The sequence below is a fragment of the Teleopsis dalmanni genome, chromosome 1 (assembly GCF_002237135.1).
Source record: "Teleopsis dalmanni isolate 2A chromosome 1, ASM223713v2, whole genome shotgun sequence".
Lineage (NCBI taxonomy): Eukaryota > Metazoa > Arthropoda > Insecta > Diptera > Diopsidae > Teleopsis > Teleopsis dalmanni.
The window spans coordinates 68,380,710-68,437,891 of NC_051846.1; the positions used below are offsets into that span (position 1 = coordinate 68,380,710).

Here is a 57,182-nt window from a genome sequence, read left to right on the forward strand (position 1 = left end):
TAGTAAATTATATATACCGAAAATACTAAATTCGCAGTTCTATATATGACTTTTCACTAACATGCTTTGTTATAAGTATATTAACTGTCAATATATACAGGTTTGCTGGCAAAAATTGCAACAAAGTAAAACGCTCTATTTTGTTTATTTTTGTTAAAATTAATGAAAGATAAGAACTTTAACTTTTTAAGTTAATTTTTTTTGGTTTAATATAGCCCTCTAGCATGAATTATGGCCTTCAAAAGGCCAATGAAGCTATTGCACGTTGACCGCAAATGACTTTGCGGTATTTTGGCCCATTCTCCGCTTAGCGCTTGGTTTAGATATACGACATTTTGGTGATTTTTAGTGCCAACTTTACTTTTTGAAATACCTGGGACCAAGAAATCTGAAAGTTTTATATCAGCTGTACACGGTGCCCACTGTGTTCATGGAATAAAGCATGGAACGTTATTTTTCAGCCATTCTTGATTGACACGTGCTTTGTGGTATGATGTTGATCTCTGTTAGAATGTCCAACATCTGCGACCGAAATGTTCATTTAATATAATTTCCCAATAAATTTGGGCGTTAATTTTTAACCCACGATCAATGAACCCGACGGAGAGCGACTATTGGCCGTTAGGGCGGCCAATATCATCTCCATCGGTGGCGCTTGCTTTTTGGTGGCCCTTCGCATGTTTAAATTTTAAGCTGACCTCTCTGATAAGTAAACTCTATCATTTTGCAAGTTTACTTATAGCTCAATTACGAATGGTGACTCATCAGAAAAAACCAAATTCAAACCAAATTCGGCAATCCACCACCATCGGCCAAACCAACCAACGCTCTGACTCTTTTGAATCTAACTTTTTGTTGTTTATCGTTGGGTTCATCCACTTTGTTGAACTTCAATGACTTTAGTTGGAATTTATTTTTCAAAATGAGTAACATTTTCTCGATTTAATCAGCTCCTGTGCCCGATTATTGCAGCTACGGCGTCGGTTTAACTAAATTCGCTCTTCTACTTAACGAATCATTTATTGTGTTGTAACTGTTATTTTTAGTCCACTTCCTGGGCATCGGGCAACGCTGCCATTATCACTGTATCGAGCTATGGTACGAGACACAAATGATTTGTTCAGATTTAGGTGTTGGAGAGCTCGAACGATAGCCAGTTGTGTTTTTCTAGCCAAATTATGTCTAGAGCAATCACAGTATCAGGTTTAAACTCCATCACATACAACTTCTTTTCTACAACACAAAAATCAAAATGCCTTCTTACGCTTGTAAACAAGATAATGAATTGTCAAATGAATTAACTTTGAGCTATCTGTCATTATTGGTTTGACAGCTATATTGGCGCGAAGGTTTGTTGTAATTTTGATCAGCCATGTATATTATATATATTATAGCGAAAATAGGGCTAAAATGTGAAGTTGAGTACGATAAAATACTTTTATATTCTCTATTTAACAGAAAATTACTTTACAAAAAAACTAATTAAAAAATAGAGACACTAGATTTTGAAAAAATAATTTACAAAATTTAGCAAATACCTAATTTTAAAAGGCCCTACCTATAAGCTTTTGAATGTACCTCGCATAATTAGTTTTAACTTACGACGTGCCTCACATATTAAGGTTCAATTGAAGACAATTTATAATTTCTATAAAAACTTCCAATATAAATTTGAGTATAAATAAAATACGAAAAAATATAATTTTCATTTGGGGACACTCGCACACCAAAATAAATTCACAGCTAACCACCATTACTACTTATTCTGTCAGTACCAAAAGTTTGAAATCAGAATAATAGGTTTTAATAATAGAATAACGTTTAAAAATAAGTTTTTGTCAACTTAATTATATAAAGGGACGCAAAAACATGATTTGCGTTTAGGGACACCCGTAGAGCAAAGTAAAGAAATCGTCGACCACAAGAACTTCTAACTCTGAAGGTCCCATATCATTAAAATCACAATAATATCTTTTATAATTTAAAATGTTTTTATGTAAAATTTAAATTAAAATATAAAACTAAAAGCTTAAAAACTTAAAATTCAAAGTAAAATCATTCTTTCAGAGAATTGTAAAATAGTTGAAGTATGAAAAATTTAAAATGCTTCACGTGAACTATATATACGAGTAATGTAGTGCATTTCGCTCAATCACAACGACCAACCATGCAGAATTTATGAGCAATGTTCCTCCTGAATAGCAAATATCTCAGAATCGTATCGGTGTCCGTATGTGGGTGTTGTGACGTAGCAAAGCGCACGACGCGGCTTTTATTTAATTTGAAACTTGAAGACGTGTCTTTATGGCTTCATTAGTGCAACGCCTTATCTGCTTGTACTTCTCCTCATTCTTGCTCCACACATTTCTGTTGCAGTGCTTAGGCCATCGTCAAATTCGTTGCAGTTCGGCGTGGTTTCTATGAGAACTTCAAGTCTTAGAATGCGCAGGATACACAGTTCTGCAGAGGCTCGGTATTGCAAGCCTTTATTAAAGCGCACGTACGTCGTATTAAATAAATTGTTAGGTACGTGCATCTTTTGGTATTGTTGTTGGTTTTAGTTGTTGCTGATGTTTGTGTTGGTGTTGGTGTTGGTTTTGCTGGTGATGAATTTTGTGCATTGCTGCCACGTATATAGAGTTTGTTGTCGCATCTTTGACTAGAGTTCGTTTTAGTTTTATTGTTTTTGTCGTTGTGCAGATGTTGCTCTTAGTAATAAAACAACTCCTTTAAGCACGCGTTTTGTTTTTGCAGGCTTTGCTATTGAAATATCTTGTAGTTTAATTTTTATTTACTAAATTTTTATTTTAAATTTTATGTTAAGAACACGATCGATTGAGTGCCAAAGTGCTAATGGGTGTTTACCGCTTAATTCATGCAGCATTGGTTTCAACGTACAAGCCTTATATATCCAGGAACGTGTATTTATTGCATAAATATACCGAACCTTCCCAAATGGATCTGCCAGTGCTTGTATCTCTGAATGTATACGATGAGACGTGTTGGATTTATAGAAGATTTGTTAAATTAGAATGTTTATGTCTTCATAGACGACGTTCGAAGTTTCATTTTACTTTGTTAAGATACATATTCGTAGATACTTATGTATGTAAGTGCAAATATACATGTAATGTAGATTTATTTATTTGTAGCATACATAATTTATATTAAGTATTCTCTCAAGTTACAAGATGTGGAATTCGCAATCTACTCGTACTATACTTCATCAACAGAAGTATCTTAGGATGATACTAAGAGCGTTTATTTAAATATGGTTAGGACTGATTAAGAAACAATCAAATGATTATTTACTATTTTGTATTCAGTCGTATTGTTATTGTAAATGTTGTGAATAAAAATATATACACATATTTTTCACATAATATATATTACTAGATGTAGTATTATATTGTTATTTATTTTAAAACTTTCATATTATTGAGAGTAAGTGGCATATTATGTTACTCACAATGTTACTCACAATACAATGCTATATAAAAATAAATAATGGTAAATGCAGACAAAATAAACAATTTATTTTTGAAAAAAAATCAGTTTAATACTGAGAAACTTATTTTATAAAATCAAAATGTAAATTAAAATTAACTATTTTTATAAAACATATTTTGTAAACATATATCTTAAAAGTCCTTTGCACATTATATGGAAACTACAGTAGTAACGAATATTTAATTTAATAAGTGAATATACTATACTCGTATCTAAGGAAGCAATATAAATACGTTATATAAAATTAGTTAACACAACAGGAAGTGTAAAACGAATATAAGATAGATAGATAAATTTTAAAAAGGTTGGGTACTTTTCACCACGTCACTGTATACTTTGAGCATTATTGTGACACACCCACTTTACTTTCGCAGGCGAGTACCAGTTAAAAATGCCATTATATCCTTTGAAGAAATATTGTCTGATTCCATTACTAAAAACTCCATTATGTCCTTTGGAGAAATATTGTCTGATTCCGTTATAACGACAGTTAATAAGTATAGAAGTCTTAATCTGGCAAGATTTTCACAGAATGATGCATCAGTGACACTGCTGTTTCCTCTTCTTCGTGACAAAGCCTATAGTTATTACCTCTTATAATACCTACGTTGGTTGGATACTTTTTCCCTCCGCAAGGTCTAGTGAGAAACCCTATGACAAGTCGAATGCCTTTACTGTTCAGCATTAGAAGCTCCCTAGTTCTGGCTTTTGATAGATTCGGCATGAACTCCTTAGCTTCTTCGCCTGCAATTACATTATCCCAATCCGTTTGACATGCTGTTTCCAGTCATTCATTAATTTTAAGTTTAAAAAGCTGCATGAAGAACCGCAGAATGATTTTGACGCAATATGATATAATATGAAGCTCTGTGTTGGGTTTTCCTTTATATTTTGTAAGACATAGTTAAATTGCGTGTATTTCGGCCAGAAAAACTGAGTTTTCTTGACTGCTACTCGGAAATATTTCCTCTTTTGGCTTAACCCCATAGACTCCCGCACCCACTGACTCCTTCCATAGTTCTGGAACCATCCATGTAACACAGATGATTATCTCCATGAAATGCAAGTTAGATTACAAAACGGAATATCTCACTGAAACAATATATCAAAAAATCCGCAAAAATGCTGCTGAACATTTAAGGAACTATATATACATTTCTCAAATTCCTTTAGTTTAACGAACTACAACAGAAAGAATATTATAAGTCAATAGAAAGAAGAAGAAATAAACAAATTTTAAACATATTTAAACCAATATTTAATTATTTAATGAATTTGTTTAATTTAATGAATATTTAGGAAGTGCAAAAAATCATCCTTTTATTAGATGTCTGTGGTATTTTCTAAATGTAATGTTTAAAGTAATACACGAAATTGGAATGCCATTTGTACGACCTGATTCTTGTACTCTAATTGCTAATAAAACTAAATATTCCGTTCTTGCTTTGTACGATGTGCTTTAAATGCACTATATATAAGCGGTTTCAGATTCATTGTTATGTGCACTAAAAGTGGTAACTTGGACTTCAAATATAGCGAAAGAGAAGTATTTGCTTTTAATTGAAAGACAATATAAAAATATGTGCTATCTGTAAGGAGAACGTTTCGTTTCACCTAAGAGCATATTTATTAAATTCAGATATTGAAGAGCTCTGCTGACTGCTGGAATATTGTTCAAATCATAGTTATTTGAAAATTTTGCTTTTTCTACACTCTGATCACAGACCATAGAGTTTCTATGAGATATAAGTCAGGCAATTAAGCTACTAGTAGTAAAACCTTAATTCCATTGTCTGAAACCTTTAATTTCAATGACATAATCCATTTGATGTAAAACAACATCACCTTGGTATGCGTTGAATAGAATCAACATCTATTTTCTATTTTACAATGACTTAGAATTATACATTTTATTGTATAAAATGTACTTATTGTATATATGTACTTAGACAACAATTGTAGTAAAAGTCTGAACTATTTCGCTAAATAAAAATTTTTTTTTTCGACAGATCATTTTACAGTGGCTGTTTTATATGCTTTCCGCTAAATCCAATTATTTGGTTTTTTTCTAATGTTGACACATTCGTTTCTACTCTATAAAACATATAGATGGCTAAAAGCATATTAAGATTATGCTCCTATTTAATTCCTTCTTGGTAATACAAATAATCCGTTCTTTGAAACTCGAACTTGTAAATTTCCAACTAACGACCCGCTTAAATCAGTAATGTTTATAATTATGGAACTTTTCTATAAAAACATATCTTATCATATCTATGTATATTGAGCTATATAAATTTCTATATCTATAGCTAGTACTATAACTGGTTTCAACCTTTTTTTAGATCTACAAAATAAGAGAATTCTTACTATATCCATTAATCAATTGGTTTCATTGTAATAGGTATACATGAGATATATTTTTTAATAACGTTTTCGGAAGTTTTGCTTAAAGCCATTTGCTCATTTTAATAAAAAAGATATCTTCTATACATACAATTCTTTACAAACTCTTAAGAATCACATTTCTGTAATAAATATCATGTGAGTTTTTATTACATTTTTGGAAGATTAGTGTTTAAATGCTCCAGTTTAAAATATTTTGATTTTACTATTATCAAATATCTGTTCAAATGGTATATAGAAGTCTGAAATCATAGTGTTTTAATCACATTTTATAATTTTGCTGCGTATATTCTTGGAGAATTACAGTTTTACAGTTCTACATAGGTGTTTAAAATTTCTTTATAGTTTGTGTTACTATTCCTGTATGAATAATATTTTCTGATTCACATGAACAATTATTAGTCATTTTACAAATAACTAAAAATTTTTTGCAAAAAAAAAAAATAAGTAAATATAAAATAAAATAGAAAAAATAGAAAAATATAAATAATATGCAAAAAGTTGTTTAAATAGATGGAACGTACAGATAAATGCAAGTAATAAAACAAAATCATGACTAAAATTGAGCTAGTGATGTCTCATATAACTCACCAATAATATTTATAACACAATGAGACAATTATTATTTTTTTTCAAATCAAGTATGCGACGCTCGAACCCGAATATGCGAAATAATCCCGTCCAAATATATTTTGAATTTAATATGAAAGAAATAAAGACCTTCTTTGTTTCTCTTGAAACAAACTTTGATTATGTTCAAAGCTTAATTCAAGAGGTGATATTCATAAAGAACAAGTTTGGCTTTACATTCCCTTACGCAAGTGCATTATACATTAACAGTCTCAGAGTGATTCCTCCAATGGAAGAGATATTCGACCAACAGACCAAAGTGGAGCTCTAGAATCACAGTATTCATAATAAATTATCAAGTAATTAGATATCTCACTAGTTATACATTAAATGTTTAATTAACTTCATCAGATTAATTAGTATGGATTGACCATTTGAAATTTAGTTTTTATTCACTGACAATTTCAAATTTATTAAATTGAGAAAGCGAGCATAGAGTAAGCATATTCTAAAGCCCAGAAATCAGTTGATCAAAATTATTCTCAAGGTAATATCTACAAAAAGGCAATGTCTAGTAAAGCATGCGAAAAGAGGGGTACAATGATAAGTATTGACGTCAACAAATAGTTATTCCTTATTTTTTTATATCTACATGATTTTGTGAATAAACTGGAAAAGATATATTATATAACTGATTATAACTGAATTATGCTTTATCTTATCTTATCTTTTTATATCTATATGATTTTGTGAATAAACTGGACAAAAAATTATAGATTATAATTGAATTATGATTGTAAAGATGCCATATGCTTGATTTCCGTTAAGAGATCATCTAGTTCAGGTATACGAAAATTGAATTAATATTAATTAAGTAACTTGTTTGGTTTCTTTTTTTTTTGCTTTAACACTAAATAACTTATGGGTTGAAATACATACATTTTCTACAATTAATTCAAGAGCTTCAAGAATCGACTTACTTTTGGAATTTGTAAAATTTCAAATTTATTTATTTTTTTTTTTATTCCTTACCAAATTTACATTCCTGGCTTCTATCGTGATAAATTGCGGTGCAGTAGTAACAAAAAATCATCTCCAGAACAGTCAAAATCAATCGAAAATATAAAATTTTAAGCTGATAAAGGAAATGCTAAATTTGCAAATTGACAAAGTGAGTGGTATAAAATGGGTTTTCTAATTCTTTCTTTAAGAAAGGTAAATTAAATCATTTACATCTGCTGATTTGTCAAGTCTACAAAACATTCAAAAAAAACAGGTTTTAAAGGATCTCAGTTAGCTTAAGAGCACTTAAAGGTAGATTCAGATGATCTTAAAGGGTCCAGATCATTTAAACATATTTGTGTTTTATACACAATTGGTCTAAGTAGATTCCTGTGATCTCTATAATACCACAAACCTATATTTGTACACACATTGACATACAAAAAAAAATTTAATTTTGTTACAACCGCTTTTAAACTTTACCCCGTCCCTCTCGTTCCAAAATTAGTTTTTTTTTAGAAATTAGTTTTTTTTTAAAAAAAATTACATTTAATAAAATCAAGAAATATTCTTGGGGATTTTAATAAAAAAAAATTTTTTCACAACGCCATCAAATCTACAGATCTTTTTTTCAATTAAAAGTAATTAACGCACCATATTTATGACATCTGCTGCAAATAGTAGGCTTAACAACAAGAAAGTCTTGAGTAAATATTAATAATATAAACTCTTTTAATAGACTGTCACCTTTTAAGCAATATATTAAGTACAAATATGTACAATATTACCAACTAAAATCAAATAAGTGTGTCGCAATATTTGTTATCAGTAATTAATATTTAAATTGTTTTGCTTTTAAAATATTTGGCATTATAAAAATTTATTGTTGAAAATTCCCTCGAAAGTTTTTTACAAACGGCCAAGTAATATATAAAAAAATGATACATCTTGTGATAACAATATGAATAGTTATAAAATCATAGAATCGCTCCCACTTGAATGATCCAGACTATTTTCAGACCGTAACATTGACATATAAAGTCGCAATTGCTTTTAAATAATCATGACTCATACATGCTGAGATGCATGGAAGAGCTATACAGACACCTGCTGTAATTGAAAAGTTGTTATCAGCTATAAAAGAGAAATAATTCTATTTTTCAATACAAAATTAAATGACTAAGGTCACACAAACTAATTTGAACGGTAGCGGTTTGTGTTAAAAGGTTAGCCCCCACCTAATTATTGTTTAAAGTTTTCATGTATTCAATTCTGTAAAATATTCGCATATATTGTACGGCTCTTCATAAGCTATGAATATACTATACATTATTATTATTATTACTATTAACAAACTTATAACGTAATGATATATTACATCAAATATAGAAGCTGTAGCTACATACATATAGCATATTATGTAGTGTATACACATATAAGGCTTTTTAAAAAATCAGTGATAAATGACAGTAGTTTCGTTTTAGTTAACTTTTAAATAAATTTTCTTAAATAGTCGATTGAAACTTTTTACCAGCAAACTATAATTTTTGGTTTAGAAGTAAATAAAATTCAGTTGGCACTAAATCCTTCTGATTACGATGAATATCTCAGCTCCTTACAACGTAATTCAACAAATTGGTCATTATCTACTCTTGCTGTTGCAGATAATGCTTAATGTGTTGACATATAGTTATTGTAATTATTGTAGTTATTGTATTTGTTTTCTGAAATTGGTTTTTTTTTAATACCATTATATCAGAGATCCAAGATCGACGCATAATGTTGTTCTAGTTTTTTCGAAGTAGTTTCTCCTTATTATGCTACGTGTAACCCAAAACTTTAACTTTTCTGTTAATGGAGAATTCTAGTGTTTTGAAAGTGTTTTCTTTTCCAAGATATGGTAGAGCATTCAGGTTTCTTCTATGGTTGATTTTAAGTTAATGCTGAAATTCTTTGGAGAACGTTGATATTGATTCCAAATTATGTTTTCGATTAAATAGGGTCATACATAGTACAAGTTACCTTCCTCACATTTACTTCATATCTAAACATTCTGGAAAAATCAATTTATACTACATTAATACTCTCGTGCTACCTTTACAGATATACCTTTATAAGGAGATCTTCATTTACTATTCAAGGATTTTATTCACTATATTCGTAACTTGGAAATCATGGCATCATGACACCCACAATAAAAGCCGTTAAACCACTTTGGAATCATACCTTATAAGTTGTTACTTAATTTGAGGACACTAAGGAGCAGTTAGTGTTTTTAATGCATGTCGGACCGCAACGAATCTTAGAATCATTTCATATCATGATTCAATGTCTTCATATTGCTTTTAATTTTATATATATAGACAAAGCCTTCAGCATAGAAAGTATACCTTTGATTCACTGTTTTGTAAGCCTACAATGATAGTTATTTATGATTCATATACGGATAAATTTACCTGATTAATTTCAATAAACTCATTCCCGAAATGAAAATTTTGAAATATCGGAAATAGCTATTTTTAAGCTATACTTGTTGTCAAAGTTTTCACTTAAATTTGATAATCACAAAGTCTATAACATTATACAATAACCCACTTAAAACCAATAATATGTTTTATATATAATGTATAGTAAAGATCTTGTTTTTGTCAAAATCGCTCCTGGATCGACTATATAAGTACAGTTAATAGCATGACAATTCAACGATTTTAATTTAACTTTTATCTTATTTTATTCAAATTTTTAACAATCGATAACAAATGGAAACACTGCCCGGAAAGCTTCGGATGCAGAAATGCAAACCGAAAAAATGTAGGTTTTACTCTCCATCAATTAAAAAATAATTTTTGAAACGGTCATGTTGTTTGTTCATATTCTATTTTTGAAATTATCTCATAAATGTATATCTTTTACAATGTTACCACATAGAATATTCTGCTCTTATCTGGTAGTGGAGGTAAATTTTGAAAGATGCAATCAAACGTCAACTTACAAATAGTATGTCCTATTTCTGTACATCAACTACTACAAGGGATTGGTACCACTTTTATTAGTGGTTTTAGGGCAACGCAGCAACATGTACATTGAACATTCTGTTTTTTATATTTGACAATTAATTAGACTTTTTTCTATACAATAAATTAATATATTAAAATTCTGAAACTAATCTTGAATGATCACTGATATCATTGGACTGTCGCAGTATCACTCCAATTTTTATAATGCAGAAAGAATTCATCAGGTTTGTCAAAATTGTTTAATGGTCTACATAAAGTATGTATATTCTAAATCTACTGGATGAACTGAGTCCTTTTAATCATACCCGTCTATAGCTACTTGTTTGTCTGTTTCATCGGAAATCACTCTTTTAGTTTATAAGCTCTGCGAATGAAACTTAGCACACATATATTTTGGGAGCAAACGAATGTCCTCACCATAAACGCCTAAAACTTCAATAGCTAATAAGATATGAGCGTGGAAAATAAATATATAACTCCTCTTAATTCGTTTTATTATATATTTTATTATTTATATAGTATTACAGATTATATTTATTATCATATAAATGAAACCTTTACGTAGAATCAAAATTCTATGAAGGGTATCTAATGCTTTTAATTAGATAGATAAGCAATTCTATTTAATAAAACTAATAACGGCAAAAACCATAAACATTTAAAATAGTTTCAATACATTCAACCATTATTCTCAGCGGAACTAACATCTATCTAACATCTATCTACATTATTATAAACTGTATTTGGGAGAAAATTGTTCTAGCGATTGACTGAAATAATAGTTCATATATGCTTCTGTGGGAGAACTTATTTCATTCAAGGAAACAGTTTCCTTGATTGGCAGCACGCCACCAAGACTTTAAACATAGGCAATCCAATCTTTAATAATAGCGATCACAAATTCATCCAAGTAAATGTTTAGTGTTTTTCTATTACAAAAGACGTCTAATTAGAACTTTTCAATCATTTATATAAACAATAAATTCAACAGCTAGATCAGTCTGTTCCCAGAGTTGATCCAGTTATTGATGGGGTCATTCAAGTTATCTAAATTGTAAACTGTGTTCTGCAGTTTGTAATTAATTGATAATATTCTGAACGTTATACTTTAATAAGCATCTAAACATCATTATCAAAATTACATTAAGACCGAAAAGTTTTCGGAAATTCTCATTTAAAATTCGCGCGCTGTATATTTTTCGATATTTTAAGTTTATGTAGTTTGGCAGCACTGTCCTTAATTACTATGCCAAAAATGAGCGCGATCTGTCAGACAGTTCGTTTACGGCAGCTGTTGAAACCAGTTCACCTCAGTAGGGCGTTGCGAAAAAAACAATGGAAAAAAATATTGAACAAAGAGTTTGCATCAAATTTTGTGTTTCGAACGAAATTTCGTGTGCAGAATCGTTGCGAATGCTACAAAAGGCTTATGGGGAATCAGTTTTATCGAAAACTCAAGTTTATGAGTGGTACAAAGCCTTCCAGGACGGTCGTACGACCGTCGAAGACATTTCGCAACGCACTACTGAGGTGAACTGGTTTCAACAGCTGCCGTAAACGAACTGTCTGACAGATCGAGCTCATTTTTGGCATAGTAATTAAGGACAGTGCTGCCAAACTACATAAACTTAAAATATCGAAAAATATACAGCGCGCGAATTTTAAATGAGAATTTCCGAAAACTTTTCAGTCTTAATGTATTTACGGATATCGTTAAAAATTGTATACATTATTTCGATCATAAGTTTATTCGGTAAAAACTGTCCTTAACCGTTTGAATTTAAAATATGAATAAAATATGAATGGAATATATAATTTTTGGCATTAAAATGTGTTAAAATTTCTAAGTATTTTAAAATCTAATTTTTATTGAAATGATGTTTTCATTTACAAAAATTATTTACGCTTAATTAATAATTAATAATTAATTAATTAACTTTTTTTTAAGAAATATTATCGGCAAATTGACATTTATTATTCACTAAATTATACAACATATCCAAATTATACCCATTTTCAATTGAGTTGAATATTATTAAATAAAAAGTTATTACGAATTTAATTGTATATTTCAAAATATTTAAAGAGTCAGATATTTTTATATTGAAAACCGCCCCTGCGCCCCACGTATTCATTTATTTACTCGCTCTCTTAATTTCTGTAGTTTTATAAAAGTTTCTTAAGCTACTATTTTGAGCTCAGTACACTTGAAATTGCGAACACGAAGTATCTTTAGTGTAGGAGTTGACATCCAAAGCGTAGTTTACGTATGATTTACAGATTTAGTAAGTTCAGTAAATACTAAATAAATAGAAAGTGTTAAATATATAGTAAATTACGAGATTGTTACTTAAATTTTAAATGTGAAGTAAATATAAAATAGAAATATATTTGAATTAAATTAAATTAAAATTATGTTTATTTAAATTAACGAAGTGTGACACCATATATTACTACAAAAAATTCAAATAAATATAATTAAATGCGTGACACGATTTGAATTTCACCGGACTAACAAACTTGGTACTGGGAAGTATTTGACCTACTTCGATTCCAAACTTAACTTAGAATAAAAACGAGTTTATTAACCCTTAAACTTATGTATTTAGTTCACAATTAGTATCTCGAAATAATCAAATCATAATTAATTGTTTAATTTTTCTGTAGCAACATATACATTTACATTAAATAAAACTTATTTAGCATTTAAATTTTAAATACAATAAGAAAAATATAAATAACTATTTCTCAAAAAAATTTTTATTAAGAACTGTGGTATTATTACATCGAAATCCACATTTTTAATGCAGAAAACAGATTGTCAACATTTTTGAAAGAATTCACAATTTTATTAATTATATGAAATTTTCTGCTTCACAATACAGTTGAAAAAAATAATTTTGAATATAATATTAATAAAACTAGAACATTTTGTTATAATTAACAAATGTGAATATCAGTGATTTACAATTTCGTGATCCATTCTCTGTTTTAATATAAGAGACAGTAAATAAATCGGGATGCACTACTTCTGTATAGTTTTTTACAAGGGTAGTTCTATTTTTTATACCAGCCAGCCACTTTCGTATCTCTATTAGTCGTAAAATTTCTTAACGCCTACCGGCGGATCCACTGAAATAGAGCTTTCAGTGTTACAGAAACGAAGTAACTTTTATTTATAATACTTATAATACATTAAATAGAATTACTGCAAACTACTATTCGCGAATAATGTTAATTATTTAACAAAATATTTTACGTTGATTTATTTTTTATTTCAAGATTATTTTATTTCAATTAAATTATACATGGAGAATAGAGAATCATGAAAATTGATGGAACAATATTTTATTAAATAAACTACCAATAAAAAACCTAAGCTTAGTTTTATGTTAAAAAATTAAATCCAGCTTATTTTTTGAAAGTAATTCTATGCTAATTCTATATTTTTGATTGATACAAAGGTATGTGTGGGCAAAACTGCTATACCTCAAATACTATTTAGTAGTATTTTTTTTATTAGTAGTATTATTAGCTTTATTTTTAAGTCATTTTAAAATTGTTGTATTACATAGAAATTAATAACAATTACATTATATACATAAAGCTTACAGCTATGACATTTTAGCCGTCTACTATTTAGTATGATTGTATTTAAGTAAATAACCATACACGAAGGGTTCTTTTTAATCTCCGTGTGAATAAGCTACAAACAGTTTAATCTCTCCTATTACAAGTCGCCTACAGATCAGATAGCTGAATTTAGGACTTTCTGCAGGATCTGCTGATCGATCACAAGCAGAGATTGATCACAGTTCAGATCTTAATCGACTGAAAGATATTCAACACTTTTGTTGTTGATGAGTTGATGGTAATAACTTACGTATTAGTTGTTGATTAAGTTCATTTCCAATGTTCGTTGTTTTAAAGTTTATTAGATAGTTTCTAAACAAAAACAAACAATTCTTTTACTATTAAGCCTCAATTGTGCTTCGATGATTCTATGCAGAATTATTACAATCATTCGATTAATATTTTTCTAAATCTAAATGATTTCGAAAGGATTTACCATAAATTTATAATTGGGGTTTGTTTTGTAAAACTTATAATTATTTATAATTACAGAAAAATTTATGAATTATAAAAAAAGTATTTTTTTTATTTTAGACAAAAATCTATAAAATGAGAAAACAAATAGCAAAATTTTTTGTACTCGTCATTGTCACTGTTGTCTCAGTTGAGGAAATTTCTGCGAACAGCTACAGCGTCATTGATGATGTAGAAGTTTCGATTGTTGGTAGTAAGTACTCAAGAAATTTTAAAAAATTTATTTACCATTAACAGATGTTTCAATTATATCGCTTAGATAAATTTAAATGTGACAAAATGGATTGCCCTTCAGATGCTGATCGCTGTGAAGTTGAAAAATATAAAAATTCTGAAAACCCATCAGAGTTAATACGAAAAAATACTTGTTTTTCAAAATCTGGTTCTATTTTAAAAACAAACTCTGAAAAATCTGCAATTGATCCAAGGAGTAATGTCTCACTTCGTGTGATTGCATACAGAAATGGAAACATGGTTAATTTAAACACTGCAAGCTATTCTACTACAGGCGATGGAAAACAAATTAGCTTTAATTACGATCCTGTAGTTGCGGAAAATATACAAAAGAATCTACAGCACACTTTACAAACTGTTCAGGAAAATATAAAGGCCATGAATGAGCAACTACAACATCAACTCCAGACTTTAAATAATTTGAAAATATTTCCGAATGGATTATTTTAAATAATTTTTTATGATACGTATATACATAAATATTTCAACATTTATACAGACATTAATTCATATATATATGTGAACGAGCAACTTAACCGATAAATTTTAAATAAAATTCGTTTATAGAAATACTTAGTTTTATTTTAGTCTATCGGATAATCACTTAGATATTCAAAACTCTAAAAGCCTTATGTAGATAATTATGAATAAATTCACTTTAAATAAAAAAGTAACAATTAAGGATTTTTCGATCACAAATTCTTCATCCATATGTTGATCACAAATCTTTAACTACTTTTACTAGGATTAAACTCTGAATTCGCGTCACCATTCATGAGTACCTATATGGTGAAAATTTCTTACTGAACAGATTATTCGATAGTTATTTTTCCATACGGTTCCATGCAGTCTTAATTGTGTTCATTAAAAATAATAGTAATGCTATATAACTACAATTCATCTGCTTTATTTCTGATAGTTCAGAAGTAAACAGAAGTAATTATCAATACAAATAAAATCACGTTCAACAACTTCAAAACAGATTTCCGGAAATTAAGATCTCTTATCTCTCCCTCCAATAAACTATATAAAAATATATCGAATTACTGCTTGGAGTTCAGTCGTTTAAAGTTGCGAACAGAAACGGAGTAAAGGTGACACTTTTGGATAAAGCAGACACTCATCCAAGTATTCATATTTGTCAGTTTAAATAATTTCAATAAAATATTAATAATTTATAATTATTAGAACAATATTCTTTTAAAATAATAAATTTTAAATTACATAAAATTATAACTAAAATTAGTATTAGTGAAAAGTAAAGCAAGTGAACAATCTCACGTATGTTAACATTTTGATTTTTAATGTACCATAATTAGAAAAATATAAATAATAATTATTTCTTAAAAAATTTTTTATTAAGAACTATGGTATTATTATATCGAAATTCATGTCTAATACAGAAGACAGATTTTCAACATTTTTTTTGAAGAAATCAAAATTGCCCGTAAAACTTTTATTTAATTAATTATATAAGATTTGTTACTTCAAAATACAGTTGAAAAAAACAATTTTTAATATAATATTAATGAAACTAGAACATTTTGTTATATTCAACAGTTTTGAATATCAGTGATTTACAGTTTCGTGATCCATTCTCTGTTTCAATATAAGAGACAGTATATAAATCGGGATGTACTACTTCTGTATAGTTTATTACAAGGGTAGTCCTATTTTTTATACCAGCCATCCACTTTCGTATCTCTATTAGTAGTAAAATTTCTTAATGTCTACCTGCGGCTCCACTGAAATAGTGCTTCTAGTGTTAAAGAAACGAAGTAACTTTTATTAATAAAACTTATAATACAGTAAATAGAGTTACTGGTAGCGAATAAAATTAATAGTATTGTAATTGATAATAATATATATAATAATTATTTTATATTAATTGGTCATAGAATCTCCTTACCGGGTCTCGACCTATCTCAGCATTTGTTGCTTCTGCTGCGTTTTTGCGCTTTCTCCAGTCTCATGCCACTTTACCTTCTTCCTCCACATACTGCTTCAAATACTTTTTTGCTGGATCAACTTCATCAATTCCCATGACATCACCAAGCCAGCAGCTGCTGTATCTTAATTTGCTGAATTATATCAATTATTCTATCACGAATCAAATTGTGATGAAGCCGGACAGCTCGTGATTTATTCGGATGCGGTAGTCGTCCGCAACTCGTAGAGGACCAAAGATCTTACGAAAAACTTTTCTCTCCAAAACTCCCAGTGCTGCTTCACCATTCGGTGATAACGTCCATGTTTCTCTGCCATACAGATGCACAGATCGTATGAGCGACTTATAGATCGTAAATATTTTTTGTCGAGTGCAAGCTCTACATCCCAATTGCTTATTGATTTCTTAATAGCATCTATTAGCAATTGTGATTCTTCATCTAATCTCCAGACTGACATCATTTTTGTTTTTTGCGGAGGTGCCAATGTAGTGAAATGTTTGACAAGTTCGTAAGTATAGTCGCCAGCCACTAACTTGGCATCCGAGAGACGAATATTTCTACCAGTAGTCGACATGTGTATACGTTTTACGTTCATTTACCGCTAAACCCATCCTTCCAGATTCCTTTTTGACAGTAGCAAAGGCAGCTGTAACATCACGGTTGCTACGCCCAATGATACTACTGTTGCCGGCATTCCTGTTTCTGCACATCTCAACTTCTTCCCGCTTGCACCTTTCGTCTCGTTTCTTTCGTCTAAATATCTGCCTCTCTACCTTACTCATATTCCGATTCTGTTCTCGCGTGGTTTTTCACAGCAGTAGTTTGGCGACACTTCCCATCACTTCATTAGTTTCGGCGTGGGGGACGTTGGAAACCACTGACATCTGCCGCAGTTGTGCGTACGTAGTGAAAGATATGTCCCTATTGGCAATTGCGGGACGGAACGGTTGATAGTTTAATCAGCTACAGCGTTGAGCGGCGAAGACTTTGGAAGTCTCTCCTGATGACAGCTTACCGAGGTCAAGTTTTTTTTTGTATAGAAAGCGTACGTTGTTGGCGCTACTAAGGTGCATGCTTACCTTAGCTACGACAAAGTAGTGGTCTGAATCGATATTTGGAGCACGAAATTAACGCATATCCAACACATTTAAAGCGAGCCGAACGTGAACCATGAAATGATCAATCTGATTTCGTGTTGATTGATCGTACTAATTGTTGTCTCATAAATATCGCCGTATGAGAATTTAGTGCTACATACTACCATGTTTCGCGCCATATTAATTTTCGGGAGTCTTGCATAGAAGATACCTTTGATTAAATCGTCTTTTTCAATTGTCGGCTCGTGAGGGGTTGTTGAGCGATGTTGAACAATTTTCTCTTGTTACGAAGTGTAGAATGTGTGAATCACTGCACTGATTTTGACACTCTCTTGCTTACCACAAAACCTCATCCAAATTCAAGCCTTTTTGCATGGCAGTTGTATTATACATCCCAGTTTGCTCTTTTATAGCAGCTTTATTCTATCCATCGCATTTCCTGAATGGCAGTGAAGTCAACATCTCATTTATTGAGGTTTTCCGCCAGTTGAATAGAGACAGCTTATTCGTAAATCATTGTCAGTTAAGCATTTTCATGGTCATCAACTTTAACGGTTTCCAATTTCAAGGCATCCTGTCAGATGCCTAACGGGTACCATACCCACAGGGATGTCCAAGAGCGCCACGTAAAGGTTGTGTTACAATCAGACAGGTTGCTTTATGTACTCGCTCTTAGGGGCTCATGGCCCCTCAAGGAATAACAAATCATTTTTTTTTATTGAATATTTTTCTAAACCTAAATGATTTCGAAAGGATTTACCATAAATTTATAATTGGGGTTTGTCTTGTAAAACTTATAATTATTTATAATTACAGAAAAATTTATGAATTATAAATAAAGTATTCTTATAAAAATTTCTCTATTTTAGACAAAAATTTATAAAATGAGAAATCAAATAGCAAAATTGTTCGTACTCGTCATTGTCACTGTTGTCTCAGTTGAGGAAATTTCTGCGGACAGCTACAGCGTCATTGATGATGTAGAAGTTTCGATTGTTGGTAGTAAGTACTCAAGAAATTTTAAAAAATTTATTTACCATTAACAGATGTTTCAATTATATCGCTTAGATAACTTTAAGTGTGACAAAATGGATTGCCCTTCAGATGCTGATCGCTGTGAAGTTGAAAAATATAAAAATTCTGGAAACCCATCAGAGTTAATACGAAAAACTTCTTGTTTGTCAAAAACTGGCTCTATTTTAAAATCGAACTCTGAGAGTTCTTCAATTGATCCAAACAGTAATGCCTCACTTCGTGTGGTTGCGTACAGAGATGGAAACATGGTTAATTTAAACACTGCGAACTATACAAGCGATGGCACAGGAGTTAACTTTAATTACGATCCCATAGTTGCGGAAAATATGCAAAAGAATCTACACCACACTTTACAAACTGTTCAGGAAAATATAAAGGCCATGAATGAGCAACTACAACATCAACTCCAGACTTTAAATAATTTGAAAATATTTGCTGATGGACAATAGATAATATTTTAAATAATTTTTTATAATACGTATATACATATGTATTTCAACATTTATACACATCTTTATTCATATATAATTCGTATATATATGTGAACGTCCAAAAACCAATAAATTTTAAATAAAATTCGTTTATAGAAATACTTAATTTTATTTTAATTCTAACGGATATTCACTTATATGAATTCGCATCTATATAGAGGAATTTCTTACTGGACAGATTATTCGATAGTTATTTTTCCATACAGTTCCATGCAGTCTTAATTGTGTCCATTAAAAATAATAGTAACGCTCAGTAGCGGGACGTCAGCTTTTTGACAAGGTGTTCACAATTTGATAAAAACAGAATTCCAACTACCAAAAAAACAATTTATTTAAATGTTCGCAGCCTGTGATCCACTGGTTTTTATGGTAAATAGCTGTAGGAAAACGGCCACAGATTTCGACATTTTTACATCAGGCACCAAATTCTTCATATCTGGAGTTTATTCATTTTATGAATTAAAAACTTTTTTTTCAGAAGATCGTTTTAAAAAATTATATTTGAATTAAATCTTTAATCACACATCCATTTCTAAATATTATTTTTCACTTCAAATTGTTTAATTTTTTTCCTCTTTCTTTCTTTAGGATTGCAATAATGACTTTGTTTCTGGTTTATTTCCAACCTCTACATAAGAGTAAGAAACTCTCATGCATTCATTTACTCTTTTACTTTGTATTTACTATGAGCGGTTCAGTTTTTTTATTGAACCTTTTGCCCATATAAAACGGCAACCGCGACTTTGATTGTATTTGCACGCTTTGTATGTTATGAGCTTGGAACTATTTTACGTACATATTTTGCGGGGCTTGCTTTCTATTTTATTTTTATATTTGTTTGTATGTTTTGTGTCGTGTATTCAATATTGAATATAGTGCCAATATGAATGTTATTACATTTGCATGTTTTGTAAGCAACGCGGTGCAGTTTTTAATCTGAACCTTAGTATATTTTAAGAGGAATGTATTTTCTCTTTTATTAATTATGAGTAATGTTGGGTGTAACATATGTATGTGTGGTTTTGTTTGTATTATACGTTTTGTGTTTATGTTAATATGTTTGGAAAAGCTATTACAAAAAATGTTAAGTAGCCTCCTAATAGAGAGAATATTTACCTAATAAAAAAAAGATCTAAAAAGGAAGCTTTGTTAAGGTGTTCAGTGAACACTCTGAACTATTCGTCGTCTCGCCTCTGGTAACGCTATATAACTACAATTCATCTGCTTTATTTTTAATAGCTTAGAAGTAAATAGAAGTAATTATCAATATAAATAAAATCACGTTCAACAACTTCAAAACAGATTTCCGGAAATTAAAATCTCTTATCTCTCCCTCCAATAAACTATATAAAAATATATCGAGTTACTACTTGAAGTTCAGTCGTTTAAAGTTTCGAACAGAAACGGAGTAAAGGTGACACTTTAGGAATAAAGCAGACACTCATCCAAGTATTCATATTTGTCAGTTTAAATAATTTCAATAAAATATTATTAATTTATAATTATTAGAACAATATTCTTTTAAAATAATAAATTTTAAATTACATAAAATTATAACTAAAATTAGTATTAGTGAAAAGTAAAGCAAGTGAACAATCTCACGTATGTTAACATTTTGATTTTTAATGTACCATAATTAGAAAAATATAAATAATAATTATGGTACATTAAAAATCAAAATGTTAACATACGTGAGATTAAATTGTGATGAAGCCGGACAGCTCGTGATTCATTCGGATGCGGTAGTCGTCGACAACTCGTAGAGGACCAAAGATCTTACGAAAAAGTTTTCTCTCCAAAACTCCCATTCGGTGATAACGTCCATGTTTCTGTGCCATACAGATGCACAGATCGTATGAGCGACTTATAGATCGTAAATATTTTTTGTCGAGAGCGAGCTCTACATCCCAATTGCTTATTGATTTCTTAGTAGCATCTATTAGCAATTGTGATTCTTCATCTAATCTCCAGACTGATATCATTTTTATTTTTTGCGGAGGTGCCAATGTAGTGAAATCTTTGACAAGTTCGAAAGTATAGTCGCCAGCCACTAACTCGGCATCCGAGAGACGAATATTTCTACCAGTAGTCGACATGTGTATACGTTTTACGTTCGTTCACTGCTAAACCCATTCTTCCAGATTCCTTTTCGACAGTAGCAAAGGCAGCTGTAACATCACGGTTGCTACGCCCAATGATACCACTGTCGCCGGCATATGAAAAGAACTGGACACATTTGTAAAATATTGTTCCATTACGATGAACACCTGCCGTACGCATGATCACTTCCGTGATGAAATTGAGAACATCATATATTATAAGGGTTCACCTTATAATAAGCCTCGCATAATATATTGAAAGAGCTACGGGTATTGCTCAACGTCATTCTGCAGAGTTGTACTAACTTTTTAGGAATATCGAGCTTAGACAGTACAGGGTAAATGAGATCGCTTATGGGACTATCAAAAGGTGCTCGAATCGAAACGACAAAAAGTGATAAGTATCGATGTTATAGTATGTTCATTGACTTTTTCAGGATTTACCGTAGTGTGAATATCTGGTGATACTCGTACCCGCACTCATAAGATCCAATCAGTGAGTGAGCATATGGCTTCAATCTCAATCTTCACACAGTATAGTTGAAAGGATCTTGTACGCGACAGGTATTAGGCCGATCCCGCGATAGTTGTCGGTAATCGTCAGATCGATTTTTTTCAAAACAGGACAAAGGGTACTGAGATTTTAATCGCTGGGCATAATTTCATTCAACCATGTGCTACAGATAAGCTGATACATGCTACCTATCGGCATATCGCCGCCGATTTTGAACAATTCTGAGGGTAGGGCTTCTGCGTCTGCCGCTTTGTTGTTCTTTAGTCACTGTACAACAACACGCACTTCGTTATGAATATGTGGTGAAATTTCCACACCATCATTTTCGATTGGAGTCTCAAAAAACATTTTACCAAAGACGGAATTAATGTTATCATCGGAAAATAGTAATTTTGAGAAATGTTTCTTTCATAGTTTCACTACACTCTGTGTATCCGTAATCAGATTACCATTTTTAGCGTTACAGGTTGATGCTCCAAGTTTAAAGCCCTGAGTCATACGGTTGACTTTCAGATAAAATTTACGGGCATCATTCCTGTTTCTACACATTTTAACTTCCTCTCACTTGTATTTTTTGTATAGAAAGCGTACGTTGTTGGCTCTATTAAGGTGCATGCTTACCTTAGCTACGACAAAGTAGTGGTCTGAGTCGATATTTGGACCACAAAATTAACGCATATCCAACACATTTGAAGCGTGCTGCGTGTCAACCATGAATTGATCAATCTTATTTCGTGTTGATTGATGGTACTTATTGTTGTTGTTGAATCTAGTGCTTCATACGCCGACGACAAAGATTGAGCTGGCATTTTCCCTGTCAAATGCAATTGGACACGTTGCCTTGTGTACTCGCTCCTGGGAGCTCGTGGCCCTTCATGGAATAAGAAACAATTTTTTTATTAAGTTTTAATTTTGCTTCGATTATGCAGAATTATTACAATCATTCGATTAATATTCTTCTAAATCCAAATGATTTCGCAAAGATTTATCATAAATTAATAATTGGGGTTTATTTTGTAAGATTTTTGTTTTATAATTATAAAAAATTTACAAATTATTAATAAATTACTTTTTTTAGACATTTTTTTATTGTAGACAAAAATCCATAAAATGAGAAATCATATAGCAAAATTTTTCGTACTCGTCATTGTTACTGTTGCTTTAGCTAAGGATTTTTATGACGACATCTACTCCATCATTGATGATGATCTAGAAATTGGGGTTGAGTTTAGTAAGTACTCAAGACACTTTAAAAAATTTATGTACCATTAACAGATATTTCAATTATATTGTTTAGCGAATTATAAGTGTAACAAAATGCATTGCCCTTTAGGAACTGATCACTGTCAACTTGAAAAATATACAGATACTGAGAACCCATCAAATTTAATACGAAACACTACTTGTTTTTCAAAAACTGGCTCTATTTTAAAATCAAACATTGAGAGTTCTAAAAACAAAAAACATACAAGAAAATCTACATAACACTTTACAAACTATTCAGGAAAATATAAGGGCCATGAATAAGCAACTACAACATCAACTCCAGTCTTTGAATAATTTGAAAATATATGCTAATGGACTATAGATAATATTTTATAATATTTTATATATACATATATAATTCAACATTTATACACATCTTTATTCATATATATATGTGAACGTTCAACAACCAATAAATTTTAAATAAAATTGCTTTATAAAAATACTTAATTTTATTTTAATTCTAACGAATATTCACTTATATGAATTCGCATCTATATAGAGGAATTTCTTACTGGACAGATTATTCGATAATTATTTTTCCATACGGTTCCATGCAGTCTTAATTGTGTTCATTAAAAATAATAGTAATGCTATATAACTACAATTCATCTGCTTTATTTTTGATAGTTCAGAAGTAATTATCAATACAAATAAAACCACGTTCAACAACTTCAAAACAAATTTCCGGAAATTAAAATCTCTTATCTCTCCCTCCAATAAACTATATAAAAATATAGCGAATTACTGCTTGGAGTTCAGTCGTTTAAAGTTGCGAACAGAAACGGAGTAAAGGTGACACTTTTGGATAAAGCAGACACTCATCCAAGTATTCATATTTGTCAGTTTAAATAAATTCAATAAAATTTTAAAAATTTATAATTATTAGAACTATATTCTTTAAAAATAATAAATTTTAAATTACATTAAACTATAATTAAAATTAGTATGATCAATGAAAAGCAAAGCAAGTGAACAATCTCACGTATTACATAACGTAAAAAAAAATATTAAAAAATATTTAACTTAGTAAATGCATATTAGTAACTCTTATTAAAGAAGGGGTAAATCAGTGAATTACGTGCAATTTATAGAATTTTAACTTGTTTTCTTTTTTTCTTGTCTATATAATACTTTACATAATATAATAAAATTGATATATGTAGTATTGTTTGAGTTTTACTAATAATACGTAATACATTATTATGGCCGTGGGTGAGTTCAAGTAAATTGAGATAAAGTATATTGAAATTTCCTAGGGATTTTTTGCACTGCACATATTTACACTTATTTATTATTTTTCTTTTAAAAGTTTTCAAGTTTTTTTTTTATTTATTAAACATCTTGTAAAACTTTCATAATGGTAACACCTAATTTACCAAATTTTTACTCGAAATTTTGGTAAATACCAAAATTATCTGTCAATTATATCTGTCATAAATATATAATTCACTATTTACCTCAATTTACCATCAATTAACTCGAACTTGCACACGGCCTATAATGTTATTTTATTTCAATTAAATGTGATAATTATACATAAAAACATATTATTAATTCACATTTAATTATTTCTCGTGTACTCTCTTACTATTTCGTACATAATTAAAAATCATTTCCATTTTATAAATACATTTTGAATAACATTTATTTTTTCAAGCGCGATCAATGCTTTTTATGCCGAAATATTTGCTGTCAAAAACACAGATCAACGGATTTCAGAAGAAAAATCTACAAAATCAACAGATTGCAATTTTCTCCAACACAACAGCTTCCAATATCTTATCCAACAATAGTACAAACCCACTAGTAACTAGTGAAGAGAATAAAATTCTCAAACAAAAAGCTAGACAAGTTTTATAAGTATCCTTAGCAGAGGAATAAATACTGTTCTCATTAAATGATACTCAAAAATATATTCATAATCATTTTCTAAGAATAATAGCACAATAAAAATCTGGGAAAAGTACGAGGTGCTGTAACAATTTCGACCTAATACGGCTAAAATACAATTTATCAAGAACAAAAATTCTGATAGGCAAAGCAAAAAAGAAAATTATAAACCTCGTTGCGGTGGAGAGTTATCTAATTATCTAATAAGTTATCTAATTGAGCATAAATTTCAACTAGATATGAAAGAAATGTAGAAAGAAAGAGGGTAAACTGAACAACCGACCAATTTCTTTACAATTGCGCAGGCTTGACTATATTGGGCATTCCACTATGGAAATTTACCAACTATGAGCTTGGTAGATATACCAAATATGGAAGATACACCCCAAAAAAATTATATGTTTTTTCAAAGGCGCAGTTGGTTTGGAAACTTGGATTTTTATGCCCGAATGTGGAGTAATAAAACGAAGTGTATGCGCTATTTAGAAAACAGAGGGAACATAGCAGCTACTAAAACAACAAGTGTAACCCTGAAGAGTCTTGAAATAACAAATGTTAATATTAGATAATACTTGAACGTTTTTTTATTATGTACTTATTATTCTATATTTCAGGAAATAAAAGATCACATCGGTAAATTATTATTACTAAACATTGGTCAATGTTAATGGCATAAAAGATATACTTGATATTTGATTGTTCTCAAAAATAATAAATGATTCAGAAATTCAATAGAGGAATGGAACTTAAAAATATGTGCTTTGAAATAGATAATTATATCTGAGCTTGCTATAACCACAAACCGGATAAAAGAAAACGAGTACATAGAGAGGTGTATAGAGACGGTAGAATCTAGAATATAAGATGCAGAACATAAAATGCTTCGATGAATAAAATTATTGTAATTATTGTTACTTCTTGTTTTATAAAACATTTCTGCAGAGGACCAGGTTAAAGAAGAGATCATATAAAAAATATATAGGTTTTTATGGAAATCTTTTCGCTAGTTTGACAAATGTTAGGTTGATTGTCTAATAGTGGATGCCATAAATATAAAATAAAGATTTTAGATTAAGATGTGAAAAAGGGAAAATCTATAATTCAGATTTTATCCATTAACTCATAATATAAGTTAATAGATTATTTGTATTGAGATACAAATTATGAAATTAAAAATTCTTTTTTTTATAATATTAAGAAAACTTAAAATACGACACAGACATATTATAGTAAAATATATTATAGTAAAAACAATATAAGTATAATATTGCTGAAAGAAATAAAATAGACTTCATTTTAGGTTTATTATTATTAATTAATAATAGACTATGCATGCACACCGACCTAAAAGTTCTTGACTAAAACAATTCTTGACTATTTATAAATCTCGTAATTGCTCTGGACTTAATTTTACCGATTTAATTTGGGACTAAGATTCCGCTTCTAAGGTAGTCGAGTCTACGTCTTACCACCGCTATGCAGTTGCATAGAATATGTTCTGATGTTTCCTTCCTTCTTGACTGATGCATGCCTTTTTGGGCTCTCTCATTTTGGATTTACTCACATTATTGGATATAACAATAGCGTAATAGTCTGACTATTAGTATTTATACTAATAAATACTTTCAGCTTTTCCTAAAAATAGCTGTGTTAACCTAGACATAATAGAGTAGTGATTTATCTAACAGTTTTTTTAAGGTTTTAGAGTTCATAATTTTCAATAAATGTTAGATGGAATGACTAAATCCATTTTCTGACGACCGCATGAACATATACCAGAATCGTTTTATATATAGAAATAAATTTAAACCTGTTTAAAATTGTTAACCTGTGAGCATTATTATTCTTGACTCGAATAAATCGTTAGGAAAGTTGAAAACTCTTCGCGCTCTTGTGAATAATGAAGTCAATTTCGATTGGTCAGATTCATATGGTATATGCAAAAATCCACTATCAGACTTGTGTGTCTAAAACGTTAGATAATTGCCTGCAAAAGCATCCTATCGTCAGCTTCATTTGTTGACTCAGTGCGATTCCCGTCGATGTTCGCGAACATAAAATCAAAATTCAGAGTCTTATTCAGGAATCGTTGAAATGTCTGAATAGCATTACGTAGACTAAAGGTAATCAAATTGAACTCAAAAATGAAGTTGCAATTACTATACTAAGGATGTCAGCTGGCGTAAAGGAACTCTATAAATAAGCATAAATATTATTTGTGACAGATATGATATTTCAAATAAATGGTATCTGTTATTGATTTGGTTTTGTTTGCAATTTGATCATGCGAAAATGACAATAAGATTTCATTCTTTCACTACGAGTATAAAGAGAGTTGACAAATTCCCGTTTGCTCCAAAAACTGGAGTTACTGTTTTGCATCCTCATTGCTGCCATCACTGTATTGAATTAAGTTAATCATTTGTAATAACCACAACCACAAGGATTTTAGTCAACAACTCTGATTGAAATCTGATTTTACTACATAACATGAATACCGTACTCTCGTAAATTCTACATTCCAATTCAATTTTCGTGAAACTCAGTTACACAGTAAAATGCTAGTAAGAATGGTTACTGCAATTTAATTGGATATTCTGCGTTTAAAACATATGTTATCACAAATTTATACACCTTCATGTATTCTAGATATTGAAAACTGATACTAGTGGTCATAGGTATAAGATTGAAAAAGGTTTAATAAGCGCTTGAAGGTCCAACGCTTACTGATATCAGTTGGGGTTATCAAATTTTAATCTGTAGTCATACAGGCTCAAATACAAGATAAGCGAAGTTTCCTCCATGTTATTTCATCATTATGATCTATGAGGTCATTATAATCTATTGCTAACATTTGACAACTTTATTTTCTGTGATTCAATTGTTGTAGTTAAAAAAAAGTTAGAATTACTTTAAAATGTTCGCCTTCCTACTTAATTTTAACTACTTTGAAAAGTACAGCTTAAAAATCGTATAAATTTTTTGATCCCATAAGGCAAATAGCGTCTTGTCGCACCAACACCTGTCGTAGTTGGTTCAATATGCAATGAATATTTTGGGAAATAAAGTTTTTTGAACTAGCTTGTTATCCTACATTTGGACTATATTTTTTTCATTTCATTTCCCCAGCTTTCATTACCGCCCCTAAACCAAGTTTGTTCTCTTTTTCAGAAAATATACGTGCGGAATTGAATTCTCACTGGTCCCTTTTTTTATATTTTTTAAGAACTTACCATAGTTTAATTTTAAATGTAAACTTTTGGTTTTTATTCAGTAAAAGTTCAACTTTTTGGGAAACCTTATTTTTGTTTATTTGATTTGGGTATATTCTGTTTTAAACCAGCTTCTTTTGAGCCAGTAGTTTTATAAATCCACACAGAGATCTGGGGTATGATTTAAAATTTTTAAATTGCATTCTAAAGTGTTTATTTTACCTAAAAGTATACTTCGTTTATTTGCAACAGTTACGATTGAACTTGGGAAAATTAAAATAACACTAGTTTACAGCTAAAAATTTCCAAAGACGAGACTTATATTTCCTATAGGAAAATTTTTCGTAAACTCGAAAATCACAACGATTTTTTTTTCCTGTGTACCGTTTTCGAGTTATTTGCAAAAAACCGTTGTTTTGACTTTTCTCAAAACATCACCCTGCATATGGCGCCGTAACTTTATTTTTGAAGTTACCACAGTAGTGCGTGATACATTAAGACCGAAAAGTTTTCGGAAATTCTCATTTAAAATTCGCGCGCTGTATATTTTTCGATATTTTAAGTTTATGTAGTTTGGCAGCAATGAAGGACAATTACTATGCCAAAAATGAGCGCGATCTGTCAGACAGTTCGTTTACGGCAGCTGTTGAAACCAGTTCACCTCAGTAGTGCGTTGCGAAAAAAACAATGGAAAAAAATATTGAACAAAGAGTTTGCATCAAATTTTGTGTTTCGAACGAAATTTCGTGTGCAGAATCGTTGCGAATGCTACAAAAGGCTTATGGGGAATCAGTTTTATCGAAAACTCAAGTTTATGAGTGGTACAAAGCCTTTCAGGACGGTCGTACGACCGTCGAAGACATTTCGCAACGCACTACTGAGGTGAACTGGTTTCAACAGCTGCCGTAAACGAACTGTCTGACAGATCGCGCTCATTTTTGGCATAGTAATTAAGGACAGGGCTGCCAAACTACATAAACTTAAAATATCGAAAAATATACAGCGCGCGAATTTTAAATGAGAATTTCCGAAAACTTTTCAGTCTTAATGTATATCAAATTAAAGGTGAAACTTGTACAAACATTTTAAGCTACATAACGTTAATGTAACTTATTTAGTTTCGCTGCTATAGCTGGAAATGTACAGATTAAAAATGTTTGATTTTCAATGTGATTGGACTCCCACAAAAATATTTTAAAAAACTTATTTTTTTAATTGATATAAAGACTGTTGTAGTACAAACATTTCGAGTGGCTTAACATTAAAATCGAATAAAAATTTCACAAGTTATTCGCCATTTTCCAAATTTGCCCAAAATAATGGTTTTTATTAACAAATCAGAAAAATCATTATTTCACATTTATTTTGTAAAATTTGGAGGGCAAATCAAAATTGTATTATGTAAAATTGTACAAATTTTATTTAAAAATTAAAAACTAATATTATTAAATCTTAATATATTGCATTTTATATAGTGTTGCCGGCGTGAAAAAAAAAAAAATTTACCGATTGGATAAGCGCGGAAATCACAGTTCCCGTGATTAAGTTCTTTTTTGATCACAAGGTATATTTATATATTATATAATTATATTTTATACATTATTAATAATTTATATGTTCATTTAACAATGGAAACTGAATAAAAACTGGACAATAATCTACCGATTATTAAAAACACTAGAAACAATTTTTTATTAGAAAAATTAAAAATTATGTGATATGTAATAAAATTGGCTTAATTTTGTATAATGAATTTATTGAACTAAATACTAAATGCCTTCATTGGTAAAAGCAGCTGATAAATGTTATTCTTAAATAAAAACTAAAGTTTTAGGAAAAGACTTTAAATAATGTAGGAGACAAAAGCAAAATACTGACTTAAATCATGTAAACCCACATTATTCTTAAGACTCGTCAACGAAAACAACATGAAAACAACGGAAATATAATTTGCAGGTTATTGGTGATTAACCAGCTGCCATGCTGGGGCATCTGTCTAAAGACGTTGGTCAATATATTTGCTCTATAGATGATAGTTGTTTTGTATTACTTAATACAGGTCGCGAGCTTGTAGAATCAGATAATGGTTTACTTTCAACAGTTGCACATAAACTTGGTCCAAATGCAAATACTTGCTATGCATTGGAAGGTGCTATATCAAATGCAGGATCAACTGTGTCGTGGTTAAAAGAAAGTTTAAAAATAAATACAGAAATAAATTCAAATGATAATGTAGTTGAGGTACTAAATACTTACCTTGGTGAAAATTCTATGATATCATCATCATGTTCGTCAAATATGTTAAATACTGATTGTGGATTAGCGTCGAAACGTTCTGAAATAACATTTGTACCTGCATTTAATGGGCTATATTCCCCATATTGGCGTTATGATTCAAGAGGGTATTTTGTTTAGAATAAAGTTAATACATTTTTGATTTGCTAATTGATTGACATTTAAGAATAATGTTGGGATTAACTAGTCAAACAACCGCACAAAATGTCACACAAGCTGCATACGAAAAATGCTCCAAAGTTTTGGAGCAATAGGATTAAAAATGACGTTGCGCCACTCGAGAAAAGTTGAGTAATAAGATATTGATGAGCAAAATCGGTTAAATATTATGCGCAAAACACAATAATTAGTTAACCGACAGTGCTCTGTTTTCTATTTCATACCTTTTAGCTGGCATGCACAATGCAATCGCAAATGTTTACAAGAAACGGAAGAAACATAAATAAAAAATAAAATAATAAGTTTTTACTTAATAATTTATATAGATATTTAAGTACAATTGAAAATGTAGTCAAAACAAGAATTTTTTCGTAAGCAAAGAGCAAATGGTCGTACAGGGAGTATGACTGAAGTTAATATCCTTTTAGCAAACGAAGCAAGACCGGCTAAAAATTCCATTGATTTTAATTGGAATAAATTCGATGAAGAAATTTGTCTCAAAATGGAAGCTGAATCTTTAGTCACAGTTCAACAAAATTGGGATAACGCGACAGAACTATTCAATTTATCACTCCTAGTTTAGTTTCCGCCCTTGACAAATGCAAGGTTTCGGATCGCTACGCTATACATATTTTATAGTAGTAGGTATGGCTACCTGTGGCGCCCAGGTGCCATCTAAGATTCTCGGCGAAATGGCGAAAATCATGTACTTACTAAAAATGTTTATTTTAAGAGATCAATTTACATATAACTCAAATGATTTGTACGAGAGATATACATTTTTATGGTAAGCATATGTGTGAAAATTTTAACCCACACTAGGTTAGGTTATGTTCGGAAGGCACGTGACAGTTGTCAGCACTTCTACTCGGTGACATATATTGCCCATTCGGATGCCCTCAAAAAATTTTACCAGGAGATGCGAGTTGCTAACCTTTATTATCTTTGTTAAATCATTTGGTTTGGACATTAAAGTAGCCTTGTCTGAAGTCCTGGACAGAGACACAGGAAATGGTTGATAGATTTTACCTCCTCTTCATCTTGGCAACTCCTGCTTAATCCAGTTGTTGGAACTCGCCACCGTTGCAGCATAAGCGCAATGGCACAGTGCCCCTTCAGTACTCCATAACGGACACGAACTGTAGGTTTGCTGAAGCCTAAAAGGCTTTTCGTTTTATTTTTGTCCAACTTAGGCCATACGATTCTAGCGCCCATACAGTCTTCGCGGTTAGTCTATAAATTGTTAGTCAAACTGTTCGTTGCATGTTATTTTTAAACATATCGTTGCATGTATTGAAAGCTCGGCCTCTCCTGTATGCAGTTCAGAACCTCTTCTGGCCATCTCATCTGCTAGTTCATTTCCTTAAATATAGCTATGTCCAAGTATTCGAAATGTACTATGTCCAGCAAAGAAAGACCTTATGATATTTGATGCTCATCAGTGAGTCGCGACATTTTAATACTATTTTGAAATTTAGATTCAACTGCTTTGAGTGCGGCCTATCTACAAAAAAGAGACAACAACAAAAGATATTGATTTATTTCAATACTCTCCAATAACACAGTTGGTGGTCCCTAGAAAAGTATTTTGCCATTTGCTTTGACTTACCAATATTATTAATGCTCTAAAATGAGGGTACTGAATTTTTTCCTTCATTATATTGGTTAAGGAATTAATGGCTTTTTAAGTTATGTATCTGTGGACCTATATCTGTAAAGGAAATATTTCTTGATGATATTTGGTAACGTTGTGCTAAAGAACTGTTAACACCAATGTAATTATTATAATCACAAATAGCAAGAATATGATTACGTATATATCCAAAATTTAAAGAAATAAAAAATAAAGAATAAATCAACAAAAATTAATGAAATTAAAAATTGTTATATGTTACATGATAAAAAATCTCTTTATATAGAAAAGGATATGTATGATAAATGAGTTTTTGGCTGATCATACAGCTGATTAAATTGTGCTGTATAGGCGTTATTCGTGCCATTTAAACATTTTTTTGTTTTTAATTAGTTATAAAGTATATAAAATAATATATATTTAAGACTACTAGTGCCAATCTGTACAAACTTGAAGCTTTGTCATTGGTTTGGTTGACATAAACGCATATACCATAGCTATATAACTGCACTCAATTTTGTTCATTCATTTTACAAATTTTTAATAATTATTTATTAGTAGAAAATATTTTTGAGTACATATACATTCTACTTGTTACATCTCGCTTTTATCTTTTATGAAATTATACATATATAATGTACACATATTCATATAAGCAGTTAACCTAAAATAATTAATTATTACAAACTAAACTATAGATTTCAGATTTCATATAACATTATTGTTAATTATATTACACCTGCTTTATATAACAAAGAACCTATACCTTCCAACGAGAAAACCAAATGGAAACTATAGGTAATAAATTTATCTTAAATCTGTAATTATCTTTATTCTGTTAATCTTCAACAGACATTTCAAAAATTATTACTTTCCGTCTTCTTTCCTGTTCCCTTCTCTCTATGTCGCTATTTCTCACATTATTTCAATTTATTATAACTTTATAAAAGTCTGAAGAGGTGCAACTCCAACTCATTTGATTTGAACCTGTGAAAAAGTGAAGTTTGAGAATATCAGAGGTATATATATTTTGCAAAGCCTCAATTTACAAATAAATTAGTGTTTTGTTGATAATTAACAAAAGTCTATTAAATATTTAATAATTAATCTGTTGAATAAGTTGAATTAATATATTGTACTTGAATGGATATTTTAAAATTCAAGAACAATTGGTTCTTTGAGTTGAAACTTTGTGTTTGTTAATATTATTAATAATTAATTTTATTAATTAATTCAATTACTACAAAATTAGATTAATTTAATTAATACAAGAATACATACTGCCTCTTCTTAGTAGCAGGCTAAGGGTGGTTTTTTTAAACTTTAAGAAATATTTTTTTTAGTTAGTATTTTCATAGCTTAGATTATGAGCAGAATAAATATAAAAACCTATAAAAAAAAATATATACATTTGTCTACTATATATTCATAAACATACCATATAAGTAGAGTTTAAAAATTCCGTCACTGCATGCAAGTGACAATTAATTAAGCAAACTGACTTAAGAAATATCGGATTTAAGAGGTTTAGTATCGGATTGAATATGGGCAAGTTATCAATTTAATTTATTTTTCAAAACATTTTATTACCATAGGTAGGTAGGTAGGTTGAAGTGACGCCTTGTTTCCAAAAAGCCCACTTAATTTCAAATAATGGCTCATTTTAGTACCACAGAAATAGCATTAGAAAGTGCATAAATTGAAATCAGTATACAACGAATCCCAAACGAGGTAGCGACTCACCCATTAGGTAAAGGAAAACCAGCCTGACAGCTTTACAAATTTGACTAGGTGCCTAACATTATAGGACGACAGCTCAGGTCGGTGAGAAAAGGGGCCCGAAGATTTTTGATCTTCTCTTAACTAAAGAAGGGCATTGATGGAGCACGGTCTCCTCCTCTTCCTCATAGCCACAACCTCGACATAAGTCATTGTAGGGTAGACCTAGTCTCATTGCATGACTTTCTATTTCGCAGTGATCCGTCAGTACATATACCGCAGAGCTGATCAGGTTTCGCATTACTTGAAGTAACTGACTAATGCGTTTCTTGTCTAAATTAGACCAAGTCAACCAAGTCAGTTAGATATAGTGTGAGACTTTGATGTCAATGCACCATTTGGCTATTTGAAGTCAACGTGTCAGTGTTTTTTCACCGGTGAAAATTGTTGAACAACCTGCAGTCATTAAATTCTTTAAATTAGAATTTCGTACACATAGGAAATACTTTCAAAATATTGGATTGGTTTGTTAAAAAATGTTTGGGAAGCGTATTAAAAACTACTTTATGATTGGTAACTCGGACGAAATAAACCGGGAACAGTGGTATGTTGCGATTTTCATAATATTTTCGTTGACTGTGTACGAGTGTTTAAGATGATGTTAGTTTACATGATTTAAGTCAGTATTTCACTTTTCCCCATGCATTTTTTAAGGTCATGTTCTAGTCTTTATTTCTTTATTGCGCATAATATTTATATATAGATATATATATGTATATAGATTTTATTCGAACAGTAGTGAACTACAACAACAAAAATTTATTTTATATTATTTTAATTAATTGAATTTTTAACTGACCATACGGCTTTTTCGAGTATTTCCAAACACCAATCATCAGTGATCTTGGAAATAATTCTTGTATTTAATTATTCATAAATAATTTTTTTTTAGACTGCATACCAGGAATCGAACTCGTGTCTTGACAAATTTGAAGCTCAGGACTGACCCAATATATATATATATATATATATAAATTTAAGTGCTTAATAAATGAAATGTTTAATTTTGTATGAAAAATCGTTTATATACCGTTTATTCGCTAAAATTTTCTTATAAATTTATCAAATTTATGTAAACAATTTTTCATTTCAAATTAGACAATTTATCAAGCAGATAAATTTATACGTTTATAAGGTTTATAAGACATTTATCAGTTTAGATGAGTACCCCTAAGATGTGTATAATTTTTTTTTTTTAGTCATTTGAAGGGATAAAATTATTTGAAGAGAGACAAAACATAATTTACAATTTAAAGAGCACAGAAAAAGAGAAATAACAAGAAAATGTGTAAAAAGATTAAATGAGTAGCTAGATTAAAGAGATCACAACTTTCAATTGAATGCGTCTGCTATCCAAGACATGGATGCTTCCAGTCTTCGAGACATATACACAAAGACATTTGGCTAATTTGTTCAAAAATGTCTTCGAAAACCATCATACCTTTGGATCGATCGGTCTTCAAGCACGTATCCATGTCTTCAAGACGTCTTCGATGACGGATCGATCCGTTTCCTACTGGGTTATGAAAATATTAACGAAAACAGAAATATTTATTTATGCAAATAAAGTTACATTGAACAACTGTAAAACAGATTTTCAAAATTAAGAATCGCTTTCTCTGTTGTACCAATTAACTACATAAAATTTTGTTAAGTTATTGCTTAGAGTTCTTTATATTTGAAATTGGCGAAAGAAATAGAATGAACGTGACACATTTAGAGAAATAATTGAAGTATTTATATTTATTAGTTGAAATAATTTCAATAATATTTTAATTTAATAATTTTATTTTTATATTGTGTGTTTAACAAAAAAAATCCACAAAAACCGCTGAAGTCAATATTTTATAATTCCATCTTAAACAAACGTGATTTATAAAATCATCATCAGATCTATTTAGACTAAACATTTCTTCAATAATCTGTCAGGTAAATTTAGACAATGTCTTGATCCTAATAATAACTGTTTAGAAGTAATCAACTTATGTTAAATGGCCAGTTCCGTTTATCAAATCTTTATTGTCGGCAATTTAAATTTGAAATTCAATCAAAATAGAAATCAGATATCAAATATATCTGATATACATAATATCTGTTACTAAATACCAATTCTAATCATCTCTTATTCTTTACAGAAATTATATCCTAAGAAATGCAACATTATTCTGGTATATTTTTATTATTTCTTATTGGTACTACAATATCACTCCCTTATGAATATAAGCTCAAACTTGGCAAAGTGAAAGTTTCAAATCGTAATGGTAAGTACTGACAAAAAATTATAAATTAATGGGAACAAAAGTAATACCACTTTAATTACTCAATAGGACTTAGATGTGACAAACTCCGTTGCCCTCCAGACACAGAATACTGCGTGGTTACCATTGTTGATGCAGAAGACGAATCGGATTTAAATCGTAAAAATTATTGCCATGCAGAAGATGATTCCATTTTAGAAATGCATGAAGAATACAAACGAATTACTTCCGAAGACAACACTCCATTTAATTTGAAGGTATATAGAGACGGTAGAGCAGACGTCACAGGTCGTGGAATTCGAATTAATGCAAATTTGTAATTATAACAGTAATATCAATTTTGTAATTGATATTAGTCTGGCAATTACGTGAAATGTAAATTTCTTGCAATAATTTTATGTATTAATTTTATTTATTGTATTATATTTATTGTAATTTGATCTATTCAAAATATAAGAGCTCTTATTAAAAATATATTTGATCAATATAGATATTTTACTTTGATTTGTTTATAATTCACAGTTCAAAAGATTTATTGGTAGCTGTGCTCCGCTTCACATGACGGCTTCGTGCAGTTTTATTTTATATATACTCCTAATAATAATCTATTTAGTCATTAACTTTTTATTATATTTCATACTTTTCGCGTATATCTGGCAGTGTACAAATGATATATTAGAATACAACAAAGCAAACATCGGGAGCCTGCTTTTTATCAGCATGGCTTCAAGTTTGAATACAAACCAGAACCATAGTTATTGAATGGATGAATTTGTATTTGCATTTGTTAGAAACCACCTTAACCATTTGTTGGAAAAATAAAAATCATATGATTATATCTTATTGCTAAATAAGATATATAAGATATAACATATTTTATATGAACTTTTATTGTTCTTCATTATTTTCAAAAGATCGAATTAGATATGTAATAAATGTGGTCAACATATAATAGAAATTTAAATTAATTTGAACTGATTCCAGCTTTGTTACATCTCTATACTATCTATTTGTTTATCTATTTGTTTAATTTTATTTATCAATTTTTAATTAAAGAGCAAATAAAACTATATCATAAATTTACTTAATACAATTTAATAATATAGAAAACTTTGTTAGTGAACTCTCAATGAACACAACTCATATTAAAATTTTGGCAAAATCAATGTAAACTCCTATACATTCCCTTTTTCTCATGAAGTGTAAATATCTTTATAAGGATTATATCGACCAGATATTGAACCATCACTTGTCTTAATAATAATCAGTAATTACTACTAATAGTCTCCAATGACAATCGACTCATTGTGAATTGAGAACAATTATATATAGAATCATTTAGGTAAGTTTCTTATTAAAGAATATGTTTTTGAATTTGCTTGGAATATTGAACTAAACCGATATTTCAAATTTATTATTTATTATTCATCAATTGTATTTCGATTTTTAAAGCATAAAGATTAATTGTTGATTTGTATAAAATTTTGTAAACCCCTGATATAATCTTTACACATATATAAAATATTCCTCATTCTCAATTGAATACTCAATGCAATACTCAATACTGTGAATTGCTTGATTTTTAATAATTTAGAATGAAACATTAATTAAATTCATCAATATAAAAAAGTCACCTTGAAAAACTGTAAAACAGATTTCCGATAATTAAAAATATCTCCTCCGTCTCGCTGTTAAACTCTATAAAATTTTGTTGGATTAAAAATTTTTAGTCAAAATAGCGGAGAGAAGTAGTATGTATATAAGACAGAAACTTGTAAGTTGCATTATACTAATAACACTATATATTATATTATACTAATAATTAAAAATTTAATTAAAAAAGTAATTCACTTAATTCAGTAACTTAGTGTTTTAATCATACAACCTAGATAAGAACATTAATATTATTTTAAAATAATTTATACTCATGTAATTATTTATAAATTCTAAAAATATTAATGTTCTCTGTAAGTAAAATTATTGATATTAATTTCCAAATATTTTGAAAGGAATTGTACGTATCATTTAAAAAACAAAAGACTCATTTATTGGGGAGCATATTACCTGCTTCGATATATAATATAATAATTAGATTATAATAAGATTATATATAATATAATCAACTAACTGACCCGGCGAACGTTGTTTCCCCTTGCAATTAATTTTCCTGTGTCAGCTGAGTTATAACATTTGTTGTTATTCAACTTAACCTTTTGACCATTTTAAATTAAAAAAAAATATCAATGGATATTGCAAAGCGTCGTAAGAGCGATGACTGTCTGCAATCGTATGCACTGTGTTATCTCTGCGTTGTATTCGTATATTTCGACGTTCAAATGCGTCGCCAACCATAACAACTGCAACTTCATTAATAGTCGGTGCATTATATCGGCCCGCATGCTGCCCAGATGGTACTTTGTCTGTTTTGATGACGATTGTATAGTTGTCGTTTAGCAGTCTGTTTGAAACGGTATTGAACAACTGGACCAACTGGTTGTGATATTTTAAAAACGGTTCTAAAATACCCAGAATTTCTTGCTCCTCCATCTGCTCGATATGGTTATACTGGCAACGTGCGTTTATTTGCTGCTTCTCATCACCCATGAAGTAGATTTGCAGAAATTTGGGATCATTATTGGGCATCGGCATTAAAGAACCAATTTGGTGATACACTTGGCCCTGAATCTTAAGCGTTGATTGAAAATTGCGACCAATCTCATTCTGAACGATTTTTGTTGTTTCAAATGATGTCATTTGAAAGCACGAATTGAATTTGCGAATTTTACGAAAAAACCATTTAGATTAAGATGTAGCTCCAGCCAATAGTGCTTTCAATGGTTCTGGCGGCGAATTCAATGGTGGCAATACAACTTTTCCAGATGCGCCGCAGAAATCGGCCGATTCACCTTTGTATTTGAGTGCATGACAGTGTTGGCACTGTTTGTTCATAGCACCGATTGCAATTCGTGAATGTGACGAAATGTCGATATCCGACTCATATTCATATTATTTTTTTTTGTACGTTATTTATATCTTTAACATACCCCAGTAAAATAATTATATGTGCAGTACTTAAAAACTAATTTAAACTTCAAAAAATTTTGTTAGGGTGAATTTAGTTTATTATTTGTTTTCATGTTTAGTAGTCTAATTAAAATAATAAAAAAATTTTATTCAAATTAATTTTTTTAAGAGAAAAATTAACTTTATTTTAAATCTTCATAGAAAATATTTATATGTGCAATTCACATTTTTTGCTAAAAACAATTAAATATTTTATGTGATTCAATTTTTTTTATTTTTCAATAAGGTAATGTGTTTCCATTATTTATTTTTATTAACTGTATCCTAAGTGGCATTGAATCTACCAATTTTTTTAATAGTAGGAGGTCAATTTTGGCCCATTCGTCCAGTATATCCTTTTTCAGCTCTTTAAGAGTGTCGTATTGCTTCGAATAAGCATAAATATTGGCACTAAGGATACACCAAAGATCCTCTATTGAATTTATGTCAGAACTCATGGCCGGCCAATCTAGCAATGGGATGCTTCTCTCTTCAAAGAATTTCTTTTTGCACAAGAAACATGTATTGGAGCATTATCCTGTTGGAAAGTCCAATTATCTCCATGAATATTTTCAGCGAAATTTATCAGTTCGCTATCCAACAGATTTATGTATATTTCGGAATTCATTTTTGATAGTGCGAAGCATATATTAGACTTTTCCTTCGAGCTAAAGGCAGCCCACACCATTAGTGGACCACCACCATGGTTGCGTTTCTTGCAATTCTGACGTGGATGACGAATATCTCTCCAATATTTATGTTGACCATCTGGACCATCTAGATTAAACTTTTTTTCATCACTGAAAACAACTGTTTCGAACTCCTTGTCTCAAAACTTAATTTTGTCATAAAAAGCTAAACAAGCATTTTTATGTCTTTGTGTAAGGCACGGTTTGGGAACTTTCGACTCATATTTTAGCTTTAAGTCTTTTTTCATAATTTGTTGCACGCATTTCCTAGTGATAGACAAATATAATGCATTTCTTATTTGTCTGCAACTCATCCTCTCATTGGTAGCAAGAAGCTGAATATGCCGTTTTGTTCGGTTGTTAATAGTTGGTAAGCGGCCGTCTCGCTTATAACACCATAGTTTTCGAGATTTTTTAAAAAGTTTATTATAGTATTCAGGTGTGTATAACCAGCAGCAGATATTTCGCCACTTTTCACCCCAGCAAGACTCATTTCAATAATCTTTCCGCACTCTTCACTTGAAAATTCCGTCCCACGCGGCATTTTTTATCTAAATTAATTAAAATAATAAATATTTATTAATAAATAATAAGTATTTTACTTACCAATTCTTCGTTACTCTTCAATACTTTAAAAAAAAAACTTTATAATACACTTCACAACTTTATTTCCATTTACTGTTGACACTTCGAGAAGCAAAACAATTTTGCACATATAATTATTTTCTATTAAATTTGCTACCTATTGTTATTAATTATGATAACGGTACCACAAATAGTATACAAAAAAAACTATATATGTTTAGAGAAGTTAAACTCAACTACAGAATCAACTGTATATAAAAAAAATTAGTACCATTATTCTAAGAAGAGAATAACGAAAAACAAATTTTGCACATATAATTATTTTACAGGGGTATATATATAATTCTTCTTTTTTATGTGTGTTCAAGTGAATTTAAGAATGGTTTAGATTCACAATTTGGTCCACTGGATAACGTTTTTTTAATTATTATACAGTTTTTTGGTATCCATATACATTTATATTAGACCTTTAAAAGTTAATCATACTTACTTTGATTTGTTTAAAAAGTTTAAACTCTAAAATGAATCGTTCAGCTATCCTGTTGTATTTTTGAATTCGCTGGAATACCAGGAATACCAACACATAACTTAAGATTAAAAATTGGCTCACCTATAATTGTACTGCGGAATTTAAATGCACTTAAGCTATGCAACGGCAATTTTACGATTCATTTTAGAGATTTTAAACTTTTTAAACAAATCAAAGTAAGCATGAATAAATTTTAAATTTCTAATATAAATGTATATGGATACCAAAAAATAAAAAATTAATTAAAAAGACATCATCCAGTGAGCCAAATTGTAAATCTAAACCTTCCTTGAATCCACTTGAACACACACAAAAAATTTCATCAAAATCGGTTCAGGAACCGTTTAGGAGAAGTTCACTGTCAACACACGTACAGAAGAATTATATATATAAGATAATAATAGTATTTAGAAAATATGGACGTCTAACCACTGACGAGAATAGACATTTAAAACAATTAAAATTTAAAATCGATATTTATATCAAAGAGTGCTATTTCTAACTGAATTATCATGTGCCGAGCACTTTAAAAAACGAAATCAATTAGCCAAGGTTTGTGTAGATATTACAGGACACTTAATTTCTTACTTAATTGAAATTGAAAACTATTTAAAGCAGGATTTTAAATACTCTGCTGAAGAGAATTCTTCACAATCTTATTTCTTAAAAAAAATAATTAAACTCCCATCAAGTCTCACTCTCATTAAACACTAATCTAGAAGATAGTCAATATATTCACTTAAAGTATATCTACAAATCCTTATTTCTGTATGGCAGCCATAGTCATAGAACATTTTTGGAAAAATAAATTTAATCAACTAGGGTCGACCTATGACGTTACTTGCAATACAAAGAAGACGCAACAAATGTATAATGAGAATGAAAATAAAACTAAAACTATTTTCAAATTAAAAAAAATAAAGAAATGTAAAAATTTGGCAAACAAATTAAGAAGTTTGCGAATTTCTAAGTTTACAGATAAAAGGACAAGAGCCTTAATATGTACTCAGTTAATTTCAAACTACAGACGTTGACAAAATCTTGAGTGTAATCAAATATTGGTTGGTTGAACCAAAAAATCTTTGAAAAATCAAATCTTAATTACTAAGCAAAGATTTTAAATAGATCTAGAATGCCGTTTCTCCTGTGCTCGTTATTAAGACCAGTTGTTGAACTGTCTGTTATTAAGAAATTTTAATATCTTAACAAAAATTGAAACTGATCGCGTCATATATAACCGAATTTTATTTAATAAAGAAATTTTATGAGGAATTTCATTTTTTAATAATTAAAATAAAAATATTTTTATTTAATCAAAATTCTATAATATCATAACGAAACATATAACGGGACACAGTATTCAATTTAAATTCCATTCGAAATATCATATGTTTTATTTAAGCTTTAAATATATAGACTCCAAGGCTACAACTCCAAGGCCACAAATTTATTTCTGAAGTGAAATGGATGTGAATGTGAAAGATATATGTGGTTTCAACAAAACGGTGCTACAAGTCACATAATACTTTTCCAGAAGTGTAAGCTTTCCTTTTTGGTTCTGTTAATAGGAGACCAAGTTTATGTGATTTGTCACCAAACAAACAGTTTCCGAATGGTTACACAAAGAATCCTTAAACTCTAGACGCTTTGAAAATGAACATCCCTCAAATTACCACATACATGGCAATAATGTTTACCAACTACATATAAAATATACGTTAAAGAGATTCAGTGCTGATTGATGTTCCATTATGATGTATATTATACGTCATCAAAAAGTCTAAATTATATATTAAAATAAAAATTTGGACTTGTGTTGGTCTGAAACAGAATTTTTGTGGTTATCTAAATTTGATCTGGATCGCGAGTGGGATTCTGTGGTTAAAGTTTTCGACAAAGCCTGCAATTAAAAACTATTAAATAAAACCCATGATGAACAATAAAAAGAGACAACAACAGAAGATATTGATTTATTTCAATACTCTCCATTTAAATAACTCAGTTGGTGGTCCCTAGGAAAGTATTTTGCCATTTTCTTTGACTTACCCAGTATTATAAATGCTCTAAAGTGAGGGTACTGAATTTTTTCCTTCATTTATTAGTCATTATATTGAAAGCTTTGGTATTGGTTTGGTTGACATAAACGCATATACCATAGCTATATAACTGCTTAATTTTTCTCATTGATTTTACAAATTTTTAATAATTATTTATTACTAAGAAATATTTTTGAGTACATATATACACTCCACATATATAATGTACACATATTCATATAAGTAGTTAACCTAAAATAAATAATTATTACAGACTATAAATTTCAGATTTCATATAACATTATTGTTAATTATATTACACCTGCTTTATATAACAAAGAACCTATACCTTCCAACGAGAAAACCAAATGGAAACTATAGGTAATGAATTTATCTTAAATCTGTAATTATCTTTATTCTGTTAATCTTCAACAGACATTTCAAAAATAATTACTTTCCGTCTTCTTTCCTGTTCCCTTCTCTCTATGTCGCTATTTCTCACATTATTTCAATTTATTATAACTTTATAAAAGTCTGAAGAGGTGCAACTCCAACTCATTTGATTTGAACTTGTGAAAAAGTGAAGTTTGAGAATATTAGAGGTATATATATTTTGCAAAGCCTCAATTTACAAATAAATCAGTGTTTTGTTGATAATTAACAAAAGTCTATCAAATATTTAATAATTAATCTGTTGAATAAGTTGAATTAATATATTGTACTTGAATGGATATTTTAAAATTCAAGAACAATTGGTTCTTTAAATTACAATTTTGTGTTTGTTAATATTATTAATAATTAATTTTATTAATTAATTCAATTACTACAAGATTAGATTAATTTAATTAATACAAGAATACATACTGCCTCTTCTTAGTAGCAGGCTAAGGGTGGTTTTTCTAAACTTTAAGAAATATTTTTTTTAGTTAGTATTTTCATAGCTTAGATTATGAGCAGAATAAATTTAAAAACCTATAAACAAAAAAAAATACACATTTGTCTACTATATATTCATCAACATATAAGTGGAGTTTAAAAATTCCGTCACTGCATGCAAGTGACAATTAAAGCAAACTGACTTAAGAAATATCGGATTTAAGGGGTTTAGTATCGGATTGAATATGGGCAAGTTATCAATTTAATTTATTTTTCAAAACATTTTATTCCCATAGGTAGGTAGGTAGGTTGAAGTGACGCCATGTTTCCAAAAAGCACACTTAAGTTCAAATAATGGCTCATTTTAGTACCACAGAAATAGCATCAGAAAGTGCATAAATTGAAATCAATATACAACGAATCCCAAACGAGGTAGCGACTCACCCATTAGGTAAAGGAAAACCAGCCTGACAGCTTTACAAATTTGACTAGGTGCCTAACATTATAGGATGACAGCTCAGGTCGGTGAGAAAAGGGGACCGAAGATTTTTCATCTTCTCCTAACTAAAGAAGGGCATTGATGGAGCACGGTCTCCTCCTCTTCCTCATAGCCACAACCTCGACATAAGTCATTGTAGGGTAGACCTAGTCTCATTGCATGACTTTCTATTTCGCAGTGATCCGTCAGTACATATACCGCAGAGCTGATCAGGTTTCGCATTACTTGAAGTAACTGACTAATGCGTTTCTTGTCTAAATTAGACCAAGTCAACCAAGTCAGTTAGATATAGTGTGAGACTTTGATGTCAATGCACCATTTGGCTATTTGAAGTCAACGTGCCAGTGTTTTTTCACCGGTGAAAATTGTTGAACAACCTGCAGTCATTAAATTCTTTAAATTAGAATTTCGTACACATAGGAAATACTTTCAAAATATTGGTTTGGTTTGTTAAAAAATGATTGGGAAGCGTATTAAAAGCTACTTTATGATTGGTAACTCGGACGAAATAAACCGGGAACAGTGGTATGTTGCGATTTTCATAATATTTTCGTTGACTGTGTACGAGTGTTTAAGATGATGTGGGTTTACATGATTTAAGTCAGTATTTCACTTTTCCCCATGCATTTTTTAAGGTCATGTTCTAGTCTTTATTTCTTTATTGCGCATAATATTTATATATAGATATATATATGTATATAGATTTTATTCGAACAGTAGTGAACTACAACAACAAAAATTCTTGCTTATATAATTTTCATTAATTGAATTTTTGGCTGACCATACAGCTGTTTCAAGCATTTGTAAACACCAATCATCAGTGATCTTGGAAATAATTCTTGTATTTAATTATTCATAAATAATTTTTTTTGGGACTAAAAGTACCAGGAATCGAACTCGTGTTCTGCCAAATTCGAAGCTGACCCAATATATATAATAATAATAATACGACTTGCTCGACGTCTATGATTTCGAGCAGCCTCTTATACTGGGCATAGGCTGTCTATAAGCCGCTTCCACCTTTCGCGCCGTAACGCTACGTCCTTTATATCTGTAATGTTGCTTATGTTTCTTCCTAGGGGCTGCAAAATGGTGTTTATTTCATTCAACGTTGACCTTCTCCATGTTGTTTTTGGACGGCCTCTTCCTCTACTACCTTGCGGGTTTTATACCAACGCCTGTTGACAAATTTCGGTGGGAGCTTTTTAAAGTGTATGCCCTATCCATCCAAATTTTCTTTTACGAATTTCAAGATAGACATCTCTAACATTTGTTCTGGTCCAAAGATCGTAATTTGATATTCTGTTTGGCCAGAAGATACGTAAAATTATGCGGAGACAGCGGTTAACAAATACTCTCAGTTTGCTTGGTATGTTTTCTGTAACAAACTAGGTTTCGCTACCATACAGGAGAACTGAAAGAACGCATGCTTTAAAGATTTCTATCTTTGTGCTTAAACTATAAGTATTAGAGCTCCACACTTTACGAAGCCTTGTAAAAGCACCAAGGGCTTTCTTTATTCTACTTATCACATCTTGCGCTGTACCTCCATTTTCAGACACAATACTCCCTAGATACTGGAATTCATTTACGCGCTCAATGGTCTCCGTTTCCAACTTCAAAGCTTCGTCAATTCGATTGTTTATTCGAACTTCTTTTGTTTTCTGTGCATTGATTTTTAGTCCGACTTTGCACGACTCTAAAGATAGGTCATTAAGTTTCTGTTGCATATCAACAAGCCGATGTGACAACTCGCATTTATCGCCAGCATAGTTCAAACACTCTAGCCTAGTGTTCGGTGACAGTGGGTTCCATACAATACCTCGTACCTTTCCTTTATTTGCTCTCTTGGCCACTGCGTCAAGCACAATTAGAAACAGCAGTGGGGAAAGGACGCATCCTTGACGTACGCCAGAAATTGTACAAAAGAGCTCAGACAGTTTGTTGTCGTGTAAAACTGAGCACTTAAATTGATCATAGCTTTTTGCAATTACTGAGATTATTTTAGCTGGGACACTAATATTTTTCAACTCTGCCCATATGCAATTTCGATTTAACGAATCAAACTCCTTTTCAAAATCGATGAAAAACAGATAAAGAAGGGATCGCATCTCTATAGATTGTTCTATGATAATTCTAAGACTGTTAATGTGGTCAACATAGGATCTTCCGCTTCTGAAACCCGCTTGATCTGGTAGTAGTACTTCAACAACTTTTACCATTCTTTCTAGAATAATTTTCATAAATATTTTCATCACAGAACTTAGAACCGTAATGCCGCGCCAGTTGTTACAGTCACTTAGGTCTCCTTTCTTGGGTATTTTGATTACAATGCCATGAAGTCAGTCAGAAGGATAAGTTTCTGTTTCCCAAATGGTTTTGAAAAGCGGGTATAAGATATCTTTAAGCTTTTCCGTTTTTCAGCAGTTTTATTGCATTGGTTATTTCTCTTTTTGAGGGATGATCAATCCTAATCGGTAACTCATTTACGTTGTCATTTTGCGTTATCACGATACCTTCGCGTTCTAGGTTCAATATTTGAATAAAATGTTGACGCCATCGGTTTAGCTGATCATTTACGTTTGTCAATAGCTCACCAGAGAGATTCTTGACAGGTAGGGTTCTTTTGACGCTCTCGCCTGTTAGTTTCTTTGTTATATCAAAGAGACTTTTCATATTATTTGATGCCGCTGCATTTTTCGCTTCATTTGCCATTTTGTTAGAGAATTCTTTCTTATCGTCCCGAACTGGCCTTTTGGCACGTTTGTCCAGATGTGTGTACTATGTTTGCGCTCTCTTTCGATCGTTAAGCTTCTTCATGGCATTTATTTCATTTTTGAGTTTTGCTCGTTGTTCTATCATTATCCAAGTTTGTGCTGAGATGAAGTCGTCTTTGTTATTATTTGACGCTCTACCCAAGATTTTCATACAGGTTTCATTAATAGCCATTTTTATTTTGTTCCAGCAATGTTGGGGATTTAAATTGTCAGTAGGAACAGACACTTTTTCAGAGATGGTACGTGAATAATTTTGCTTTATATTTGGTGCTTTCAATTTAGAGATCTTGTATTTGATTCTGCCTTCTTAATTCTTATTAATTCTTAATACTAGTCAACCAGTATTTTGCCAACTAGTAGGTGGTGATCAGAGCTGATATCGGCCCCCCGTTTATTTCTTACATCAATTAAACAGTTACTCCACTTTGCCGTAACACAAATATGGTCTATTTGATTTTGTGTTCTCATATCAGGTGATACCCACGTTATTTTATGTATTGTTTTATGCGGGAAAAGCGTGCCTCCAATTTTAGTTCATTTATACCACATATCTCTACAAGGCGTTCGCCATTGTCATTCATGTCACCAAGGCCATGTTTTCCAATGACGTGCTCTAAATTTTCATTTACTTCTCCAATTTTAGCATTAACGTCGTCCATCACAATTTTAAAATCTTTCTTTGGTGCTTCAGCAATTGCAGCGCTTAGCTTGTCATAAAAAGCGTCTTTATCATTTTCGTTGACATCTTCTGAACAACCGATATATTTTTCGAACGACACTTTAATCTTATCATCATTATGCGTTCATTTATAAACTTGTAGTCTATCACAGAATCGCGGAATTTAGCATTTAGTAATATTCCTACACCGTATTGGTGTAAGTCATTTTCATTTGGCATGCCTGACCAAAATATAACGTGACCTTTTGGGGACCCAATATATATATATATATATATATAAAATTATGTGCGTGATAAATGAAGTGTTTAATTTTGTATAAATAATCGTTTATATACCGTTTATTCGCTAAAATTTTCTTATAAATTTATCAAATTTATGTAAACGATTTTTCATATAAAATTAGACAATTTATCAAGCAGATAAATTTATACGTTTATATGGTTTATAAGACATTTATCAGTTTAGATGAGTACCCCTATGATGTGTATAATTTTTTTTAGTTATTTGAAGGGACAAAATTATTTGAAGAGAGACAAAACATAATTTACAATTTAAAGGAGATATAACAAGAAAATGTGTAAAAAGATTAAATGAGTAGCTAGATTAAAGATATCACAACTTTCAATTGAATGCGTCTGCTATCCAAGACATGGATGCTTCCAGTCTTCGAGACATATACACAAAGACATTTGGCTAATTTGTTCAAAAATGTCTGCGAAAACCATCGTACCTTTGGATCGATCGGTCTTCAAGCACGTATCCATGTCTTCAAGACGTCTTCGATGACGGATCGATCCGTTTCCTACTGGGTTATGAAAATATAAACGGAAACAGAAATATTTATTTATGCAAATAAAGTTACATTGAACAACTGTAAAACAGATTTTCAAAATTAAGAATCGCTTTCTCTGTTGTACCAATTAACTACATAAAATTTTGTTAAGTTATTGCTTAGAGTTCTTTATATTTGAAATTGGCGAAAGAAATAGAATGAACGTGACACATTTAGAGAAATAATTGAAGTATTTATATTTATTAGTTGAAATAATTTCAATAATATTTTAATTTAATAATTTTATTTTTATATTGTGTGTTTAACAAAAAAAATCCACAAAAACCGCTGAAGTCAATATTTTATAATTCCATCTTAAACAAACGTGATTTATAAAATCATCATCAGATCTATTTAGACTAAACATTTCTTCAATAACCTGTCAGGTAAATTTAGACAATGTCTTGATCCTAATAATAACTGTTTAGAAGGAATCAACTTATGTTAAATGGCCAGTTCCGTTTATCAAATCTTTATTGTCAGCAATTTAAATTTGAAATTAAATCAAAATAGAAGTCTAATATATAGATATCTAATATATCTGATATATATATCTGTTACTAAATACCAATTCTAATAATACTGTTTTGTCATCTCTTATTCTTTACAGAAATTATATTCTAAGAAATGCAACATTATTCTGGTATATTTTTATTATTTCTCATTGGTATTTCAATATCACTCACTTCTAAATATAAAGTCAGAATTGGCAGCGTGAAAATTTCAGATCACAATGGTAAGTACTGACAAAAATTATAAATTAATGGGAACAAAAGTAATACCACTTTAATTACTCAATAGGACTTAAATGTGACAAACTCTCTTGCCCTCCGGACACAGAATACTGTGTGGTTACCATTGTTGATGCAGAAAACAAACGGGATTTAAATCGTAAAAATTATTGCCATGCAGAAGATGATTCTATTTTAGAAATGCTTGAAGAACACAAACGATATACTTCCAATGACCACACACCATTTCATTTGAAGTATTGTAGAGACGGAAGAACAGACGTCACAGGTACTGGAATTCAAATTCATTCAAAATTTTAATTATAACAGTAAAATCAATTTTGTAATTGTCCACGATCGATGCAATACAAAAAGTCTTGCAATTACGTTAAATGTAAATTTCTGGCAATAATGTTATGTATTAATTTTATTTATTCTATTATATTTATTGTAATTTGATCTATTCAAAATATAAGAGCTCTTATTAAAAATATATTTGATCAATATAGATATTTTACTTTGATTTGTTTATAATTCACAGTTCAAAAGATTTATTGGTAGCTGTGCTCCGCTTCACATGACGGCTTCGTGCAGTTTTATTTTATATATACTCCTAATAATAATCTATTTAGTCATTAACTTTTTATTATATTTCATACTTTTCGCGTATATCTGGCAGTGTACAAATGATATATTAGAATACAACAAAGCAAACATCGGGAGCCTGCTTTTTATCAGCATGGCTTCAAGTTTGAATACAAACCAGAACCATAGTTATTGAATGGATGAATTTGTATTTGCATTTGTTAGAAACCACCTTAACCATTTGTTGGAAAAATAAAAATCATATGATTATATCTTATTGCTAAATAAGATATATAAGATATAACATATTTTATATGAACTTTTATTGTTCTTCATTATTTTCAAAAGATCGAATTAGATATGTAATAAATGTGGTCAACATATAATAGAAATTTAAATTAATTTGAACTGATTCCAGCTTTGTTACATCTCTATACTATCTATTTGTTTATCTATTTGTTTAATTTTATTTATCAATTTTTAATTAAAGAGCAAATAAAACTATATCATAAATTTACTTAATACAATTTAATAATATAGAAAACTTTGTTAGTGAACTCTCAATGAACACAACTCATATTAAAATTTTGGCAAAATCAATGTAAACTCCTATACAGGGTTTGAATTGCTTGCTGAAAATTAGCAAAAGCAACCATATTTTGACTAATGCATAAATATTGACCAGTCAATTTTTGACAAACGACTAATTGCTAACGCATTGCATATGAAAATGAAATAAGAATATGCATTAGCAACAGCAAAAAACGTAAACTGGTTTCATTTTGATTGCTTGCTAATAGTCAATTTTACATTTTTGACTATTATGCATTTGGAATATATGCAACGTGCTTGCTTATGCGTTAGTTGCTTGTGTTTTGCTATTAGCAAATGTGTATTAAAGTGCTGCATCAAAACATTCGTTTTTGCGGTCATTCGTTTTATTTTCAAATGTGTACCATATTTACAAATTATTTCTAAAGCGAATACGAACGAATAACAGAAACGGTCCGATAGAATTCGTTTCCGCAGCATTCGTTTCAATGGAATGGGGGTTGATTTGTTCTCTATAATCGTTTGTTTTGAATTTTAAAATCAAATAAACAAATATTTTAGAGTATTTCAATCACTTTTAGAGTATTTCAATCACTTTTAGAGTATTTCAAATAATTCTATTTTTGCAAAGAAATATTTTATATATTTTGTGTGCGTTTGGTTGCCTGCGCAAAAGTAAAGAAAGTTGGATGTGCGTAGAGATTTGCAATAATTGCAAGAACAAAGTACGTAAATTAGGTTTAATTTTCTATTATTTTCAATGCAAAAGTTGTTTAAACAGGTAGATCTAATGCAAAAGGTTAACTTAAAAAAACGGTTTGCGTAGAATTTCCTTCTTTGTCGATAGTTTTTTATGATGTAACAAAATAAATTGCTTCACATATTTACCTTTTCCTGGAAAATAATTTTATGCATGATATGGTAAAAATATCTATTTATGACAAGAGAGATTTTTAGAAATTTCTTAAGAATCCTTCAGAATTCCTACTTTACAAAGTTTCTTGTAAATTATTTGCAACACCAGCAAGTAGTGCATCTTCGGAAAGGGTTTTTTCAGTTGCTCGGAACTTAATATCAGAAAAAAGAACATTGATTTCATCTAATCAAAGATCTATCAATCAAATCATGTTTTACACAACAATCTTGAAAAAGAGAAATTAAGTCAAACGATGCTCAACATTTAATTTGAATATTAAATTAAATTTGTGAACTGTAAAAACTGTAAAAAAACTTATTATAATTTTTTTAAATAAATTTTTGTTCAAAATTTTTTTTATATTTAATTAATATATTAAGTCATATTATATATGTAATCAACAAATTACTATTATCAATCAACATTTTAAATAATATTTAATTAATAAAAAAACTTAAATAAATAAATTTGGGTCTTACTATTTAAAAACACATAATTTTTGTATGAACTGAAAATCAAATGCTTAGAGTACTCCCAACTACTTCAACTACTTTTAGAATGTTTAGAGTTAGAGTACTCTAAACAAACGAAACAAATATTTATTCTATTCCATTTTGTTTTTATGCCTATACATTCGTATTTGTTCGTTGAGAGTGAGAGTATGCTACCATTCTAAACACAATAGAATGCTTTGAAACTGAAATCAAATGCGCGCGTGCAGTACTCTAATGTGTATGGATTTCTTTTTTTGTTTTTGTTTTAAGGGAATGTGTACGCATTATTTCTTTGTCAATTATGATGTGTGCGTACAATTTGTATGCAATTAATATAATTTTATTTGTAATTAGATTATGCCTAAACTTATGTTTATTTTAATTATTAAATTTATGATATATATGATATATATATATATATATATAGATAGATATATATATATATATTAATTATGAACTATTAATTCATCAAAAAAAATTCTAACGGCTATCGTGAAATTTTTGAACTAAAAAAGTTGACTCTACCACAACTCGATTGTCCTACACGGTGGGGATCGACATATAATATGGTAGAAAAAGTTTATGCAGCCAAGGAAGTTTTGGACAACGTAGAGTCTGTACAAAATAAATCTTTAGATGAGAATTTTGAATTATGCGATGAATTTTGGGAGTTTGTGAAGAGTTATTCTACTGTGTTTGAACCATTACAACGAACAATCATAAAATTTCAAGAAGAACATCTGCATTATGGAAATTTTTTTGCACAGTGGATGAAGTGCAATCTTATAACCAAAAAAATTGTAAATGATTTTGATGATAAAAGTTCTCTTGTAAATAAAATTGGAACGAATTTGTTGCATAATATAGAAGTGAGAACTGTAAAACTTCTAACAAACAAAAGCTTAAACGCATGTTTGTATTTGGACCCACGCTTTAGCCATACATTGACTGTAGAGCAAAAAAACGAAGCTGTTCTGTTTTTAAAACGACTATATAATAGACTGACAGCACTGAACTCAGGTTTCCTGATTGATAAGAAGAATTCAGCCACAAATTGTACACAAATGGAAGATACTCTCGAATATGAGGATAGGTACCTTAATGATTATCTTTCTAACCACTTCGAAGCTCAAAGTAATAATAACATGGACGTCTACACCAAAATTGAAATTTTGAAGTTACCTTTTCAACGTGTTGATATAAATGTATTGGACTTTTGGAAGGAAAGACAGTTTGCTGATCCAGAATTACATGCGCTTGCGAATATATGTTTTGCAATTCCACCAACTCAGGTAAAATATTCGTTTAGCATAATGTCATTTACATTTAAGGTTACCATCGAGCGTGCTTTTTCGTCACTAAAATTGATATTATCTGATCAACGAAATCGTCTTAATCATGAAACTTTAGAAAACATTCTCATGGTTAAACTAAATCCGCAATTTTTGGACCATGCTATTGATGATATGCCGTTGTTTCAACCTCCTGAATGGGAGTTAAATTTAGAAGAATAATAACATCAAATTAAAATTTTTAATCATAATTGATAACAAAGTTTTTATGTTTTTTACCGGGCGTAGGTCGTTTATTAAACACATTAATTTATAAAAACGTTTTTTAAATAAAATAAAAAATTTCACTTTTTAAACTGTTTTAAATATTAAGTTATATTTTAATTTTAATACAAAATTATTTATATATATTATATATATATATATATTTATTTATATATGAATTAATAGTTAATAATTAATATATATATATATATATCTATCTATATATATATATATATATCATATATATCATAAATTTAATAATTAAAATAAACATAAGTTTAGGCATAATCTAATTACAAATAAAATTATATTAATTGCATACAAATTGTACGCACACATCATAATTGACAAAGAAATAATGCGTACACATTCCCTTAAAACAAAAACAAAAAAAGAAATCCATACACATTTGCTAATAGCAAAACACAAGCAACTAACGCATAAGCAAGCACGTTGCATATATTCCAAATGCATAATAGTCAAAAATGTAAAATTGACTATTAGCAAGCAATCAAAATGAAACCAGTTTACGTTTTTTGCTGTTGCTAATGCATATTCTTATTTCATTTTCATATGCAATGCGTTAGCAATTATGCAAGCAATGCAATTAGCAACAGCAATTCAAACCCTGCTCCTATACATTCCCTTTTTCTCATGAAGTGTAAATATCTTTATAAGGATTATATCGACCAGATATTGAACCATCACTTGTCTTAATAATAATCAGTAATTACTACTAATAGTCTCCAATGACAATCGACTCATTGTGAATTGAGAACAATTATATATAGAATCATTTAGGTAAGTTTCTTATTAAAGAATATGTTTTTGAATTTGCTTGGAATATTGAACTAAACCGATATTTCAAATTTATTATTTATTATTCATCAATTGTATTTCGATTTTTAAAGCATAAAGATTAATTGTTGATTTGTATAAAATTTTGTAAACCCCTGATATAATCTTTACACATATATAAAATATTCCTCATTCTCAATTGAATACTCAATGCAATACTCAATACTGTGAATTGCTTGATTTTTAATAATTTAGAATGAAACATTAATTAAATTCATCAATATAAAAAAGTCACCTTGAAAAACTGTAAAACAGATTTCCGATAATTAAAAATATCTCCTCCGTCTCGCTGTTAAACTCTATAAAATTTTGTTGGATTAAAAATTTTTAGTCAAAATAGCGGAGAGAAGTAGTATGTATATAAGACAGAAACTTGTAAGTTGCATTATACTAATAACACTATATATTATATTATACTAATAATTAAAAATTTAATTAAAAAAGTAATTCACTTAATTCAGTAACTTAGTGTTTTAATCATACAACCTAGATAAGAACATTAATATTATTTTAAAATAATTTATACTCATGTAATTATTTATAAATTCTAAAAATATTAATGTTCTCTGTAAGTAAAATTATTGATATTAATTTCCAAATATTTTGAAAGGAATTGTACGTATCATTTAAAAAACAAAAGACTCATTTATTGGGGAGCATATTACCTGCTTCGATATATAATATAATAATTAGATTATAATAAGATTATATATAATATAATCAACTAACTGACCCGGCGAACGTTGTTTCCCCTTGCAATTAATTTTCCTGTGTCAGCTGAGTTATAACATTTGTTGTTATTCAACTTAACCTTTTGACCATTTTAAATTAAAAAAAAATATCAATGGATATTGCAAAGCGTCGTAAGAGCGATGACTGTCTGCAATCGTATGCACTGTGTTATCTCTGCGTTGTATTCGTATATTTCGACGTTCAAATGCGTCGCCAACCATAACAACTGCAACTTCATTAATAGTCGGTGCATTATATCGGCCCGCATGCTGCCCAGATGGTACTTTGTCTGTTTTGATGACGATTGTATAGTTGTCGTTTAGCAGTCTGTTTGAAACGGTATTGAACAACTGGACCAACTGGTTGTGATATTTTAAAAACGGTTCTAAAATACCCAGAATTTCTTGCTCCTCCATCTGCTCGATATGGTTATACTGGCAACGTGCGTTTATTTGCTGCTTCTCATCACCCATGAAGTAGATTTGCAGAAATTTGGGATCATTATTGGGCATCGGCATTAAAGAACCAATTTGGTGATACACTTGGCCCTGAATCTTAAGCGTTGATTGAAAATTGCGACCAATCTCATTCTGAACGATTTTTGTTGTTTCAAATGATGTCATTTGAAAGCACGAATTGAATTTGCGAATTTTACGAAAAAACCATTTAGATTAAGATGTAGCTCCAGCCAATAGTGCTTTCAATGGTTCTGGCGGCGAATTCAATGGTGGCAATACAACTTTTCCAGATGCGCCGCAGAAATCGGCCGATTCACCTTTGTATTTGAGTGCATGACAGTGTTGGCACTGTTTGTTCATAGCACCGATTGCAATTCGTGAATGTGACGAAATGTCGATATCCGACTCATATTCATATTATTTTTTTTTGTACGTTATTTATATCTTTAACATACCCCAGTAAAATAATTATATGTGCAGTACTTAAAAACTAATTTAAACTTCAAAAAATTTTGTTAGGGTGAATTTAGTTTATTATTTGTTTTTATGTTTAGTAGTCTAATTAAAATAATAAAAAAATTTTATTCAAATTAATTTTTTTTAAGAGAAAAATTAACTTTATTTTAAATCTTCATAGAAAATATTTATATGTGCAATTCACATTTTTTGCTAAAAACAATTAAATATTTTATGTGATTCAATTTTTTTTATTTTTCAATAAGGTAATGTGTTTCCATTATTTATTTTTATTAACTGTATCCTAAGTGGCATTGAATCTACCAATTTTTTTAATAGTAGGAGGTCAATTTTGGCCCATTCGTCCAGTATATCCTTTTTCAGCTCTTTAAGAGTGTCGTATTGCTTCGAATAAGCATAAATATTGGCACTAAGGATACACCAAAGATCCTCTATTGAATTTATGTCAGAACTCATGGCCGGCCAATCTAGCAATGGGATGCTTCTCTCTTCAAAGAATTTCTTTTTGCACAAGAAACATGTATTGGAGCATTATCCTGTTGGAAAGTCCAATTATCTCCATGAATATTTTCAGCGAAATTTATCAGTTCGCTATCCAACAGATTTATGTATATTTCGGAATTCATTTTTGATAGTGCGAAGCATATATTAGACTTTTCCTTCGAGCTAAAGGCAGCCCACACCATTAGTGGACCACCACCATGGTTGCGTTTCTTGCAATTCTGACGTGG

The 57,182-nt window shown here is 30.0% G+C and overlaps 6 protein-coding genes across 13 annotated transcripts; 5 read left to right on the forward strand and 1 right to left on the reverse strand.

The window, feature by feature from the left end:
* The first annotated feature begins 12,701 nt into the window (after positions 1-12,701).
* Positions 12,702-19,401, forward strand: LOC119668146. 6 transcript variants are annotated; one of them, XM_038077555.1, is made up of 3 exons: positions 12,702-12,790; positions 14,673-14,805; positions 14,872-15,330. In XM_038077555.1, the coding sequence occupies exons 2-3, from the start codon at positions 14,688-14,690 to the stop codon at positions 15,294-15,296; spliced, it is 543 nt and encodes a 180-aa protein (XP_037933483.1). In that variant the 5' UTR covers positions 12,702-12,790; positions 14,673-14,687; the 3' UTR covers positions 15,297-15,330. The 6 variants fall into 6 exon arrangements, with proteins under 6 accessions (XP_037933483.1, XP_037933485.1, XP_037933484.1 ...); XM_038077557.1 differs by lacking the exons at positions 14,673-14,805; positions 14,872-15,330 and adding exons at positions 18,762-18,894; positions 18,961-19,401 and having other exon boundaries at positions 12,714-12,790; XM_038077556.1 differs by lacking the exon at positions 12,702-12,790 and adding an exon at positions 12,950-13,028.
* Positions 19,402-20,808: 1,407 nt separating this feature from the next.
* Positions 20,809-23,655, forward strand: LOC119668147. The gene is made up of 3 exons (XM_038077562.1): positions 20,809-20,867; positions 23,127-23,262; positions 23,329-23,655. The coding sequence occupies exons 2-3, from the start codon at positions 23,142-23,144 to the stop codon at positions 23,514-23,516; spliced, it is 309 nt and encodes a 102-aa protein (XP_037933490.1). The 5' UTR covers positions 20,809-20,867; positions 23,127-23,141; the 3' UTR covers positions 23,517-23,655.
* A 6,727-nt stretch (positions 23,656-30,382) lies between these two features.
* On the forward strand, positions 30,383-30,951 carry LOC119683792 (glycerol kinase-like). The gene is made up of 2 exons (XM_038097659.1): positions 30,383-30,804; positions 30,864-30,951. Exons 1-2 carry the CDS (start codon positions 30,383-30,385, stop codon positions 30,949-30,951), a joined length of 510 nt encoding a protein of 169 aa, XP_037953587.1.
* A 2,527-nt stretch (positions 30,952-33,478) lies between these two features.
* On the forward strand, positions 33,479-50,225 carry LOC119668887. 3 transcript variants are annotated; one of them, XM_038078560.1, is made up of 3 exons: positions 33,479-33,508; positions 36,404-36,529; positions 36,596-36,905. In XM_038078560.1, the coding sequence occupies exons 2-3, from the start codon at positions 36,421-36,423 to the stop codon at positions 36,844-36,846; spliced, it is 360 nt and encodes a 119-aa protein (XP_037934488.1). In that variant the 5' UTR covers positions 33,479-33,508; positions 36,404-36,420; the 3' UTR covers positions 36,847-36,905. The 3 variants fall into 3 exon arrangements, with proteins under 3 accessions (XP_037934488.1, XP_037934490.1, XP_037934489.1); XM_038078562.1 differs by lacking the exons at positions 36,404-36,529; positions 36,596-36,905 and adding exons at positions 49,703-49,828; positions 49,894-50,225 and having other exon boundaries at positions 33,480-33,508; XM_038078561.1 differs by lacking the exons at positions 33,479-33,508; positions 36,404-36,529; positions 36,596-36,905 and adding exons at positions 43,977-44,030; positions 49,703-49,828; positions 49,894-50,225.
* Positions 48,066-48,478, reverse strand: LOC119683812 (craniofacial development protein 2-like). The gene is made up of 2 exons (XM_038097680.1): positions 48,410-48,478; positions 48,066-48,365 (listed from the first exon to the last, which is right to left on the reverse strand). The coding sequence occupies exons 1-2, from the start codon at positions 48,476-48,478 to the stop codon at positions 48,066-48,068; spliced, it is 369 nt and encodes a 122-aa protein (XP_037953608.1).
* Positions 50,226-52,842: 2,617 nt separating the features above from the next.
* Positions 52,843-53,884, forward strand: LOC119683821. The gene is made up of 2 exons (XM_038097686.1): positions 52,843-53,662; positions 53,702-53,884. Exons 1-2 carry the CDS (start codon positions 52,937-52,939, stop codon positions 53,882-53,884), a joined length of 909 nt encoding a protein of 302 aa, XP_037953614.1. The 5' UTR covers positions 52,843-52,936.
* The last annotated feature ends 3,298 nt before the right edge of the window (positions 53,885-57,182 follow it).

Coding starts and splice junctions, on each gene's coding strand:
- LOC119683792 (XM_038097659.1), top strand. CDS start 30,383: ATGCTGGGGCATCTGTCTAAAGACGTTGGTCAATATATTTGCTCTATA. Junction 30,805..30,863: donor TGGCGTTATGATTCAAGAGG/GTATTTTGTTTA, acceptor TTGACATTTAAG/AATAATGTTGGGATTAACTA.
- LOC119668887 (XM_038078560.1), top strand. CDS start 36,421: ATGCAACATTATTCTGGTATATTTTTATTATTTCTTATTGGTACTACA. Junction 36,530..36,595: donor GAAAGTTTCAAATCGTAATG/GTAAGTACTGAC, acceptor ATTACTCAATAG/GACTTAGATGTGACAAACTC.
- LOC119683821 (XM_038097686.1), top strand. CDS start 52,937: ATGGTAGAAAAAGTTTATGCAGCCAAGGAAGTTTTGGACAACGTAGAG. Junction 53,663..53,701: donor TTGCAATTCCACCAACTCAG/GTAAAATATTCG, acceptor TTTACATTTAAG/GTTACCATCGAGCGTGCTTT.
- LOC119668147 (XM_038077562.1), top strand. CDS start 23,142: ATGAGAAATCATATAGCAAAATTTTTCGTACTCGTCATTGTTACTGTT. Junction 23,263..23,328: donor AGAAATTGGGGTTGAGTTTA/GTAAGTACTCAA, acceptor TATATTGTTTAG/CGAATTATAAGTGTAACAAA.
- LOC119683812 (XM_038097680.1), bottom strand. CDS start 48,478: ATGCCAAATGAAAATGACTTACACCAATACGGTGTAGGAATATTACTA. Junction 48,366..48,409: donor ATGCTAAATTCCGCGATTCT/GTGATAGACTAC, acceptor AATGATGATAAG/ATTAAAGTGTCGTTCGAAAA.
- LOC119668146 (XM_038077555.1), top strand. CDS start 14,688: ATGAGAAAACAAATAGCAAAATTTTTTGTACTCGTCATTGTCACTGTT. Junction 14,806..14,871: donor AGAAGTTTCGATTGTTGGTA/GTAAGTACTCAA, acceptor TATATCGCTTAG/ATAAATTTAAATGTGACAAA.